This window comes from Lepeophtheirus salmonis, chromosome 11 (genome assembly GCF_016086655.4).
Source record: "Lepeophtheirus salmonis chromosome 11, UVic_Lsal_1.4, whole genome shotgun sequence".
NCBI classification, from domain to species: domain Eukaryota; kingdom Metazoa; phylum Arthropoda; class Copepoda; order Siphonostomatoida; family Caligidae; genus Lepeophtheirus; species Lepeophtheirus salmonis.
The window spans coordinates 21,104,164-21,176,252 of record NC_052141.2 but is presented as its reverse complement, the minus strand read 5'-3'; the positions used below and the strand labels follow the sequence as shown (position 1 = coordinate 21,176,252).

At 33.4% G+C, this 72,089-nt stretch overlaps 1 protein-coding gene across 2 annotated transcripts; it reads right to left on the bottom strand.

Annotated features, from left to right (window-relative positions):
* Positions 1 to 11,997: 11,997 nt before the first annotated feature.
* On the bottom strand, positions 11,998 to 60,804 carry crb (cell polarity complex component crumbs). Of its 2 annotated transcripts, XM_071891775.1 has the most exons (16): positions 60,564 to 60,804; positions 60,021 to 60,505; positions 59,161 to 59,766; positions 44,567 to 45,006; positions 29,876 to 30,095; positions 27,563 to 27,903; positions 22,091 to 22,967; positions 20,043 to 20,191; positions 19,128 to 19,954; positions 17,453 to 19,057; positions 16,499 to 17,392; positions 16,074 to 16,410; positions 15,698 to 15,997; positions 15,275 to 15,385; positions 14,489 to 14,930; positions 11,998 to 12,875 (listed from the first exon to the last, which is right to left on the bottom strand). In XM_071891775.1, exons 2-15 carry the CDS (start codon positions 60,049 to 60,051, stop codon positions 14,715 to 14,717), a joined length of 6,954 nt encoding a protein of 2,317 aa, XP_071747876.1. In that variant the 5' UTR covers positions 60,052 to 60,505; positions 60,564 to 60,804; the 3' UTR covers positions 11,998 to 12,875; positions 14,489 to 14,714. The 2 variants fall into 2 exon arrangements, with proteins under 2 accessions (XP_071747876.1, XP_040577661.1); XM_040721727.2 differs by lacking the exon at positions 14,489 to 14,930.
* Positions 60,805 to 72,089: the final 11,285 nt, after the last annotated feature.

The window sequence follows — 72,089 nt, the reverse complement described above, 5'->3', positions numbered from 1 at the left end:
GGACAGGATGGAGAAGATGATGGCTGCTGAGGGAGGACATGTTGAATAAATTTATTGTTTAATATCATGTCTAACTTTTTCATATAAACAAATACACTCTAAATTCCATTTTTATCAAGCAGGTTGAATTTTAAGATAGTTCCAATTTATCGTGGACACCCTGTAATAACCTGTATTTGTATTTTTAGAACAATGAAATGTGGTATTTGACTATAACATCCCCTTCTATTAATCATTAATTTTAAAATTGCCTGATTTTTTTTTTTATTCTAGTTATTTTTCGACAATGTGGAAAAATTTACATCGATACAAGTAAAAATGTCAGTTGGACTCGAAGATGTGACTAAAAAGTCCTACGAATAAAAACTATTGTAATTGTCTTAATCTGAACTTATAATGTGTTTTGGTGACAAATAAAGGTAGATTCACTAATGTACTTCTGCATGCATTATCACTACTTGCTAAAATATGACTTAGAAAGCGATAGGCACTTTTTTTTATTTGCAACTTGAATATAATGTTGCATTTTCTAAAAAAACTATTTTTATTTTTACTTCATGTTGGGAAGGGAACACCTAATAAGGCATAAGGTAACTAAAAAAATATACATATATTACCCACTAGGTGGTGTGATAGTCTATAGCTTGTTGTATACAAAAATAGAGCACGCGCAGAAGGATTTTCAATGGGTCCTCTACGTAAGAAACATCCTACATAGTATTAAAATAATTTATGAGTGTCGGATGTCCCTTCGTCCAGATTGGAAAGCAGTGATAAAAACTTCAAAAACGTAGATGGGCATAGACTTTAGACATAAAATATAAGTTGCTTAGAATTCTGAGTTAGTTACCTAGGGCTATGTTTCATTCTACTTCATATTTTGGATTAATCTGAAAATCAAGAAATATCCAAGATAGAATCAGCTTCAATATTTTTTCAGTATCAGATTCCTGGGGTACGGAGGACAATTTGTTCTTTCACAACACAGCTTGTGGGCCAGCGTATATTATAGCATATTTGAAGAGTTCCTCGGTGCTTAGAAACGGGGTGACGGTGGAGTTTAAACTGCCTTGGGGCCCAGTGTTTCACCTTTACAACCTGTGCGCGGGGGTGTATTTTGGGATATTAGAAAGGTACATTGACGCTCATGGTCTAAAATAAATTCTGACAAGAAGATTTGAAAAGATACTTTTCTCAGACACGTGACAAGACCTAAGTCCAGTTCACCTACACAGCCTGATGGGTAGGAGTGTGGGGCCCAGTGTTTCATAAATTATTTTGGGATATTAGAAAGATTTCATGGAAGCAGCAGTGGATAAATTCGACTTGTCTCGGGGCCCAGTTCACCTACCTTATTTATTAGAAAGATTCTACCCTACCTTATTTACTCACAATCGTATTGCTTCACGATGATATTACCCACAACGTTTTTGTCTCACAATGATAATGTACACAACGATATATACCCATGGTTTTTGTTGGAAACCTTTATACCATAATCATTTTACCGGACACCCTAACTTTAGGTTGGTTTAGACCGTCGTGAGATAAGTTAGTTTTACCCTAATGGTGTCTTTTCGATGCGATAATAATTATATTCATTACGAGAGGAAGAGCCGTTCCTGCATTTGGTGCATGTACACAAGCCTGTTGTGCGAAGGAAATGTTCGTAAGTCTATTTCTGAACAACCAACCCTCTCCTAATTTTGATAATTAAGAAAATACCAGAACAAGATATCCACCTGCTGAAATAGGTGGAGAAGATTAGGACGACTGCAACTCAATTCACTTAGGTTATTGATCCATTGCTGATAAAATAATGAGAAAACCACATGTTTGAAGAGATTTTTAGAAGTAAAATAATATAAGAATCAACAGCTGACTGTCTCCTTTTCCCCCTTAATTGGTAGTAATAAATAGCGTGAGTATTTTTACTTGGCCTGTCTTTTTGGAATTGATAATTTTCTTGTGTGCACATAAAAGACTGAAAGTAACCTTGAGGGTATGCTGTGGAATTATAATTGTAAGCCTTTGTTGGATTAGGAGTAGAATTTGGGATTGACATTGGAGTAATTCTTGCCAATATCCTCATCACAGTTGATTAAAGCTAATTTAATGAAAGGCAATGACAACTAAGCTCCTCTTCTCCAAAAAATTATTTTAATTCTCAGGGTTACCATTTGAATTTTCGGTTTCTTTTTTAACAAGCTCAAGTACACACGATTTTCATCACTATCAATTAGCATTCATTAAAGAAAATGCCTTCCTATAATAATATATACTTACTTCACCTAATATATAATTTATGTGTTATGGGAAACTGTGCTATGAATATATGATCCATCTTTAGTCCTCTTTTGGTTTAAATTGAACCTTTCAACAATGAGAATACATAGTTTTGAATAGATGTTAAGTTCTTCATTCTATTCTAAGATTGTTTGTGGCGAGTAATAAAAAAAAGTACTTTTGTTATTAAATTTCTGAGGAAAATGACCTCATAAAAGAGTGGATTTTAGAGACTTATCTTACAAAAATGAAGGAATCGCGAATGAGGATTTGATGATTAACAAAAGATGGATAGACACTGTAGTAATATACATGTTTCATACATAGAGGGTGGGAATTTTAAATCCAGAGCAAGAGTAGACTTAACTATCTTGGTAACTCTGAGACTTATAAATAGGAAAGTATCCTCATCAGATTCAATTGACAAAACTGATCAAGACAAAACACAAAATCTGTCAGATCTCCTCTGAATACGAACGCTGTGCACGCCCAACTCAATAGATAATGGTGCTAGAGATCTTAAACTGATGTTAACAGGCCGGTGTCCTGTTAGAATTTTAGACTGGCGTGGTTTGTCAAATTAGGTTATTGGAACCGGACTTATTTTGGAAAAATCAAGATTTTATGTTTTGAGCAAAGGAAATGTGGCCTTCTAACTCACCTGATCGGACCCCTCTAGACTACTAGGTGGGGGCGGGCGTCTTGCAGAAAAAAATCCAATAAATGAGCACATAGCACTGTCGACTTCTTGCGGACTTTCATTCTTGAGGCAATGTGCAACAATGACAAGGAGTTCATGAACCATGCCTGTTCTAGCCTGCAAGACAAGTTGGGGGCTGTGTTTGTAGCTGAAAGTGGATGGTTTGAGTGATTGACTTCACTATAGATCCTTCATATAAGAGAAAAATATTTTTTAATTACATAATTAATTTTGGGAAAGAAATTGTAGAGTAATAGGGTGGTCTGAAAAGTTTCCAAACTAAAAAGGGTAAAAGACAATTTTTCTGATTTTTATTTTTCAACATAGTCTCCTTCTTACTCGACACACTTCTCCCAGCGATGCTCCAATCTCTGTAACCCCCATGAATAGTACTCTGGGGGTTTCTCTGCAAATTAATTCTTCACAATACACTTTTTGTTGATGGCTCACGTACTCCGAGTTGGATCGACTTACACGCGTCAAATTTTAAGAGAACAAGCTTTCTATTGCTTGAATCTATTTAAACGTTACACTTACCAAAAAAAAACATCTTGGAACAACATAGCTTCATGGATAACATCCACGAGAGAAAATATTCTCTTGAGCACAATGTGAGTAGGTTCGAGTCATGGTAATTCCTAGAGAAGGAAATATGCTATATGTGTATGGACTTCAAAAGAGATTCCGAGGTCAGATGGAGTAAAAATACTACTATGAAATTTAATTACACTTAATCAGTGCAACTCCGTCTGACCATGTTAAATTAACATTTAAAAGAAATGAATGACAAGCAAATACTAAGGCACTTAGATCATCTCACTCAAAGTACTCTTACATAACAGCTACACATCCAAAATAGCTAATATTTGAATGTGCAAATGTCAACAGAAGCTTGATAGATGAGACTAGCTTTTATTTATGAGTGCTGCTATCTTAACGTTAAGGTCAGGAGGCACTTTTCAGAAGACCCTAGCAGATTATTCTTAAATTTTCTGGATTTTAAATCCACACCCTATAAATTTTTAAAGAGGAGTAATGATTTATATAAATATCTGGAGTGGGACCAGTTCTATCTGCCCAACTTCATCTGTGAGATAGAAAATATTTAAGGAAAAATATAAGGGCAAATTCTCAATTGATATGTCCAATTTATTTACTGCTTTAATACATCAAAATCCCTTCTTTGTTTAAAAGTAATATGACCTAATGTGTATCGTCCTCAATGTTTAAATAATTACATCAGAACATTTTTAATTAAAATCGATACTGTTTCGACCAATGCATGACATGTAATCTTCAATAAGGATTTGTACATAATCCCATTACAAAAAATTAGCAAATAGTTATTTTTAATAGTTTCTTTTAAATGATGAATTTTTAGATCGATTTTTGACGGATTATGTATATGATGTTATATTAAATATCTTAGAAGGGATTTTCGGATAAATCCTTTAATATACGTTGAAATATAGTCATGAATATAAGAAAGAATTACTTTAATAAGTTAACTATGTCAAATTCTTAATATATCTACATTATTCAGGGTAGGGAAGCAAAACGTGGACTGTTATTTACTCACTACTATGAAAAGGTTTAGTGATTATTTTTTAATACTTTGTTTCCACTGTCCTTTTTACATAAACAAACTATACTTTTCATTTGTTCATTTCATCATCATGAGCGAACAACAAGCAAAAAGGCAGCGCATCTCAGATCTCCTAAATGCTGGAGTTGATCTGGTGAAGATTCCAGACATTGTTAAGTGTTCTAGAAGCCTAGTTTTTGAGTTGGCCGGGATGAAATAAATGAAAAAGATATCTCCTGGATGTCAATCTGAGGGTGGTGAGTTTTCAACCATAATATAAGGGGGGCCTACACTATTTATTTTACTCCTCCTAACTAATCCTCTCGATCTATTTCTTAGATTGAATGAAAAAAATTGCAAGGAAATGGCTTTGTAATAATATTACTCACACTTAGGAAGGATGGAACAAACAAATAAGCTTAGATATTTGTCACAAATAATATTAAGTGAATTTATGAATAAAAAAGGCACAAAATAATCCAGACCATTACTCTTCCCAACTTTTCCATTTTACATACTTCATTTAATAGTAGGTCAATTCATAGTCTATAAATTTGTAATACAAGCTCGGTAGATCACTACTAAAAGATAGTTATTGACTATTTCAACAATTCCCCTAAAAATATAAATAGATACGAAATTAACTGATGACGCCACATTCACCAACCTGTTGGCTAAGCCTTATTAAGCATTATTAATTTGTTCACAACCTAGTAATAAATAACCCAGGTTAACCAAATTTCAACTTTTTTGCCATTTTATTAGTGATCTCTTTTTTGGAAACAAAAATATGGTCACCCAATTTGGTGAGATATGTTCTAAAATTAGCAAGATTTAATTCGAGATCAAGAAATCAACGTTGAGAACTTAAAACAAGAGTGGACAAAGGTTCAAAGAAAGCTAGAATTTTTAATTTTATATATACCGTAGCGTCTACTGGGCAAGACAGACAGATTTTGACGTCATAGAGAATAACAAGGGTATATTAACAACATAAAATACCAGAAATTAAATGATTAATAGAAATAGAATATACTCTTTAACGTCAAAATTAAAAAGAGTGGTGGAAGTCATATTGAATCATATTGGTTAGAGTGATATTGTTTCAGGATGATATTTAGTTTTATTCAATTGTGGTCGGTCCTCCAAAATGAAATAAAACTAAAGAGAATTTGCAAAAACGAAATAATAATAATATGATAGGATGACTGATGAGTACTTAAGTCTCTCGAGCGCTCCCTTACATAAACAAACAAACAGCTATTCTCCGTGCCTATGAGAGTTAATTCCTTTTAACATACCAGCATTTATATTGTATTCAAATCTTAACATGTACTCAAAGGGGTCGTACATTTACGACGTCCGGAAAAAAGTACTGTTTTTGACCCTCCCTCACCCTGTTTCTATTTATCCAACACTTGATACCCTATCCGATTGGACGTACTAAATTGTTAGTCTCCCCCTGTGATTGTTTGATATTACCTTTACTTACATTGGTCGTAGAAGTTGTATAATTAGTTATCCCCCAATTTAATTGAATGGATGTTCTTCTCCGCCTTGCCCTCCAATGATTGAGTAAAATTCTGGTTTGAATCGATATCTATTCATATTTTTGAGAAAATAATGATGATATTAACTTAAGACAGCAATAAAAAAAAATAAAAAAATAGAAACAGTGTTACAAAAACGATGCTAAATGCACACGCCGGAGATAATTAATTAATACTATTACATTATTATTTCGTTGAGGTGATAAATTTATATGATCTACATCAGGGAGCACTATACACCATACAATGCACCCTGTATACAAATTGGATTGCTATATGCACACACCTCAATATTTCATTAATACAATTACATTGTTGTTTCTTCCATAAAAATATGTTTATGATATATATCAGAAAGCACATTGTACTGTGCAGCCTCGTGACTGTATTTCATACTCACATCCATACAGATAAACTTTGCTTTATTGTTGATCAATTTTTGAGTAATGTAAGTGTAGGCATTTGAACTTTACAATGTGCTACATAATACTTAAATTATATCCTATATTACACATTATATTAATTACATATTATTAAAATCTACATCATATTTTATTCGATACGGTATTAGTAATATTTTATTAAAGGAGTAGTTATTATATTATTTCTATAAAGAAATAGCCAAAATTTCTGTATATAAATAATAAAATGGGCAATATATAAATGATATTATATAAACAGCGGAGGATCAATAAGAAATTGTGTTCCTGTTCTTTTGGAAACCGAGCATAAGTATTTAATAACCTATTACTTTGTATATTTATCAAAAGGAATACATTGTGAAATAGCCATGACGGATGAAGGGAGAAGAAGGAATCGACGACACCTGACAACAAAATACAAAGGGTATTTTTGTGTTAGCAAGGTAACGCCGTGTCTTATCACTGCATATTACTAACGCTATATTGATGAATAGCGATAAATGATGAATGGATGTAAAATGATACGCAGTAAGTGATTGAATTATATATTGTAGAAGTTGAAATTAAAATTAAAATGCATAAGCTGGATTCTACTAGTTGCAATTTGTGGATCTCATAATTAACGTATTTCAGGACACGTCAGTAATGTTTTTCGTTTTTTTATACGGGGAGGGTTCAAATTTTTTGGGTGGGGCCTGTTTTTTAACAAAAGTCCATTTAAAAAAATGAAAACTTGAAAGAAAAAAAAATATGATTGAAATTTATCGTATAAACCAATAATTTTTTGTTGTTTCTTTTTTTGGGGGAGGGGGCTCAAGCCCCTGGACCATCCCTATGGATGCCTCTGAACTATTATAACACCGATTAATATTATTCCTTTATTATATAAATACTAGTAGTAGCTATTAGGCGTCGACAAAGAAACACAATTTGTTTTCATAATAAAGAAAATAAATCCTGTAGAAATCATCAGTGTTAAGGAGGGTTCACTCAAGTGTTTATGCTTAATTTAGCACGCATTTTGTCTTCCTTTTTTTAATTATTATTCTGACGTAGGTACTTTTTTATTTTCGAAAATAATTTATGATATGAAGTGCAATAATAATAGTAGAAAGGGGAAAATTATGAGTGATTAATGAGCTCGTAAGGACTTCAGTGAACCCAATGTTAATACAAGGTTAGACTATGTATATCATGTAATCGTTTTTGCTAGAATTTTCAATTTGATGTACCGTACCGATTGCTGGGCAAGACAGGCAGATTTTGACAAAAAATGCAACCACTAATACACTATGAGATCCATATTAAAAAGCCTGGTGTAAGTTAAACATCAGGCGTACCCGTGTTATGACATAAACCTCTATTCTATTAACCTTGAGTGAACCCATCTTTACTCAGACTCGTGGTTAGACTTTATCCTTCGACTTTCTCTCCTGAGTATTTTTTTAAATTTATAAAAGAACCACTGGAGGAATTACGTGCTATACTCGTTAATTGTTATAACACTCATATAAATTAAACTTACAATTTTGGCCCAACTGATAATTTTGGGTTGATAATTACAAAAATCCAAAGACGCCCCTAATATTTCTTAAAACTTTTTAAACATTAACAAATTCGTGAGTCAAAAATCATATTTGATTTAGGATTATTGAAGATTTGTCATTGGGAAATTGTTTTTCCCTTCTCTAATTAGTAGTTATAAAACCGGTTTATTTTTGTTACCAGAATTGGTAGTCCAAAGAATGAATTTTCTTTTCCTTAGTAGTTGTCATTAGTATTTAATTCCTCAGTAGTAAAGATCCTTTCCTCAATAGATTCAATTATATTCAAAACCTGATTGAACATTCATTTGTGTGTAACCTTGAGGATTTGTTGTGGAGTTATAAATCTAAGTCCTTGTTAGACTCAGAGTAGAATTGGGGATCCACATCAGAGTCACTCTTGACAATGTCATTGTTTATATCATTTTTTCCTTCCTTCCACTAATCTAACGGAACGTCATGGGCATTATTTTTACTCTCGTGTGAAACATTCTTCAAATTGTCAGGGTTACCGAGTTGATTTTCGGAGTTCTTAGATTTTTTTTTTAAACATAGCCATCGTACACAGAACTTTCATAATTATTAATGAACAATAATAAGATTCACATTCTTAATTGGCTCGGATTATCCGATTTCTTCCTCCAGGCTGTTTTGGGGGTAAAACCACTTTTTGGAAATTGATAAATGGCTAGGTATGTATGAGAGACAGAAATATTATTTATTATAAATTTGAAAGCCACATTAAATGTAGAAATGATTATTCATAATAAAAGCCTTCGTTCTCGATAAGGATCTGTACACTGCGTCTGAAAGCGAGGAATGTCTTCGCTACCTCGTGAGGATCCATGTCGTTCATTGTATTGACGATGGGGCCTTCAAGGCCTCATCTGAGGCATGATTATTCTTTCAGATAATCCTTACTACCCTGTCCGACAGGTAAAAACTATGAGGATTGAGATCCGGGCTGTTGGCTCGCTAATAAAACTGAGGTCAAAAATCCGGCACATTTTGTCTTAAGAACTCTTGGTAATCTTACCGTTATGAGTAGGTGTTGAGTCTTGCTAGAATATATATGGCTTCCCATCAGTAACTTCATTCATTCATGAGATGAACATGTCCTTTTAAAGCTCCTTGGTCACGTACTTGTCCTTTTGTAGGTCTCATAATTTGTCCCTCTGTGATGATGACCGCCAGGACCATAACCGGAGCCGTCTTCTTTGTTTTCATGACTGGTTGGACCTCATCAGGGTTCAAACAGTTCCATCTACCGTTCTAGGTTTATGCTTGGCGTCAATAGTGAAGATTTTCTTGTCTGAAAAAAAAACAAAAAAACTGCACCTAACTAACTTTACTCTTCATTTGGTTAATAAGAATCTTGCCTTTGCTAATTCCGTCAACTTTATTCTACCCTGTTAGCAGATGCTTTGAGGCTTTGAGGAACCTAGACAAGAAATGCAGAGCAATCCTGATCACATTTTTGATGGTTCCTTTACTCACGTTGCAGTCCTCGGCAAGCCTAGCAATTGGTGTGTCTAGATGAGTGTCAATTAATCGTATAAAGCCAGTTATGAGCCTTTTTGTCTGGATTTTATCCGATCTTGTTCAATGAGATGCTCTCTCAGTCTTTCCTTCCTCATCGAAGCCCTGAATCACGTCATAAACTGTTGATTTTGGATACTTGAAGAAGGAAAGTATCTCTTGTGCGGAGTATCCCGCGTGGGAAGCTTTGATGATGGAAATTCTTCCGACTATTTCCATACTTGAACGATGAGTTACTCAAAAAAACCCTGATATTAAATTCGACAGCTAACATATTTAGCTTTTCACAAGTATTAATTTTTTTATCAAATAATCTCTACAATTCTCATAATTAGCCGTTAAAGTTATTCCGGATCTATCTTGTCCACCAGGCCTGACGAGAGCACTTTTCATGAGAATCAATGAAAGTAAACTTATTATTCATACATTTTTCCTAATATTAAGAATAAAAACAATTTATCAGTGTCAGTAACAATAATATTTTATATTTTCTTTAATTCCAATTACACATAAATATATCCAATTCATAAATAGCACAAATAAAAATATTTAAATAAACGATTATATACAACAAAAAAATTAATTACCCTCAACATAATTTACCGAAAAGCATATATTCAAAAGAAGGTATACACTCTCCCTTAATGCAAGTTTTGCAAATATATAACCATCTCTTGTTACGTTGTGGGAATATTTTGACGATAATTCATTCACATTTTTAATTGCTCTTTCGAAAGCTTAAGTATGCCCTTAATATTTTTTCTAGAATGAAAAGCTCTTCATTAATTATATTTTTATCAATTTGCACATAGGATAAATATTTTATAATGTAGGATTCAGTCACCTATACTTTAGTCCAATCAATAATTTTATAATATCGACTGCAATTAAAATTAACCTAAGATATGTTAAATACTCCAAGGCACGATTTTGATGGACTAGCTCGTGAAGATCGAATTCTTTTCCATCCAGTTTTTCTAATCTCAGGTCTATCATCCAAAATCATAAAAAGAAGAACATTTTCTTAATGAGAAAAATAAGCATGTATAACTTGCAGAGCAATTTTTTTAACCTAGTCTTCTTAATTTTTAACCAATATTATAGCCTAAAATATATACAATGAATAATAATGAATTCTTATTTATGGTGAACCATATGGAAGTATTTTTAAGCATTATAAAATGTACCAGAAAGACAAAGTCATCAGAAGGATTTTCTTCAGAAGCATGCAGAAGTATAATCCTATTGGCTATCTTGTATGATTTATATTTCCTGGATTTTTAAAAGCAATATCTTTCTAAACATGCCCTTCTGATATAGTATGATAAATTTAGTATAAATATTTTTGATCTGTACTCAATTCTTTATAATTAGTTAATGCAAGAGAAACTGTAACAAAGGTTAGGATTGGAAAAGTTTCACAATTTGCAGGCCTTTTTCCAAATAGTCCAGAAAATCAATGAGGACCAGTTATATTTCCATCTATCTGGCAAATGGCACAGAGGAAAGTCGTCCCTATGCAGCATACAAATAAACCAGTGAAGAGGTTTTTGAAGATGTTCTTCCCAAAACCTTATAACTACGCCTTTATAACTGAAAACGTATTTCGAAGGGGTGTAATCGATGAAAAAGTTTGAGAACCGCTAGCCTATACTTTTAAAACACTTGTAAGCAAGATATCAATTTCAAATATGATAATTTATTCACTATTAAACTTGAACTTTTCGAATTACTATGTAATGTATGCTAAAAAATGAAGTATAATAAATTAATATGAGGCATTGATATTTCAATCCAGTTTTGGCAGCAAAAAAAAGTGTTCGTATGCACATGAAAATTTGGCATATATGCTTATTTTTATGTATTGAAATATTACTATCCATATTCTATTTTCTAACTTTTTGGCATATAGCCCACCCTAATGTACAGTGATGAAAATCCGCTGTAATTTTTAGTATGTCCTTTCTTTCTTTAATTGGTAATCTGAAGAATGAATTTTCTTCACAAAATCAGTTTCCATTATTATTTAGTACCTGAGTTGTGAACATCCTTTCCTAAATAAATAAATTCAACTACATTCAAATCCTGATTGAACATTTATGAGTACTCATAAAAGACGGAGTGTAATCCTGAAAATTTGTTGCAAAGTTATAATTGTCAGTCCTAGTTAGACTCAGAATAAACATTGGGGATCGATATCGTAGTACTTCTAGGAAATGACCTTGTTTATATCCCTTTCTCCTTCCTGCATAGTCACAGCTGATCCAATACAACGTCAAGTGCGTTATTCTTTCTTTATTCCAAAAACATTCTTCAAATTGTCAGGGTTACCACGTTGATTTTAGATATACATACACACAACAGGAAAAGATCATTCTTATTAGAAATATTATATATTTAATTAACTCATCAAGCTTATAATCGCTAATAATAATAATTCATATATATTTATATATAGGATCATTATTTGGCAAATTGATTACATTAAACTGTGTAATATAATATAAAAAAGTACGAATACTGTATTTAAAAAAGTGATTATTATCAATTTAAATGAATTCTATTATATATATGACATTAAGTAAAGGTTGAACATATAAATTGATTGATTGATCATGATTAAAATGTAAAATTAAAAAAGTTTTAAACTTTTCAATAATAATAAAAATCAATAGAGAGTTGACGATTGCGTTCCTTCTACATCCCTAAAAATGTGTATATAAACGGCATATGGCGCGGGGAACTGCTTAGAGATAATTAATTATAATTATAACGTTTTTTTCTTCAATAACGTAATGTAATAATTATATCTTCTTCCTTATCTGCTCTCCAATAGGGCTGGGTATTATAATACATAGAATATGTTATGTACAACAGTGAAGTATTTCTAAGACTAAAATTAATCTTCTAAGCAAAATGGTTTGTCTATAAAATCAGAATGAATAATCCTTGTGATTTGATTAATATTAATTAAGAGAGGAAGGGTTTGTGTGAAACAAAGATGAGATTGATTATTGTTATTTAAATGAGTCTTTCCTCTGGAGGAAGTTTGAGCATCAAATTCGACAATTCCAATCTTGGAGCATCATGTTCTTGTTTCTGAGGGGAGTAAGTTCCATGAAGAGAGCGTTTCTTCCTCGCCATGGACACAAAGACGAGGAACACGAATATAAATAGAATTACCATGACTCCAAGGACGGGAGCAGCAATGGAAAAGAACTCGGAGTCATTATGACTACTTCCATATGCCTGCAAATAATTAAAATATATTTTTTTAGATAACTAATTATGTATGTGTAATTAAGAATCTTTACTCATAGTGAGTCAGTTGTTATAAGAAGAAAAATGTGAAATTAATGAGGAGGAAGGTAAGAATATTATTAATATGTACATAGTTGGAACAACACATAAGTAGGGTTTTAAATCCTCGGCATTTAGTAGTTGTGGGCAAATTCTTTCATTTTTCAGGAGAAAACATGTAAGTTTAAAGTACTACCTGTAGAGAAGTTACAAGGGTGTCCCCAGAATTATATATATTTTGTGTGTGTGGGGGCTATGGATTTCTAGATTCTTTTTTTTTTAAATCCAGAAATCCATAGCCATTCACAAAATATTTATAATATTAAATTTTATGAATTTTTTTTTCAAATATTAACTTTTTTTGGAAAATTTTAAAAAAACCATAGCAAATATACAAATCCATAACAATTCACAAAAATTAAATTTTTTGGAAGAAATATTCAAAAATCTACGGCTAATCAAAAAAAAAAAAAATTTCACAGCATTCTCAAAAAATTTAATTTTTTGTAATTGTTTTGAAAAAATCTAGAGCTGTTTACAAAATAATTCAATTTTTTTGGAAAAAGTTTCCAAAATCCCCAGCTATTCTCAAAAAATTTAATTTTTTGAAAAAAAATTAAATTTCAAATATTAAATCTTTTGAAATTTTTTTTACCCCTATTACGACTTGTCTGCAGATGCACGGCGCTAGTATCACCGTAAATCCATATGATTTGAAACGATGACTTTGATGGAAAGCTTCATATGAAATGTGAAAAATCCAAGCTCAAAGCTTTTTTAGAGAGAGAAATTCCAACTTCCTCTCAGTGTATAAAATGTGATATTCTGTCAGTTTTGATTTGAATAGAGGGTTTCATAGTGACTATTCTTGATCATTAGACAGTCCCTTTCCAATCAAAACTAGGCAGGATCTCAAATTTTAAAAACTAAGGGAAACTCAAATTTCTGTCGACAAATGTGGCATCATATTCTATTGGTATAAACTTTAGTTTGAAGCTGGATTTTTCACACTTCAAATGATGATTTCCATCAAAATAATCGTTCCAAATCCTTTTGATTTTTACGACGATACTAGCGCCCTGTCGGACGTAAAACAATCCATATATCATTGCTAGACACGGATTGTTTTTATTTCCTTCATTTCATAGGTAAAGCGTGTAGCTGATCTAATGAGACGTCATCACAGCTAAGCTACTCCTCTCCAAATTGTCAGGGGAACCATGTTACTTCTCTGTTTCTTTCTTTTTTGCATGCCCAAAATGCTTACGATTTATAACCCTATATTTAAGACAGAAAGAACTAAATAAGATGATCTCTACATTAAAACCGATCCTCTGATCATATCAAATCCAACACCACTTCAATATTTACTTATACGGTAGTAGTATACAGAATTAGAGTTTTCCAAATAACCTTGAGGAGAGATGCTGTGTTAGTACAGCCAAGGCAGTAATTAACACAATGCTTATTAGTATTGCCAAGGCCCAGTGTATTACATACTATAACTGTGAGTATCGTGCCTATTATTTAAAATCCTCACGCGTGTTTCTGTGTTTTCTAACCTTTTAATAAAATGCAATCGATCATGAGTTTTCCAAGGATGGATGGACGAAATTAAACAGACATAAAACATGTAGATATCACAGACTGAAATATTTGAAATTGTACACGATGATTTTTTTTTTGTAGTTTTTCGTTTTGTTTTCAAATACGTTTTAATTCTAAAAAAATAATGTTCCTTTTGAGTATTATCCATACTCATTAATGATTCATCTTTTCATTTTTGACTTAGATGAGCCTCTCTTCTGGAGGGGGCTTGATAATGTTGTCAAGCTGTAGTCTGGGAGAAGTTAGCTCTTGATTGGCTGGCTTATATTTCCCTTCAGACCTACGTTTTCTTCTGGCCATCACAAGAAATATAAGTATGCCCATAACGGTGATGAAAAGGATGCCTCCAATAATGGGTCCGACAATCATGAGAATGTCTCCTACCTTTTCTGTTGACTAATGACATTAAGGGAAAATGAAGAAATGTAGATAGATGTATAAAATGACACATTTTGATAAAGAGAGGGAAAGGAAGGAAGAAAAAATGAAAAAGTTTTACTAGATTATTATAGCTGTAAAAAATATGACATTGGACGAGCCAAAATGATGATTCATCATTTTGGCTGCAATTATGTTACATTTATCATATGATTTGAATGTAGTTTCTTTCTTTCTTTCTTGTATAACAACGATAAAGAAATCAAACGTAGACAAATTACGTTGGTTTTTTTTCTTTGAAGAAACAAAACACTACTATAGACTATAAACTGTAATAGAATGCAACATGGATATTATCTTACCTTTAATGAACAGTCATGTCCCTCCCATTCATCGTCACAATCACACACATAGTAAGGTTCGCTATCACAAGCAGGGATGCAGGCACCTTCATTTTTACATAAGCCATCAGACTGTCAGATACATAAATAAAACAGTTGGGTTAATCTCAGTCAAGAGATACAAATTATTGATAAATATTTATATATATAGGTTTGTAAATCGTAAGCTTTTTCTTATTTTAAAAAAAAGAACCCGAAAATTAACACGATAATCCTGATGCTCAATTTAACTCCAACTTTAGAGTCATAAGTCCCCAAAAATCAAATCCTCAGCAGCACTTTTCGTTGTTCATAAGCAAGAATACTCGAATACAGCAACAAAAAGAATTGCACGCTAAGAATGCTTACGATTTACAACCCTAGATGTATATTTAGGTAAATTACCAATTGACATGGATCCTCTCTTTGACAATTAGTTCCACAATAACCCTCCAAACATTGACATTGGTAACTCCCAGGAGTATCTGTACAATTTCCTTGAATGCAAGGCTGTTGTGTTAAGCATTCGTTGATGTTGGAACTGCATGTTTCTCCAGAATACCCGGTTCCAGTGCAATTACATTTGAATGAGTTGAGAAGATCAATGCACTGACCCCCGTTAAAACACGGATTGTTTTCGCATTCATCAATTTCGTCTTCGCATAATTTACCCTCGTATCCAGGAGTACATTTACATTGGTAAAACTATGAAAAAGAAAGAAACATCAAGGTATTATTATGTGTAAACATTTGTACAATATTGTGGAGTCATGAGTCTTACGAAAGAAGAAGAATCCGATAGACAAGTAGCATTGTTTTTACATGGCTGTATGAATTCTTCACAAAAGTCTCGCTCAAGCTCACAATCTACTCCCTTATAAAGGGGCATACAATCACAATTGTAAAAGTCATCACTTGTATGGCTTTTCTCTGAGCGGCATGTTCCCCCATTTTGGCAAGGCTCTTGCTCACAGGTTTTAATCTTAAGTTCTTCACAGTCATGGCCTTCGTAATCATCAAGGCAGTTGCAAGAGTAGTCTCCAGGGATTGCAGTTTGTGTGCATGTTCCCCCGTTTTGACAAGGGCTAAGCTCACATTCATCGATATCCGTGTCACACCTTGATATTGAATCAAAACAATATGGCAATGATTAATTATAATCATGATAAATCAAAGGATAAATAAAGGAGAGTAAAAAATACTTACAACCATCCAGCCCATCCTGAATTGCAGGCACATGTATAATTGGCTACTCCATCAACGCATAAACCGTTTTGACAGCTATTTTCGACGCATTCATCTATGTTGGTTCGACAAGTGGGATCCTTGAATCCTTTTGGACACTCACACTCAAAGACCTCAGAGGGATTGGCACATGACCCCCCATTGAAGCACTCTCTTTCAAAACATAAAATACATTCACTTGCATCAACGTTCTTAATGTCGGAAGCAATAAATTTGGAAGCAGCTGTGGAGTTGACAAGATCATTTTCATTATAAAAGGGCAAGAGAATCCCTCCGATACGAAGTTCTCCGATACATCCTCTAAAATAGAGATCATCTACATTTTCTCGTTCTCCTTTACCAGCCGTTATTAGAGTATCTTCTTCCATAACAAATTTTTCAAAGTCAATTGCATCGATTGTTAATTGCTCATAGAGCCCATTATCTACAGATCCAGAGGCAACCCCTGTTTCAAACTTAAGAATGACGGAGTGCCATTCTCCATCATCATAATTTGTGTTATTTTCTCCGCCTAGCATGTAGGTACGAATAATTGAGCCCTCCGGAATTTTGACATTAAGAGCACCAGAACTAAGGAATAATTTTATATATTGAGTTTTATTTCCGATAAACATAAGGGTTCCATCTTCTTTGGAGCGAAATGTAGCAAGTATTGTATTCAATGATTTGAGGGAATTGTCCTCTAAACTAGGTGTAAAACTAACAGTTGAGTTAATGCCGTTGAACGTTGCATTAGTAAGACATTCATGACCGTCTTTTAGACTTTTACAAGTACTGTTGCCAGGGCATTTATACCAAAAACAATACTCTTTTTCGTCACAATTACGACCTCTGTATCCCTTTGGACATGAGCAACTGCAATGAAAAAATATTTTTAAATAACTTAAGATGAATCATTATAATCACAACACTCACTGATAGTCGTTCCATGTTACTTGACAAATTCCTCCATTCTCACAAGGGTTCTCCTTGCAAGTATCGTCAGAAACAATCCCTTCCATGACATCAATGAGACGAACATCTCCTATTGATGGGGGTCGATTTACAATTTCCGTAAATTTGAAATCAAATAGCTCGACAATCTTTTTCTTATTCTTTCCATCAGATATTTGTATGTCTTGGATTATTCCTTTAAAGAAAGTGGGCTTGGGATTGCTCAATACAGGATTATCACTGTTGATAAGAGAGTTTTCATTTGCTTCTAGTTCTTCAGTCGAATCTTCAGTATCTCTTTTACGTCGAACTTCTTTTAAAGAAGAATCAACAGATTCAGTTAATGGAATCACCGTAGTGGTTGTCGTTTCAGTGTTCGATTCAGGTAAGGTTGTGGGGGCACTGGAACTAACAGCAAATTCACTTGTTGACTCCTCAGATGAAAAAGGGTTGAAATTTGACTGAGTTGTTTGATCAGTTGGAGGAAGGACGCTGGATAATGAGACTATGACAGAGGATATTGTCGTAGTTGTGGTTGTTGTCGTGTTTAAATTATCAGGGGTTTCGGACTCCACATTAATATCTTTATCCGGTAAGTTTCCAAGATATAACTTTTCAGCAATAAAGGCAGTAGGACTAGGGATTTCATGATTGATAGAAACAGTTTCATTTACTTTGACCATCATTGAATTATGCATTCGAACGACACGAATAAAGTGACGGTAGCCATCTGATAAATTAACGGTGTACACTTGAAATTTTTCTTTTTTAGTATCAAAAAATACGTTCACGACCAAATTTCCGCCAAGGAGCTGCCCAGTAATGTAAGATGGACTCCTTTCAATGTTCCCAAGGGATGAACCAAAATAGAATATAAAACCATTTTCTTTTCGGGTACGAATAAACATAGATATATCCACTCCAGATTGATATGGAGCAGGATTTGTAATGTCCACAGCTCCAATACTTCCTGTTTCATTTTCATGGCCAAAAGTTGCTACCGTGTAATTGTACTGACAGGAAGCTCCTAAAAAGGGCCTATGACAAGAACATTCATACTCAATCCATAAGTCTTTACAAAACCCGTTGTTTTGACAGGGATTAGGCTCGCATTTATCCTCCCGTACACATCCAGGGCTAGTGTTCTTTTCTTCTACTTCATGAGAGCCATGTTTGATATCTTCTTCAGTTATTTTAATTCCATTCACAGTAATATCTTGAACACAACCAGTAAACTCAGGAGCTTGATTTGCTAATATTTTTTGATCCTGAACAATTCCTCCAAGATATGTATTATAGAACACCGTGTCATTTTCCCCAGTTGGGTTGATGGGCTGAATGTTTTGAAGACCATTCACTCCCAGGGTTAGATGTGATGAATTAACGGCCACAAATACTTTTTGCCATTCTGTATTATTTAAGTTTTCTCCAATAAATATTCCTTTATATTTGCTAATTAAGTTGGAATGAAGATTCAATTTCCCATCTTTCATTTTAAGAACGAAATGAGTATTTCCTTGACCGATGGCAACAAGTCCGTTTCCTAGAGTTGTACGGAATTTCATGTGAAGTTCATATCCCTCACTCCTGCAAAATAATGAGTGTTATTCTTAATAAACGAAGTAATCTCATTTTTTGATTTGTTTTCAAAACTTACCTATTGGAGGGTACTTTGATATAAGAATCTCCTTGAAATGAGAAAGTGGTTCGACTTTGGCACCGAAGTCCATCAAAACCAGCAGTGCAAGTACAATTCCCCGAGTGTAGAGACTCACCGATGAGAAATGGCTCACAGGTTCCACCATTCAAACATGCAACACTTTCACATCCAATGAGTGCGACAGAACAATTTTTACCACCCCACCCATACTCACAATCGCAAAAGTAATCAGCAACGCCGTCCTCGCAGCTTCCATGTTGACACGGACTAAATCTCTCGCATTCATCAATTTCTTCTTCACAGTTTTTGCCTTCATAGCCAGGATTACATACACAAATATACTCAGCGATCCCATCCTGACATTCACCGTTACGGCATGGAGAGCTCACACACTCATTTATATTCACTTCACAGTTATCTCCTTCATAGCCAGACATACAGGAGCAGACATAGCCAGAGGCATCAAAATAAGAAAAGTTTTTATCAAACACCGGAAGGACATCGATAGGAAGTGCATCCACCAATTCAGTCATGGAGTAGAGACTCTGATTTGACTTTTCAAAGCAGAGAGCTCCATTATGACAAGGTGTTTCGAGACACTCGGAGATGTCAATGGCACAGTTCTTCCCACCATAGCCCTCAAAACAATTACATGCATAGTCATTGATGCCATCCGTGCAAGTTGCATTATTAACACAAGGTCCAGGAGCGCACTCATCAATGTTAATTTGACATTCAGGTCCCTCAAACCCCGTGTCTGTACAGTTACAAACATAGGCATTGATTTCGTCAACGCACTGCCCTCCATTCACACAGGGGGAACTCTGAAATGGATGAAGAAATGCATGCATTAGTAGGTTCCAGTAATTGTATTGAAGCCATATTTATTATGATTAAAAGAATACTACTTACTTCGCACTCATTGATATTCGTTTCGCAGATACGTCCAGTAAATCCAGGATTGCAGGAGCAAGTGAAATTGTTTATGCCATCAATGCATAGAGCGTCATTTTCGCAAGGTTTACTTGCGCATTCATCAATGTTTATCTCACAATTTTGTCCTAGGAAGAATGAAAAATGAAAATTATCCATGTGCAAAAAAAAAAAAAAAATGATCAATGATTAATTATTATTAAAGGGTGGGTTTGACCATTGTATATATGGTGGAGGAGCGATGATTTACCTTGAGCGCAATTACTTTTGTGAACATGAGATTGAGTAAAGTTGATAAATAGAGTCCAAATGGTGAAAAAGAAGAGGAGTAGAGAAGAAGGAAGAGGCTGCTGCATTATAATTAATTAATGATAGAAATAAATAGACTGCATCCAGTGAGAATGAAGGAGTAAAGACAGAGAATAAAAGGCAACAAGGTTCATCATCAGATGAACAACAATGGTAAAAGTATTAAAAAAGAAACATAAGAAATTATATAGGGGATAAATGTAATGTAATTAAATTTTACATGAAAGAAACGAACGAAGGTGGTCGTTGTCATTAAAGAAAATCAAGGTGTGTGCGCTCCTCAGTCTTTTTCTTAAATTTATACTGTTAAAAAGATTTTCACGAGAAGAGCAAAGAGTTAATACATATATCATGTATTGTGGTGTTAGTAGTTTTGGCCTTCTTCCTTCCTATTACCTTGCAACGAGGAGGAAGTAAGTCCTATAGTCTATAGAATACATGCGTCGTCAATACAACTTCAGTACATACATGTTTCGAGAGTGCAAAATATAATTAAATAATAACCTTTTTAAACAATCTTATTAGCTTACAGAGAGGGATATAGTCATCATCATTCTGTGTAGGTGTATACAGCAATATAGTACCTACGTAGTAGCTATGATGTAAGTGTGACTTATTGATTAATAAGAGTTCTACGTAATTTCCACCTACATATTTGCCGCTGGTAATTTTGCCCCGAGGAGTTTTTGCTGCATAACATATTCGCATTTTTTTTTTTTTTTTTACTTTTATAGTATGAATTTGAACTTTACTACTGTATCTCGATCATATTGATTTTATGTATATCAGTGGTCTTAGCAGTGGGTGGCGGGAGGGGATGTAGCTCCCCCCTTCCCCCAATAAAGGAATTTTTGTTTTTTACTGTTATTTTTTGGGTCAAGATAAAAAGAAATATTTCCCAAAAAGTGTCACATAGGAAATCTATTTTTTTTTTTGAAGAAATTGAATTTTCAATGAACAGCTGTGTATTTTAGAGAAAAAATTTAAAATTGTTGTGTGAAGCTTTCGATTTCTGACTTTTTTCTTCCAAAATTATTTAATATTTGAAATTTTTTGTGAACACCTATGCATTTGTTATAAAAATTCAGAAAATGTATTATTTGAAAATATTCTGGGTTTATTTTTACGAGAAAATTCCAAAATCCAAGCCCCCCTCCCCTATATAATTCTGCAATCTAGGAGAAGAAGAAAAAAGTAAAATTATATCATTATTATTCTTTTTTATAATTTATCAGCCATTAATTAATGGTTTTAATAATCAGGCTTGTCCTTTTTTGACTTTGAATTGTATGTATTCAGTCGATCCATCATTTTTTGGGATTTCAATTATTATCACAATATGGAAGAGTTGCTTAAAAACAACGTGAAATATTGTTATAAAATGACAACTAAGACAAATATTACAGGTTTATAATTGTACAAAGTTCATTTGAGTTAACCAACATGAATTTCTAAAAGAGGTTGTTTGATTGGAGCTAGTGCTCCTCCAGATAGCATTATAATATAAACAACTCATTGACTATTCCTTTTTGAATAATTTTTCATCATTATTACTTCACTTTTTTCTCCCTCTCTTATAATTAATCAGATCGAGATACACCAGTTAAATTCAAAACGATAATAATAATAAAAAAGACGGCAAATATATCATGCGGCAAAATCTCCTAGAGACAAAATTATCGGCCACGATACATAATTAATAATGTGGTAAGGTATACCTTGGAATCCGGGAGCGCAGGTGCACTCGTAGGAATTGATGAGATTACTACAGCTTCCACCATTCTTGCACGGATGAGAAAGGCATTCATCAAACTCCAGAGAGCAATGATTCCCAGTAAACCCCGGACGACAGTAACAAGTGTAAGACCCAGCAGTGTTTTTGCAAATACCATGATTACAAATATTTTGTAGTATAGAGCATTCATCAATGTCCTCCTCACAGTTGTCTCCTTCTCTTCCAGAAGTGCACTTGCAACTATATTTCCCAACTTCATCAATGCATGTCCCTCCGTATAAACAGGGATTATCATCCCCTTCCCCACATTCATCAATGTTTTCAGCACAGTCCACTCCCTTGAATCCAGTAGGACACACACATTGATGAGTCCCTGCTTTATCCATGCAGACACGACCTGGAGGACATACAATCCCTGTACAATTATCTATCTTTGTTTCGCAGTAGAGTCCAACATATTCTGGGGAGCATTCACACGTATAAGGCTCCGCACCAGATGCCAAAGTACCGCTAGTTGGAATGCATATAGCTCCATTTTTACATGAATTGGAAGGATAGCAAGGGCTTGCAGAGTCTTCACAAGTTGGGCCTCCAAAACCCTCAGCGCAAGAGCAAAGAGCTCCTGTCTCTGTTGATGTACAATTTCCAGCATTTTGGCAAGGGTTGGGATTACAGTGTCCAGAGTTGGATCGGCTTATAAGTTCGCAAAAGTTTCCAGAGAATCCTTCTGGGCAGACACAGTACCCAGTCTCGGAAGAGCAGGTTCCATCGTTTTTACAGGGTAACGAGCTACAACCAAGAGAGGACTCACAGTTGGAGCCAGACCAACCCTCTTCACAAATACATCTGTAGCCTCCGTTCTGAAAAGTAAATAAAAAAGTTGTACATATGTATATCTATAAGAAAGTTTTAAAGGTGATATTTTATTGTTCAGAATACAAATGTACATATGCTTGACTAAACATCAATGAATGTGTTTGTTGTTGAGGCGTGACTTTTATTTGATAAATGCAAGTGTGAAGTCATGTTCAATATTAAGTAAGTTAAAGAAGAGTGGCGGTAATACAAGAATACTAAACTTGTATTCTTCATTTTCTATCAACAAATAATGACTCTGATTAATCCATTGGGAGGCCCCGAAAACTGCACAAAAAGTGACATTTATTAATTGTCACAATTACATAATTATAATTTCATAGACTGCTTGTAAAAGACATTCTTTAGAGGACAAAATAAATATCATGAAGATTCGAAACTTTGTGTAACGTAATTGAGTAGAGTAATGTCATCAGACCTACATATATCCAAGACGGCACTCCCCAACTCTAGGGCAGTGGTTACTAACCTTGTTGGAGGTACTGAACCCCACTAGTTTCATAAGATCATTCATCGAGAATATTTTTTTTTACTGATTGAATACCTTGAGATGACAGTTATATTTCTTGAAATGTTTGAAGGACCTTTTTTAAATATAAAATACCAAAATATGAAATAACTATTTGCTAAATTTCTGAGAAAAGAGAACTGAGAACTTATTCAACATTTATGCTATAATTAAGGATGTTAAAATTGTCTGAATCCAAGTGAGTATACAATTTAAAAAAAGTATATGTTAATAACCTGTAAGTTATTAGTAGCGATAAAAATCGTGCGTATTTTAAGGATGTTAAAAAAAAGAAATAGAAAATCAACATGGTAATCCCTACAATTTGAAGAATGTTTTAATACAGATCAGCTGTGACAAGGGAGAAGAGGGAGAAAATAAACAAATACAAAAACTACTCTGACGTTGATCCTCAATTCTACTCAAAGTCCTACAATTACGCAACAACCCCTCAAGGTAAATGTTCGTCTAGTATGAACACACACGAATGTTCAACCAGATTTTGAATATAATTGAATGTGATAGAAAAGGAGGTATAATAATAATGACAACAGCTAAGAAGATGAAAATTCATTCTTCGTATTACCAATACCAAAAACACAGGCCAGCTAAAAAATATACACGATTTACATCACTATTCATCTCTGTCAGTCTATCAAAGTCAACAACATATACTTTTCTTTTTGACTTACATTAACGAGGATTAACCCAATATTCACATAACTATTAATAATTACACCCCTAAATAGTGAAAAGTATGGGTGCACGTTTAAAAACATCATTTTGGGAGGGCATGACCCTCTAATGCTCCCAGTGGTTACAACACTACTTGGGCATCTCAACTCATCCCGTGTAATTTGATTAAAAACCTGTATCTGTATGAAATATTGGACTATGAGTACAATATATAATATATACATAAGATTAAAAATGCATAATCTACCATAACTTTGAAACAAATTGAGATACATCACTCAATTTGATTTTAGGGGGGGGAGTAGTTGTAGATTGCTTTTAAGTTGAAACACCAAATACATAATATGCTGTTAATTCATAATCACTTTTAAAGATACGTTTATCAAACAAAACATCCCGGAAGAAAATGAAGAAAGACATTATGGTTAAAGCAATGTATAGGGTGCGCAAGCTATCTGCACTGCCACGTTGGTGCACTAATTTGGGGAAACATGCACTCTTGGGCAGTTATTATTATTATATATATTTTTTTGTTATATAGCTTGTTCAATCTTGCATCAGTTGGAAAAAATTAAATCAATATACTAATTTGTTGTCCCAAATGTTTGGTAAAGGCACGGATCCCTCCTTGGAGTCCAAGCCAGGAGCGATAACTCTGGGACTAAGTGATACGTTCGTTGGCAAGTTTAGGAGGGAATTTGAGGCCTATAAAGGACTTGTCACCCTGCTGTACCAAAAAAAAAATCCGTCTCAAATGGCTCCAAGACAATTTTTTTTACAACTTTATCTTGCCTTACTTTTGACTTCCAAACTCATCAGACAAGAAACCGATAGATTTTTTTATTGTGTAGGGCGGCACCGAATGACAAACTAATCGAATCCCCTGCAACACCAAAGACGAACTTATCAAAATTAGGAAGGAACTTCAGGATTTGGCAACAAGATGATGAAGGCCTACTCGCACTTTCTGCATCGCATAGAGCAGTGGTTCTCAAGTGGGTGTACCCATACCCCTTAGGGTACTTGGAGATACTCCAGGAGTTACTTGAGATATTGAAAGAATTTTGTAAAAGTAGTACCTCACTCAGGGGCGTACGCAGGGTGTGAGCTGAAATTTAGGAATTTTTGCTTTTTACTAGAAAATTTAATACTTGAAATTAAATTTAATCTCCTGTGAGTACCTATCGATTTTTAAATAATTTTTATCCAAAAAATTAAATATTTGAAATTTTTCTCCAAAAAATTTAATTTTTTTTGTGAATAGCCGTGGATTTTGATTTTTGTTCCCAAAAAACTAAAATTTTTAAGAATTTAAATGGATTTTAGAACGATTTCTTCAAAAAATATAATTTTTTGAGAATAGCTATGGATTTTTTTTAATTTTTGAATTTATTTTCCAAGAAGTTTTAATTTGCAAAAAAAAAAAATCCAAAAACCAACCCCTTCCTCCAAAATATAACCCTGCGGACGTCCCTGTCACTGAAACTAAAAATGTTTTGTGCTGGTAAGGGGGTACTTGGGTTAAATAAATATTTTACAAGGAGTACATCACAAAAAAATAGGAAAGGGTTGACAATCCCTGGATTAGAGACTGTAATTAAGGCTGGAGATGATTTTGTTAAATAAAAAGAATCAAAATCCATCAAGCATTCAGAATGTGGTTTTATTTTTTTTAACTAGGTAACTGATTGGAGAGCAAATTGCGTTTGAAAAATAATCCCTGCATATTATATATACATATATCTAAAAGAAAAAAGTATATAAACGTAAAATAAATATTATTTTTTATATGGATGTAAGAATTCAGAATAATATATAGGGAGGTGTTTATGTGACATCTTGAAAACTTAATAATTACTTATATTGACAAGTCAAATACAATCATGGAAATAATTATGGTCATTCATTTGAACATTACAAATAAACAAACCGCATAATTTTAATCATTATAGTTTTGTTTTTTATCAAACTCAGGAACTTAATCAGTGAACTTCAACCAAAAAAAATATGTGTACATATATCTATTAATATTAAGACTAATGATGGGACGATTAATCAAAATCGGAGAATCAAATGTTTTTTCCGGAATCGGGATTGGCAAAATAATGTTTACTTTCTGCTGATTCCAATCCCCCCCCAAAAAAAAAAAAAAAATAGGAATTTTTACTTTTTACTAGAAAATTTAATTTTTGATATTATTTTTTTGAGAACTGAGAAATTGATTTTAGAAAATTTATGTAAACGGCTATGGATTTTAGAAATTATCTTTACAAAAAAAATTACTTTTTGAGAAATAGGTTTTGAAGTTATTTTCGAAAAAAAATTATTGAGAATATTTTTTTGAAATTGTTTACCAAATAATTTAATTTAAAACAAAAATATCAAATTGTATGCTTGAAATTTTAATTTTTGAAATTATTTTTTTGAGAACTGGTGATTTTAGAAACTTTATGTAAGCGGACTATGGATTTTTGAAATTATTTTCAAAAAAAAAATTTTTTTTTTTGAGAAATAGGTTTTGAAATTTTTTTCGAAAAAAATATATTTGAGAATAGGTTTTTGAACTTATTTAGCAAATAATTTAATTAAAAATATATATATATCAAATTGCATACTTGAAATTTTAATTTTTTATATTTTTTTTAATTTAAAACCAAGCCCTTCCTAAAATATAACAAAATAGTATTTTTAACTATTATTTAAAATATTAAAGAATCGGAATTGAAATCGGAATTTTTTTTAAACCAATGTAGATCCTCAATTTAACTCATAGTAAAAATAATTTTTTTTAGGGAGGGGGACGTTTTGGTTTTGGAATTTTGTTGAAAAAAAAGTACAAAATATTTTTTTGGAAAAACAATTTGAAAATTAAATTTTTTGAAAAGAAATTTCGAAAAATTTCAAAGTGTCAAATTCTTTGAAAAAAAAGATTCAAATATTAAATTTAACCTAAAAAAATTTCGAAAATCTATAGTTATTTTCAAAAAAAATCAAATATCCACAGCTGTTCAGAAAAAAAAAACTAAATGAAATATCTAATATTAAATTTTCATGTAAAGAGCAAAAATTCCTTGATTTCGTGGGGTTATAGCCCCTCCAGCCCACTCCCTGCGGACGCCCCTATTTTGGTATCGGTTAACAGATAAAATGTTATCCTAATCGAAATATATGTATCTATGAAAATAAAAGTAATCAAGCCTATAGACTTATTCTTATTATTTATAGTTTGGTTTTCTTCCCTCACTATCTTCAGTTCTCAACACTAACACAATATTTACATTCATTTCTTCCCAAAAAAACTAATTACCCTTCACTTATTCCTACAAAATAATTAATGATAATTATAGTATAATATAAGAAAATACAAAAGCTTACATAGTTTTGACATGTTCCTTTCTGATTACAAATGTTTTCATCTGAAGAGCACTCATTAATGTCTGTAGCACAATTTAATCCTTCATATCCACTAGCACAAACGCAAGTATTTGTCACTTCATCACACGTCCCATCATTCAAACATTCACCTCCACAGGGACTCACTAAAGAGCAATCATCTCCTTCAAATCCAGGGGCACATGAACAGTTAAACCCTCTATCTGTTTCATTTGGAGAACAGAGTCCCCCGTTGAGGCAGGGATTAGGATCTGGGCAAGATGGAGTGGTTTCTGGTTGTCCACTAACAGAGGAGGAGGGTTGGCACTCTACCACAACGTTTTCTGAAAAAAGAATGAAAAGATATTATGTGAATATGAAGAATGATGATTTGAAAATGGTTGAAGTCACATCCGTTCCATGGTTTCACGACCATTTAGTTGTGGGGGGATGATGTTTAAAGGAAAAAATAAAACATCTACTAGGTGTTTGAAAAGTCTTGAAATGTTATTAAAATGAAAATTCAAGAGGTTTTAAAGGATTTTTTCATTCCCTTCAAAATAACGAACCGGATCTTAACAAAAAAAATGTACACGGAACCCTTTAAATGTTAATTTAAATAACAGTCCAAGACTTTTCAAACACCCCGCATGTACAAATATTTTTTTATTGCATTGTAAAGAAACATATTTAAAAATACGGTGGTATTTTATTGTCTGTAATTATTATGTGTGAGAAAGGGTTTGTAGGGATTTAAAGAGATAAAAAATACGTAATTTTAGGATTAAGATTAGTTCTTTCTGTACATGAGCAGATATCCGTTATGTATGTATATACTTAGAAGTGGAGAAATAAGAAGAAAATATGAGCAAGTCACATTCGTTTCAAGATATGAGGTTGCATAATAGGTATTCTTCATTTCTACAAATATATAGATATATAAATCCTACCTCCAAATTGAAAGGGAAATTTAAAGAGAGAAAAAAATATATATATAGTGAGTATTTATTAGGGTTTGTGTTCGGTTCGAAAATTATATTAAAGCTGTCTGAGACCGTTAGTGGACCGAACTAATTCACTCCTTTAAAGAAGTCTCAAAGAAAAACTATTGAAATGCATAAAAATCCACGCCTGATGCCAAAGTTCTGCTGGTTGGAATGTATATTTTTACATGAATTAGAAGGATAGCAAGGGCTTGCAGAGTCTTCACAGTTGGGGCCTACAAAATCTCAAGAGCAGAGAGCTCCCGTCTCTGTTGATATGTAATTTCCAGCATTAGGGCAAGGGTCGGGATTTCAGTGTCCAGAGTTGGAACTGCTAATAAGTTCGCAAAAGTTTTCAGAGAATCCTTTTGGGAAGAGCACTTTCATTCGTTTTGCTAGGGTAATGAGCTAGAACTGACTCACAGTTGAAGCTGGATGGATTTTTAGTGGACCGAACTAATTCAGTCCTTTAAGAAATTTTAGTCGTGAATCATCTCAAACAACAGTTTGGTCTAGAGGGATTCTATAGATGAATTGTCGAGTATGCGAGTTGTGCTTCAAAATGACACAAATACGTCATATAAAGTTAAATCTATTGCCTAATTGAACAACTAATAAATCCGGCAAATAGGGGAGAAAATTGAGACTATACAAAATGGGTCCATAAATTTAGAGCCAAAAAAAAAAAAAAGAAGGTCCATGTTTAGAAAATGATTACATTTTTGTCAAGAGTCTGAGATTGCGGCTTGGACCGAAATATATATGTCCAAGCCAATAAGAAAAAATGACGTAGGAACAAACTAAAAAAAAATCAAAGTTTCATTCAATTAAAAGGGTGGACTTATGGAGACTGTGTAGTTAGTTATAATCGTGTGTATTTTGGGTATTTAAAAAGAAAAGATCAGTAGATGAATATCAGCTGTGACAGGGGAAGGGAGGGAGTAGAAAATACACAAGGACATTAGCAAAAGTTACTCCGATGCCGATCCTCAATTCTACTCCGAGTCCAATATAGACTTACAATTGTAACTCTGCATCCTCAGAATTATACTCCGTCTTTTTTGGGTATACATGAATTTTCAAACATGTTTTGAATATAATTGAATGGTGTCGGAAAGGAAGTCCACTCACTATTCATGAGTTAAAACAGCCGAAAAAAATAAAATTCATGCCTTAGTTTAATCATTTCAAAATAACGAGGAAGGTAAAACTTTTGAACCGAAATCTCGGTCAAGAATCACTTGAAGAATCTTTCTTGTACCGATTCTTAAAACTAGTGTATACCAAGTTTTGAAATTAAGATTGCATTAGCGTTTTTTTTTTTTCAACTTACCAACATAATTAGCCACAAATCCCGTAGAGCACTCACAATTTCCTCCATCCAAGCAGACTCCATTATCAGGACAAAACTCATCTCCAGTACACACACTGGATATTTCACAGAGATTTCCTACAAAACCTGGACTGCAAAGGCATTTGGCAACGTTTCCATTACTAGTCACTGAGCAATTTCCATTATGTAGACACTGTACTCCATCACAGGGATTATTATTCTAAGATAAAAAAATAAAAATAAACATAAAAATGTGTTCTAATCAACGGAAACATAAAAAATATATATAAGTATAGGATCCTATAAGAATAGCAGAAATTTTTATTTTTTCAAAATCAAAATTTTGATAATTAACAGTGACAAAGGTCTTAATTTAGTAGTACCATATGGTTCGCTCTCGCCCTTGCACTCATACAAAAATCCCATCTCTACTAATAATACAATTTCCTTTAGATACAGCAACATTTTTAACCTAATAGAAATACTAGATTTGTTCCAGGTGTGGACTCGAAACTTTTTGACTCCTAATAAAAGAAATACATTTTGAAGAAATTTTCAAAATCATTTTTTTAAATGGCACGCCTTTGTCTTATTTGTTATATGTGGATGTTTAAACCATATAACTTATGGTTAACCAATATCTAAAGAAACTGTAGGAAAAAAAAGTAAAGTCAACCAATAAATAAGAGCGTCATATCAAAAACCTAGTCATTCTGGAGCTACCCGCGTGTAGAAAATCCCCATCAGAGATATCTAAAGTACTGGGCTGTAACCAATCACGGCACTGGAGTCATACAAAAAGCTTCCAAAATGTCCGTATCAAGGCCAAAAGAATTGGTTGAGGCAATAAAAGGTACAATAGAAGGCAGACGAGGCAAGGTGACGACCGTAAATGGTCTTGGTCGTGAATTTGAGAGCAGCCAGACCACTATACACCACTTGGTGAATGACTACAAGAGAATTCTTCGTCAGGGTTTGAAGCCTTTGGACGGAGCTTGAGATGCAAGACTCTTGGCCTACCCACAGCCCCATCTGTTCCCCATGGACTTAATTATTTTTGGACACCTCAAGGGGAGGTTTTCAGGAGTCTGATGCAAAGGACTAAGTGAAGGCCGGCATCACCACTGCTTGAGCCAACCTAGAGACTAGTTTCGTAAAGAAGTGCTGTGGAAAGTTCTGTACCAGCCTGGAACTGGTCATTTAGGCGCCTAAATTGATTGGTAATGTAAATAAGGCGTATCTTGATTGTATTTATGAATAAAATTTTCCAAACTGGATAATATTTTTTGAAATAAAAGATTTTTTCTAATTTCCAAAGTGTTGCATTTTAGACGGAGGAGCGAGCACATTATAACATTGATTAGGAGAAATAATCAGAAACATCGACAGCTGAAGGCAAAATACATTATGTATTTTGATTTTATAAATAAATATACATATAATTATGTACAATAGATCATATTACAGATTAGACCTAAGAGGTAATTCCTAACTCTTTTTTCTTGACCAACTACAAACGGCAACCTTCTACATTTATACTGATACTCCACGCTAATAACCAACTGACCAACCATCATTCGTCGTATGTTGGTCTATTAATGTACATACATCCGGTGAGACGTTAATGATTATTTTCATAGGAATTACTTCTATAGTGTGTGTATCATATTATAAGAATGTTTCTTTTAAAAAAGAAAAACAAACAGCTGTGGAACAGTCAATGAAGTTGAAGGAGTCAAAATGATGGCATCAAAGTAGATAATTATATAGTTTTAAAATATATATATACATATATAAAGACAAAAGCCCCTTCAACCCCGCGAAAAATGATATTCCTTAGATGACCTCTCTCCTCTCAATATACATATATGGGCAACGTCAACATAAAAGAAAATTAAAATGACTTGTCTCTAAATTGAATCTGCAATACATTTACATATATTTCAACTATAAAAAAACTACTAATCCTTTCAAAGTGGCACTCCTAATTGCACTCTGAGGAGTAACAATAGATATTCCCAATCATAGGATTTGAATTTGATGTTTAATAACTGAAAGGGTTACTACCGGGGACAAATTGAGTCCCATTAATCAAATGCAGATTTTAAACTACAGTTAGCATATTTAAGTATTTCAAATCCTCCCAGAAATTTGATTACAAAGCCTATAATCGAGCTAAATATGTCAATTAAATAGTGGGATGTATATATTAGTGTTGAGACTCGGTCCAAAATCTTTTTTTTTTTTTTTTGTTTGGTCAGAAGTGATTTTTTTCATGATCGAAGTTGAACGATATTTTAGGATCTCCCATCGAATACATAAATTTGATTGTTTACAAGGCGTGGACCGACTGTTTCCTTATTTTTGATTTAGGAATTGTACCAATAGGATAAATACAAGCCATTTAAGTTCAAAAGACGTCTTTGTAGATAGATGTTCATAGTTTTGAAAAACAACTGACGTCATCCATAATACATCTATAGAATCGGTCAAGAGCCATATGTGGTCCGTTGAAACAAGAATGATTCGTCTCAAAATTGAGTGTGGAGTACGTTGGTATACTTATACGATTTATCATCCATTTCTATCTAAAAAATTATTAGTTTATGAGAACAGGCACTAGTTATTACTGTATATTTTGATGTTCTCTCTTCATGAAGACAAAAAATACTTTTAACAGTTTTGGATCATATAAAAAAACCTTGTTCAGATTGTACACTAGAAAAAACATTTCTCGGTTTCTAGGGTACCCGGCGGTCCATTGAAATCTGAACACTTACTAATTCAATAATTAGGTTGAATTAATTGAAATTAATTTATTTTTCGATATATTAAAGTATAAACAATTAGTTAGAAAACAAAACAAACTTGACCTCTCTAGCTTACGTACAAGTCGAGAAAATGACCCTGGAACGTGATGGACGAATTTATATTCGCGCACTCCAAGCAGTTCAGTGTCTCCTGAGCTACCGTCTACGCCGTCAGCAAGCATGAAACGTTGGAAAGGAAGAAGGACCTTGTCAAAAAAAGCCAAAATGGATCCGAACGAGAAAACAGGCCAGGCCAATCCCCTCAAGTCAATGAGGGCTCATACAAGGGATCTTAGGGTTTCACACCAGATTGTCCAGAGAGCTATCAAAAAAATGGGTGGAAAGAGGTTTGTGAGGGTGGAGAGGCCACTTTGACACCCTCATTGAAAGAAACCTGTTGCAAAACTCTTTTGACCCTCCTACAGCCCTTATGCCAAGCCCCTCGACTAGGCATTTTGGGTGCATGTCGAGGGAAGGCCTGCCGTGTCCGTCATCCAAACGCCGAGATCCCCAAAGTCCCTACCAGCCAGCACTGGGACCCCTACATAGAGGACTACATCCGCAGCGGGGGCCAGACCTTCTGCCGCCTGTAAGCCATCATGGTCACTACATTAAAGATTAAGAGAGCTCAGAACCACATATATTTATAGTATTAATTTTGTTGGAATTCTAGTTTACAATTCAAAGAGTTCAGATTTTAATGTACTGCTTATGTACAATTATATTTCCAAGGAGCATGAACATGGGCATATAAGTGCAGTTCATCATATAGAAGATGAATGAGTTCCCCACATCATGCAACGTAGTGTACCTACACTATTACGGTTTTGTTTTTTTTTTTTAAAGAAAGAAGAAAGAGATCACATCCCTAGTGAGGAGTGATGAGGGTACTCAGGTGAGTGGTGGTAAGATTACATAGTATTTCTCTTCTTCTTTTAATACTCTCTCCAGCTGTGTTGTTTATAAGTAAATATAAATATACACATTTTTACATTATTATAAACATAAGTGTATAAATAGCATTGATTGTACATATGTACATAGAGGGAAAAGGTATGAAAAAGAGATTATCATTGTATGAATTAGTCAATGAGTAGAGAACTCACCAAAAACTTTATTTTCGTTCTTTTTGATTTCTCCTCAGAGATTGTGCATTATAATATGTTTATATTTTACCTTTGAGTAGTTCTGTGTTAGCCCTTATTCATCCTGTCCATTCCAGGCTTAGAACAGGTCTTACCAGGGCTTAAGACCGTCAGGGATTTGGACTCTCAGAGTACCAGTGTTAGATCGGTCTAAAACACAGAAAACTGCACTCCAATTAGTCTGGTCCTAATATAATTTGTCAGTCCGAGGACCAGTCCTTATCAGTCTTGAATACTAACTAATACAGCTAAAATAGCGTAGCTACTAACTACACTATTAATTAATTGTATTAAGGGTGCACACGTTCAGGGCCAAAAGCTGGGCTCGGTGATGGTCTGAGTTACCTCCTACAGCAGGCAAAATCACTTGATCTTCATTCCCAAGAGTGTAAAGGCCAAGGTGTAAATATGGACATGTTACAGTCTCAAGTACTTCCCTGGATCCGGGAACAGGGGACTGGGCAGGTTCTTACTGCTTCCAGCAGAACAGAGAACCTTCACATACTGCAAAGTATGTGTAAGAGTGGTACCAACCCACTTTCAAACACTTTTGGAACAAAGGCATGTAGCTTCCTTCTTTCCCAGATCTGAACGTAATAAATGTATCCATAGAGTCCATTCTGGAGAGCAAGCTTAGTGTAACTTCCTACGGCAGCGTCGACGACTTGAAGGTCACCGTAATGTCTGCATGGGACAACTTGTCAGTGGGGAACATCCATACAGCGTTTAAAGTAGTTCCAAAGCGCCTGAGAGCTGTTGTTGCCACAAATGGTGGCCATGTGGAATGAACTGGCACTCATTTTGAAGGAAATTTTACGTTGACTGCAATAAAAGATGTTTCGAGAAAAAAATATTATTATAGATCATGATGATCCATCATTGACACCATCATTGAAAGAAACCTGTTGCAAAACTCTTTTGAATGAGTCTTTTGACCCTCCTACAGCCCTTATGCCAAGCCCCTCGACTAGGCCTTTTGGGTGCATGTCGAGGGAAGACCTGCAGTATCCGTCATCCAAACACCGAGATCCCCAAAGTCCCTACCAGCCAGCACTGGGACCCCTACATGGAGGACTACATCCGCAGCGGGGGCCAGACCCTCTTCCGCCTGTAAGCCATCATGGTCACTACATTAAAGATTAAGATAGCTCAGACACACATATATTTATAGTATTAATTTTGTTGGAATTCTAGTTTACAAGATTTATGGATCCTCCTATATAAGTTTTAGGACTGATATTCAGGACTAAAGTGCATAGACGGAACTGGAAGAGACTCCAATCGTCATTCCTAAATAAGGGCGGACACTACACATGTGACTAGAGTTGTATAAAATATGGACAGAAACGCGGGAATACTTTTTGAAGTTGAAACCCGAATTGAGTTTGGTTAATTTTCCAAAACTGCATTCGTTATTATTTTTTTCTTGAGCATATAAGAAAAAATAAACTGGGAATCAATCTGGTAACCCTGACAATTTGAAGAATGTTTTGGAGGAGAGTAACTGGGCTGTCATGGCGTTTCATTAGATCGTGAACAGGAAGGAAGGAAGGAGAAAAAATATCAACAAGGATATTTGCTAGAATTACTCGGATTTCGATCCTCAAGGACTTACAATTGTAACTCATCAACAAATCCTCAGTCTTTTATGAGCACACACGAATATTCGATCAGGTGTTGAATATAATTGAATGTGGGAAGAAAAGAAGTTGACCAGTAATGAGCAGAATTGGGTGTAACACGTTACTGTAATATATTACATTAGGCAGTAACGGAGTAAAATAACGCGCTACTAAATATATATCGGTAATATTATTACAGTTACTGAGTCCGGTAACGCAGGTTACAATCTGAACTGTCTCAAGTCGAGGTGCTTTCCAAAAAATAACACAGGCTCAACAGCTCTAAATAAAGAGGAGAAGAAGACTGTTTTAAATCAACACAAGAAGAACAGGATTTGGATGCGAGATTTCAAGATGGCAACAAGGAATGATAATTCAACATTTTCTAAGTGGTTAAACTCGCTCTATTTTCCATTTATCAGAGAAATTTGTATGTGCTGGTGGGAAACGTATTACTCTAGACAGAAGGTAATATTGTAAAGAAACATATTACTTTCAAATGCAAGTAACTAGAAATATGAACTATATTACATTTTGGAAGTAACTTGTACAACACTGGTCATGGGTAAAATAATAATGACAACCTCCCAGGAATAGAAAATTTACTCTACAGATTACAGACTCCAAAAAAAAAAAAAAAAAAAAGGCGAGATAAAAAGTACTCCGGATTTCCATCACTAATCATATGTTGTTGATATTTACATTTGAGTAAGTGACAGAAGGGAATAAAATGTCTTTGTTGGACTCTGAGTAGAATTAAAGGTTCGACATCGGAGTAATTCCAGCCTATACATCCTTGCTATACACGGAGTTTGATTCATGTTTATTGGTGATGGGATAATTAATCGGAATCGGGAAAGTAATGTTTAATTTGTGATTACGATTCTTATTAATTATCTTAATTAACTATTTATTACTTTCCTTGTTTTAAAAAACAAAACACCCACAAAAATTAAAGAATTTTTGATTCTTACAAGAATATTTAAATAAGATTTTTGGATAATTTTTTTAAATTTTTTTCAAAAATAAAAAAATAACTTTCTCTGAATAACAAAGTATTTTTTCCAAAAATTTTATACTGAAAAGTTAATTTTTATTTCATTTTATTTTTAACTATTTTTTTTTTGTGAACAGCTGCGGATTTCGAATTTTTTTTTCTTTCTACTACTAACTCTTATTTTTCCCATCACTAAGCGAGTTAAAACAAAATTATTTTTATAAATCTATCCATTAAATATTGATTGTCAGTATCCAAGTTTTTAATTTAATTCATTTGTATAAAGTAGTATTCAACACAGTTGTTCAGTCTTATTCCTTTTTTTTTGATGCCCAATCAGAGCGCTTGCCTCTTCTTGTAGTGAGACCCCTTGTGTTTATGGATCCCCTTATACAGAGGATCCCTCAGGAGGCTCTGGTTACTCCTGTTCCTCTGTTCATCCCTTTTCTGGGACGAATTGTGATATTGAAAAAGACTTTTGTGAAAATAAATAAAAGTCCTTTTCAATTTTACAATTGTCGTAGGTTTTTGAAAAAAATTAATATCAAATTATAACTTTTAAATTTTATTTCAAAAAATTCGAATTCCCCCACCATGTAATTTAAAACCTTGAGGACCCCCCTGATAGCAAAATTGTATATATTTAACTATTATTTAAAATATTAAAGAGCCCGCATAGGTACTTTTAATGAAGTCCCATCAGAATTGGCATTACGATTTCTTTTCTTTTTTTAATCGTACCATCAATCAATTACTTTCAATCACGGCTGCTTACAGCTGATCTAATAAAACGTCATGGCAGCTAATCCAATTTTTCAGGGTTCCCATATAATGATTTTATATTTTTAGATACTGGCAAAAGATGTTTTATTTATCATGGGGGAGATAGACATGACTAGGGATGTGAAAAATGTCTACATTCTTGTGAGGATAGTTTTAAAAAAAAAAACACACGGGGTTTTAATCTTATTATTTCTCAGAATTGTAAAAATTCAATCGTATTAGCAAGGAAGGAGAATTATAGGCTTCTATTTTTAATTGTTATTTATCCGTCAGCAGAACACGTGATAGTTACAACTTAAATAAGGTGTTTTTTTTTCTTTTTTTCCGTTGCTGTTATCACAGTTCTTGAATGGAGGACACCTAAATATTTAGTAATCATGACGTGCACCTGACAGAATGAGGATTAGTTGGGGGTGTTATATATGTAAGTCCTACTTGGATATTTTTGCTTCGTGTCTCGAACAAAACTTTGGAATCCGACGGTACTACCGTGACTGTTATACACAAAATACAGTGTGACCTTCGGTTGCATGCCACTAGCCCGTGTTATTTGAAAAATGGATACAGAGATTGAATCATAATGGACTCCTTCCGGAACACATGAACATTGAGTTCCAGGGTTATTTTGTATGTGCATATATACGTATAAAAGTAAAATTATCAATGGAAAAATATTTTCATGCGATCGTCTATAATTAATGATGTTATTACTGCCTCAATCAAAAAGATCTTCGATGTAGAGCCTTGCATGTGTATAATTATTAAAAACACATCCAATATACACTCTATATAACGCAAAATGAGTTATACCGAGTGTTGCATGGAAATTCAAACACCTTTCAACTATAATTTCAATAACATAATATATGTATTTATATAACAAGTAGCAACATCTTCATTTTTTCTTCTTCTTCACACACTCATTGAGAACCGCGTTAACTATCAATTCGGTATCCCTTTGTGGTGATGATGGTCTTCAAGCGAGGTCTAAAGGATGCACACCATTTGCAAATAAATATTATTTCATGCCCTCAGAGTAGTGTTGTGCGGGTATCTATTTAGGACCACGGTCCCATCCAGTCCAGTACGTAGCATTTGTCAGTCCTTACAGAAGGTTACTTCGATCATCCCTCGTAACGTCAATCAGTGTGGTTTTCCTCTTTTTAATTATTCCGTTATATAATATAATAAATTATAAGAATATAGCATGCTCGTATTATATTGTATTATAATGAAAAATGTAATCTTCTGACATATTTCATATATCTTATTTATATTAAGATATCATCGATATTTTTATAATAAATTCAAAGGGCCGAATAAATATGGAACAACACAACACTACCTCCCGTGCCCACGACTATACGTGCAGTCAGAGCGTAAAGTCAAGCAGGGCCAAATCAAAGATGTTGGAGGGAATTATCATGGCTCTCATGTCAACTTTTTCCCGGTTTTTGCGCCTGAGAGCTTCTTATTCATTCTCACTGGATGCAAGCCACTGCTTGACGAGGTAGAATGTGTTGTTGAACTCCTGGAGCTGGTCAAAAATATCACTGGGCGTTATTTCCCTCTAGAGAAATACAAATATCATGCATGATCCAAAAACCTCTTTCGGAGTTCATTTTAAGCGTGTAAGTGACGTGGGGGGATCCTGTAAAACAAACATACACTCTCCAAGTTTCATGAAATTTAAAATGGGTTAACACAATCTCATGAAATACCCGGTAATGTATTACGTATTTGATCACATACAAACTAGGTAAGGAGTCTTCACTCGTACTACTCAGAAAAGGAGATAATAAAAAAAGAGAAAGTTCAAGTCATGATCTGGGAATTACTTTTAAATGCAATGTATGTATGGTTCTCGATGGTACAAAGGATTCCTTAGCCTAGCGATGTACGAGTACTTATAAATTTTGCATACTTAGTATTATGGTGTAGGTGACATATCAACATAAAAGTAGGCTGGTTTTTTTTTTTTCTAACCCAAGACTATTGCCCAAAAAATTTATAATCCAAGGCTGTTCTCAAAAAATAAAAATTTTTGGAAAAAAATCAAATATTAAATATTTTGAAAAAAAAAAATTTAAGTTTAAATTTTCTTGTAATTTGCAAAAATTCCTTAATTTGGAGGTGCCTATTTTTTTTTTTTTTTTTTTTTTTTTTTTTTTTTTTCATAGTTTAGAAAAGTAATAAATCGCAAATTAAACATTATGTTCTCGATGCTGATCCTGATTCGAGAAAAAAAAAACCTCACTCTCCAATTCCTATTAATCGACCCATCACTAGTTTTGAGTTGGTTCATGATGTTCTTCATTTAAGATTTAAGGACTCAGAGGTGTATTTTTTTCCCCCTTCAGAACCAATATATTTCTATTGTTTAACATTGTTTTTATATTGAAATTTGATCACACATAATAAAATCATTAAAACACTGACTTCCCCCCAAGGTATATCATGCACTAATCAATATAATTTAAGGTAAATACCTTCATCGATCATTTTAGATTCCTCATGGCTATTCCCGAATACAATTACAGCCTGCTTTTATGTTCGACAAGTATTATATACAAGTTTGCCGGACATAAACTAAAAAAGTTTAAGGAATGATATAGTTTTATTATTTATTGAATTGAAATTTGGTAGATTGCTAGTTCAGTAAATAGCATTTGAAGTAATCAAAGTATTTTTCTCTCAGCTGCTATGACAGCCGTGAGACGTTGCGAAGAAAATGAGCCAGCTGAGGCAATATCTCTCTCCCTTCAAGTCTCTCTGATAACGGATAAGAATCTATAGATTTGTGTTCCCAGCGTATGAGAGGGACTTCTCTATATAATTTATATGGGTGAATGTCGTCAAAGACGTGGTTGTTAACTTAAATACTGCTGCGGTACCTTGCGAATAAAATATATTTTTACTTTGCTCATCCACTATTGATTGTGGGCCTCTCCCAGTTTCTTTTTTAAGAAGGAGAGGTTGAGAGAAATAACAACAGTGTGGACGTGATATTGCAGTTGTTGACTGTCAGAGAAATTATTTCAAGGCTCTTGAGTGTCATTTTAAGTAATGATATATATTTTTTCATCGTGAGTATCTGTCCCCACTATATGTACAATATAAATGATTTAAATAACACATTAAATGTTCCCCTCCCTTCTCCTGAGGCAGGCTCACAATGTCATGATCTATCATGATATTTAATGATTTTATTTATTTATTTCAGCTTATGGATGATAAGTGTGAAACCATAGATTACTGATTATAATTCATTTCAAATGAAGACGTGTCCTCTCCTTCATGAAAGATTAAAATAAAATGTGCATACGTCATGATGATAGAAAAGAAGAGGTCTTAAATACTCTCAAATGATTATAATTTATCTGGAAAGGAACTATAAGTACTATGCACTACGTTATGCTTTAATAATAGGCCTTTCGTATACAAGAGGATAATATTTATGCTAGATATTAATACAATTTCTATATGTTCTTTTTATGTTGGTTCGAAAATTGGTGCCCCAATTGCCTTTTATTCATATGCAGAGGCTTGAGCAAGGAGAGGGGGACGGAAGGATTATTAATAAATACAGAGTTTTTACTACATTTGAAGGAGACGCCATCTGGGAGGCGGAAAATTGATAGGTGTGCAACATAAATGTAGACAAATTTCCACTAAAACCTTCATAAAACTCCATCAAATGGCTTTAGAAACTAAAAAAAGAATGAATACCACTTTGTCCAATGATATGTGTATATAATTAAAGTAATAGGTACTGAAAATCCCATTGAAATGTCTCAAATACTACAATTAACAATTTGTTGATCGATTAGAAACGAGAAAAGACGTATAATATGAGTAAAATATCTTGTTCCCCCCTTCCATTGTCATAGTTAACTTTTATCTACAATACGGAAATAAGGTTATATAACGATATTGGAAATTTTTTTAAATATATTTTTGGGTCAAATATACCAACAAAACTAGGCAATAGAGGCATGTATCTTTGATAGACATTCAGGTTTAAGTCCTATTATTGGTTTATCTCATTTTGACGAATTAAAGGTTCACTATTTTCCTTAATATCAATGAAAAAAAAAGGGTTTCATTGTCATAAAAGTTGGGTTGTTTAGGCTCCCAAAAGGACCGACACTGACGTCACATGAAAACAAAATTTGGCGAGAAATCATTATATTCAATTTCTTTCAAACAAATATTCTGATTAACCACATGGAACCACTGCAAATCGACCTTAAATCAGCAAAAATGCACAATAAAAAAATAGAAATACATAGATTATGTTAGAAAGATCATATCCGGGTCAAATTAAGTCTTATAAAAAAATTAAGGCTCTAACCCTATTTTAATAACTAAAAAAAGCCGCTCCCACATTCTAAGATAGTTTTATACATCTCTAGTAATAATTAATATAAACCTAGAAGGTCCTACATAAATATACAAGGGTCCTCTACCTTTTCAACGGAAGTCTCAATAATGTATGATCAGAATTTATTTTCTCTACACGCACGAAGCTCAAATAAAATTCCCATGGTATATGTGTGAATATTTTTTCTACGGTTCGGTTCAAAGGTTTTTTTCATGACAGATTTGGACCAATATTTTGGTTCAAACCGTAGACCCCAAATGTAATCGTTTTTAAATCGTGGACCTATTTGGTCTCTCATAATATATAGAACCAACTTTTTTGCATCTCAATCTATGAGACAACTTTCTCCCCATTCCTGATTTATGAGTTGCAGTAATATTTAATATACACTCTATATTTTTGTCCTAGCAAGTCCATGTCGAATTTTAAGAATTTTTGAAAGACAACTCCAGGCCAAACGTCTTGTAAGGAACAAATATGTTTGATCGTCTAAAATTATATGAGTATCAGATCGGTTTAGACTATTCAGACCGAAACCCAGCACTAGTAAGTACTGTGTACTTATAATTTTTCCTAAATTATAGGACATGATATAGGTAAAGAGTGGTAAGGTAGAAACAAAGGGCTCTTTGTGTCAAATAATAAGTATATATAACTACTCTCTCTCATAGACACACACACATATATAATGGGTAGAGAGAGGACTCTTGTCAACTCATCATCCTCCTTAATATAAAGTGGGCGTACACTTAGACATAATGTACGTTTAGGTATGTATAAAATGAGGTGCCCCATTACAATAACATTCAAAGAGTTAATCTTTTCAAAGTAATAAAACATAGATTGTTGGAATTATCCACTTAATACAGGCACACAAACACACACTACTTGAACTGCATCCATGCAGCTCATAAAATGAATAAAAACATAGCTTTTGTATTGTGTTGTAGGTATACCAAATAGGCTGGTGTGTTCTTTAACTTTTTTCCTATTTCGAATACGGCTAGAGTGGAAAAGTTGGAATTTGATACTTAACTAACCAATGCATCATTTCATTGGCCCACATCTTTAAGTAGTACATTCTGTACAATTTTTGAAAGGAGACAAAATTTATTTACTTCGTCAATGAAGAGTATTTTAAATTAATTAATGATGACCTATAAAAAATATTAATACAGTTTTTCCCCCAAGGCTACCCTATGGAGTAAAAAAGAGAGAACCCCACAATGCAAATTTCATCTTTCTTTTCCGAAAATATAGAAATAAGGATGCACGCTATACGCGGATCAAAAAATCTTCCTAACTTTTTTCTCTTTTTTGCTCAATAAGACAATTTTAGAAAAAAAAACCCAACTTATTAAATACGTTTTATAGGTTAGAAAAATGCCTATCAAAACTAATTTATGGAAAATAACTAAACATCTTTTCTTAGTATCCATGTTTACAAAGTGAAGAGTTTGAAATGAGCTTGTAGAACAATGCAGTTTTGCATAGGTAATTTTCAAACCATATGAACACTTTTCCGCGCAGCCATTCATCGAAATTTGAAAAAAGTTGACAATCAAACCGCTCTAATAATAAAGTATGTAATTAGTGTGTATGGTTTGCTTATACACTCATCCCTTCGTATAAATGAAGCCCCATAAACAACAATCCATAGAAGAAAAAAAACTAATTTTTAGAATTATAAGAAAATATGTCATAAATAAATAATAATGGTTTCCCTAGTCCTTGCTATAGCTCATATCACTTTTTTAATTATGAAGAAAAGAAGACTTAAAGTGCGTTTGAGGAGCAGGCAATGATGTGATTGTCTCATTTCTCAACTATCATGGATTACACAAGAAGGGGGAACCCATGTCCCCATCCATCTCTCATAATGAATAGAGCATTTTCATTGTTAATGTTCCACCATTTTGGGAGCCTAAACAAATCAAGTTTGAATATAAACGATTTTATTTTTCATGCATATTAATTGAAATAGCCAACAATTGGATGCTGTCAAAATGGGACCAAGAAATAAAAGGACTTGACCCTTACTCTTTATCAAACACGAATCCTTCTATGCTTAGTTTTATAATATAATTATCTAACCCCGAAATGTTTTAAACTATCTTAGTACATCGTTATACAATCTTATTTAACCATTAAGAATGTAAAGGACTACTAGGTATTTTTCTATAAATTACTCTACTTTTCTCGTTTCAAATTATTTGAAAACAAACAATTTGAAAGAATTTAGGGATTTGAAGGGGAGTTTTAAAACAGATTACTTTGATGGAATTCAAATATCAATATTTATCTTTGAGGTCAAGTAGTAGTCAATGCAAATACTAAGTCTTTTTATATACCATATATACATAAAGCCATTTGATAAAGTTTAAAAGAAAAGAAAAACTATTACAAAGAAAGAATGAGATCTGTTTATCTAACTATTCCACTTTGTTCGTGCCTACTCGTATAAAAAAAATAATTGTACAAATTTAGCCATTCTTAGGGACTTTCCGTTCATATTACTTCTATTTAATTATAATATCATAAGCATCAAGTATCATTCAATGCAATTGTTAAGTCTTTTTTTTGTATTCTTGATATAAAGTCATTTGATCAAGCTGCATCATGTTTTCTTGGAAATTCCTTCCTTTAATAAATAGTAAAAATATCAACATTGAGTTTAAATAATGATGCAATTATTGACGTGAGTTAATTCACAAATGAAATTGGGGTTGTTGGGGACTCATTGTGAATAATTATGTAAAGTGCAGAGGCTCTTGGTTCTTCTCAAGTCACTTATACAATAATAAATAAGAGTCTTTGAAACATTATTAAAAAATCCAAAGAATTTCCCCCTCAAAAAAAAGAGTCACGTGGAGCCCCTAAGCAATATCCTTGTAGATATAATATGATTGGAATATTGTAATGAATATAAATATAAAAAACAATCCCTTACCAAAAGACGTGGGGAATGATTGATGGAGAATGTATTCCGACAATCCGGTCCGTAGTATGGTAGAGAGCATTCACAAAAGAATCCAGCAGGTTGCGGAAAACAGAATCCTCCCTCAACACAGGGACTATTTTCACAAAAGTCCTTTTCAATTTCACAATTCGTCCCTGAAAAGGGAGGAACACAAGAGCAGGAGTATCCAGAGCCTCCGGAGGGATCCTCTGTACACGAGGATCCATGAACACAAGGGTTTTCATTACAGGAAGAGGCAGGTGTGGTGCATGTAGGGCCAGAGAAACCAGGTTTGCAGAGACAGGACGGAGCAGAGGTTGATTCCGGGAGGCAGACTCCGTTCACTTGATCGCAGTCACTCGAGGACTCAGGACAAGTGAAGGGAAAGGAAATTTGAGATGTTTCATGGGTGTACTCTGTCCAATTGACTTCTGCAAAAAGAAAAATAATAACATGTAGTCAATGAAAATTAAATTAGTCTTAGGAGTTTATTTAGGTTGATTTTTCCCTCGTTAAGTCTTTAGTGATTTTTAGTAACCAATTTGTACAAATATTTCCCAGTTAGGGCCATATGTCGACCAGTGGTTCTCAAATATAATAGAGTCTAAGCGCACTTATAGTACTGCAGATACTTCCTGGTGCATTGAATATAAAGTAAGACAAATAATTAAGGATGGCATTAAAAAAAAAAATCTTTTCTTTCTTCAACTTTAAAAATTTGACCTTTCTTATGAAAAAAAAAAATAGTTTCTCTATTTAAAAGATTTTATTTATTAAAACACAAAATTTCTTAAGCACATCTCCTGCCCCTCCTCCAGATGATGCTCTTGTATAGCCAAGGATTATATATATATATTTTTATTTTTTTGGAAAATAGTTTAAAAATTAAAGTTCGAGGGAAAATAATTTTTAAAAAAGTCAAAAATTTACAATTGATCAAAAAAAAATCAGATATAAAATTTTTTGAAACAAATCTTCAATTATAAAATTTTTGCAGAAAAATTTACAAAATCCACAAAAAATTATTTTTTTTGGAAAACCAATTTGAAAAATTAAATTTCATATATTAAATTTTCTAGTAACAACCGAAAAATCCTTTAATTTAAGGGGGGATACAGCCCCTCCCCCACCAAAGACACCACCCCTTATAGTTATTATAAAACTAGACAATTGAGGAATATATTTTTGATAGGAAGTATGGCTTAAGCCCTTTTATCCGTTGGTCCTATTTTAACATGATCCAATAGTTCATCATTTTCCTTAATATGAATAAAAAATGTGTTTTAATTCTAATCAAACATGATAAAACAACAATGCTGACGTCACGTAAATGCTCTATACATCAAATGTGATGGAGGTAGGGATTTAGAGCCAAAAGAGGAGGAATGGGATTGAGAGTAAGTTATGATTGCATCACACGTAACGCATGACGGATTCCTAGGCAGAATTTGTTTAGGAACAGCTAGTTACATACATACATACATTATTATTATAAAAATTACATAAGTAAATTGATAAATAAGCCATATTCTATTCCATTCATCCTTTTTTTTTCCCCCTCCTACTCCTTCCACCTCCGCAGACATGATAACAAGCATTCAATTAGGTACAGTCAACGTAGCATTGTTACATAATGAACTAAGAATCCCCTCAAACCATTAATTCCTCATAATATATATATTGAGTATATTGCTATTAGGACTATTAGAACAGGGAATTAACCTTGGTATCCAATAATAATATACATATATGTACCTATAATACAGTTTTTGAGTGTGTCCTTTATGGGCGTCCACATTGTTGGACCTAAAAGGCTGAAATTTTGCATGGGTGCCTCTTTTGGACTTGGACAAGCTAAAACGGGGAGGGTCATTTAAGGGGAGCTTATTCTATACCCAAAACACAAAAACTGTTGTTGTTTTTTTTGGAGCTCAAGAAGACTAAATCGGGGTTGAATTGTTTAAAAAAAATATGAAAGGTGTCTCAAGAAACAACAATACGAATTAAGACGTTTTCTAAATTTATTCAAATCAAAAAAATTAGGGAAAAAAAAGAAATCGTTCTAAATGATCATTTCGTTTTTTTTTTTTTTGGGTGCAAAAAAAAAAAAAAAATGGACTTCCCTTAAAATATTGGATTCGTAAATAAAATAAACTTTGTAGAAATATGTCTAGAAATTTGTTTGTATATAAATTTGAAACGTAAAAATGAATATTAAACTGATATATCTGTCATTTTCTGTATCTGTATCTGTAAATATTTTTTTTTTTATCTTTTACATTTCTAATATTGGAGGTTGGTTGATTAAACATTTTAGGTGGTTAATGCATGTTATTCATACAAATATGTACGATGCAGTGGAGAACGCACTTTTAGAGAAGAAAGATGTCATTCTTAGCAAATCGAATAATAAAAGGAAATCTTGTTTTTCATGCGTAGAGTCACAACTACAGAGGGTTTGATGTTCTAGGCTGAGGTGGAATGTCGAAATATAACCTACTAATGATTGGTATCCATTTCGTACAAGATAACTCTGTCTCCTAGGAGTTAATTCTCCTTGAAGAAAAGCCACAAAATCGAAGACTCATCTTCCACAGCACTTTGTTTACTCACTTTATCCATGAATAATCAATCTGTCCTTTAACCTTGGGTCATGGAGAGTTGAAATAACCAAAACATTCACCCCTTCCAATTTCTAAGTCTAACAATTACAAATACTCAATGACGTCATCATCAGCTTATTTTTCATAAGGTACTCATCACAGATGACGTTATCTATTTCTTGAAATAGTAATTATTTTACATTAAAATACAAAACGTTTTCGGGGAAAAAAATTAAATATTAAATTTTTTGTAAAAATTTTTAAAATTGACCTTCATATAATAAATTTTTTTGAGAAAAATTCAAAAATATCATTAGTATTCACAGGAAATTAATTTTTTTTTTGGAAAAAAATTTGAAAAAATTAATTCAATTTCAAATATTTGAATGTTTTTTTTTTTTTTTAAACAATCTAATATTAAATTTTCTTGTAAAAAGTAAAAATTCCTCGATTCCACCCCCAGCAGACGCCTCACCCTTCAACTCTTGGTCCGGTCCAGCTCATTCCTAAAAAACATACAAAGTTATATCCTAAGACTGGACTTGACCGAATAATTAAGGCCTGACGCAACAAATCCTATGTATTTTTGTGTTAAATTGTGACGAATAAACAACTAACTCGAGCGTAGAATCATGTACATACTAGGGGACAACAATAACTATAAATGCAATATAACAGCAATTATAAGTTAATGAATAATAATATTAAAAACATTTTGTTAAAAAATTGTAACATGATATTAAGTGGTGGTGCTGTGTTTAAAGCACAGCTGAGAGCATATTAGGAGTAACGAGTGAGAAACACACACACACACACACAGTATGATTAGAATATTATTATTATATATACAATATTGTATTGGGAACAAATAATAATATTAACAATTAATTAATTAGTATTTGCATTTCGTAATTTGATACTCAAACTCTGAGGAAACTCAAATGTAAAACAAGAGTGAGAAAAATACTTTTTATCCATTGTTTTCTACTAAAAATACACTAAATGTACATTATTAACATGGAAGGACATGGACCGAAAATGTTGAAATATACAATTTAAGCCAAATTGATCAATGTTTAGAGGCGGGGCAGGGAATTTAAAAGATGTAAATTTGACAAAAAACATGAAAAAAATAGAATCATTACCGAAAAATAGTTAACAATGATAGAGATTCAATGGAGAATGGGAATGAATCAATCGTTTGGACCCAATATGTTGGAGCACCTATGAGCCTGGTCACGTCCAGATAGACACTTCTCTATCCGAGGTCGTCTCTGACTCTATAATTTTTAACATGTGTTTGTCATTGAAGTTGGTCCTGTATATAATTAAAATCATCAACAAATATATTCTTTTCGCCCAAGTAGCTTTTGGCAATAAGAAGTACAGCAAAGTGTCCTTGAACCAAGACTACTGAATTATATAGTGTGTCTAAAGTGAATCGTGATTGAAACTTTGGAAAGGACATACTAAATAAGTAACGGATTTTTCCCGAAATATCAATTAGGAGAGTAATAAAAACTAACTATTCTTGTGAAACAAATTTTTCTGTTAGATCATGGACAGCTGAGACGGAGGTCAAAAGAAATACTCTGTGACCGCTTCTTGACGTGTGAATGAGTTATGAAAAGATCCATCGTATTGTCCCGTGCTCAAAGATTATCATTGCAAAGATTAAAAAGCTGAATGACGACAAGAAGAGCCCCCATGTGGGAGCCTGGAAGTGGCAGGCAAAATTGGAAAAGGATAGCAGCCTTCATGTACCTTTTGGTTTCCAAAAAGGCCTCAAGATCGGAGTTGACGTGTACCTGGACGTAATGGAGAACATGGTATTTCCGAGTCGGTGATGGGCAATTACCCCAAGGGCAGTTAAGTTTTCTAGCAAGACCCTATTCCCGCCCACAAGCCCAATAAAACTCTCAAGTGATGTGAAAACAATTTGGCGAATTTATGGTCAATGTGGCCTCTCTACTCACCAGACTGCAACAATCTTGAACATGGGATGTTGGGCACCATCCAGAGGTAGACTCCCCATGTGGCACCATAAATGCTGCCATGGAGAATTAGTGGGCTGACACGTCAGGAGAATACGTAAAGATGACCTGAAAGGACTAGGATCTAGACCAGGGGTCAACAACCTAGTCGCCCATTGGACTTTTTCTTCAAATATTGTATGCTTTTGATTTCTTGATTCGCTTGCACATGTTTTTGAGCTGGTAGCCCTCAAGCCTTCTGGGAATCTAACAAAAGCCCTCAGCTTTAAAAAGATTGTTGGCAAACCCTGATTTAGAGCATGGTTGAGGCCAAGGGTGGTCATTTTCTGATTTCATTACTTATATGAAGTAAAAGAAAGTCTACTTGTCTTTCTACTTGTACTGAGAATCTTGAAACAGGCATGGCTTTTGAAAAAATTTGTTCACGATTCTCAGGACACATTGTATAAAACATTTTCTGATCATATAATAAATCTTGAGGTAAATGGGAGCTGGCTCTGTTAACTCAGGCTATGAAAATAGAATTTTTAGAAATGAATACAGTTCATAATATTCTTTAGAAAATGAAACTTTAGATACCACCTATGATTGTATAATACAAAGGTTAACAGATCATTGTTATTCAAGAAAAGATATCGTCATCATGCTATAATAATATATTTTACTTAACACTTTGACTTCATTTACAAACGAAATTAAGGTTTTTTTCTCTATATTTTTCTGGGGTTTAAGGATCCGTGTAAATTTCTACTGCTTATTCAGGTTTGAATATAAAATTAATTGTTTGATAAGCATAATACTATACGCATCAAAAGATTTGAATTGAAACATAATATATACAAAATTGACCATAATTCACCATGAATCACACGCCAACTCTATTGAGCCACCACCAACTCTATCATAGTTTATTCAATTCATCTAAATTAGGTTGCATGGAGTTTTAACTCTGAGGAACAAATTATTTTATTTCCTGATCGGAGCCTTCTTTCAGAAGAATAAGAAAATTATTATTTTTAACAAAATGATGCATCTTTGTTCTAAGACAAATTGAGTTTTTTTTTTTTTGTTAAACCGTACCAATATACTATGTATACAAGTTTTATTCTTGTATAACCAGATTTTACAACTTAAAATTTCTACGTATCATTACGCTTGATTAAAATAAAACACTGAACAATTTATTTACCAAATAACCATTGATGCAATAATTATATTTGTGTCTAATAAAATTAAGCATTCATTTGATGCAGAGTATTCATATTACAAAAAAACATAACTGTGGGTATTTGAACTAGATCATGCGGCACAGAATACTCAACATCCATTAAAAAGTTCAAAATTACACAATTATCAATCTACCATCAATTATTACATTATCCTCATCTCAAAGGGTGTAAAATATTTATTTGAAACGGTTCATTCATATGATTTTTTGGTCCCAACTTGTACAGTTCCCTAATATAATTCCTACAAAGTCCTCCATTATAACATAGAGGAATAGTTATTTATAAATAAAGAATTAACGTAACATAAATTTAGGTATATACGTACAAAATTCGAGCTCAAATCAACTGAATGGCAATAGATCTATGTACAACAATTACAGTCGTGAGTTATAGCTAGTATGACCTATCAGTATGCTAAAAAAAAGGAGCCAAAATCAACATGGCTATGTTGACCATTTTAAGATTTTTCTTTAGAAGAGAGAAGCATAAGGATTATGACGTTTTATTCCTTCAGATACAAGCCACTGTGATGAAGGGAAGAAGGAAATGGATGAGAATTATTCCAAGTCTACTCCGACTAAGTCCAAAAAGGACTTATGCTTATAAATCCACAAAGTTACTTTCAATTGACTCTTCTACAACTATGACCTGCTAGATTGAACCCATAATTAAGATGGTAATCCGGACAATTTTGAAGAATATTTAGAGGAGAGCGGCTGAGCTATCAGTTTGTTTCATTCGACCAGCTGCAAACAGGTAGAAAATTAAGGAAAAAGACACAAATCCCACTTTGTATTTTGGCAAGAAAATCCTAAATTATACTTTGAGTCCAACAAGGGCGAATAACTTCGGAGGATACTCTCATTATTACTCTGTCTTTCATGAGTATACCCAAGTGTGATTACTTAGATAATGCCTTCTCAACATTTAAGGTTAATGATAACAGCTTTAGAAAGCAAATAAAAACCTGTTAAAATTGCCAACTAAAAAAGCCGCTCCCGTTTTCCAGGATATATTTTATATATGTAAGTAATAATTAGTATACACCTATCAGCTGCTACATAAATATACGAGGCTCCATTTCTCTCCCTTTTCACCGAAAGTCACTATTATGTATGATCCAAATTTATTTTCTCACCGCACACGAAACAACTAAATATATAGGTACTAGTGTTGAGACACGGTCCAAGACAGAATTCTCCCTACTCGGTTCGGTCTTAGTTGATTTTTTCTAGACCGATATTTTGGTTCAAAGCCTTGAGCCAAACGCATTCCTTTTCAAATCTAAAACCTATTTTGTCTGTCTCAATATATATGTAGACCAACCTTCTTTAGATCTCAATCTATGAAACAACTTTCTCTACATTCCTGATTTATGAGTTGCAGTAAAATGATTTTTCGAAACTTGTTTAACTTTATATTATGACGATATTGTGTGTCGACGTTCACCATTTTTAAAGGTAGCTGACATCATGACCAACTCCTCTATAGAATCAATTTTATATGAGAACGATCCAACCCGATTTATATTTCGGACTCAAAGGGTTACCTCATTAACACAAAAATATACAGCTTATTGCTTGTCAACTGTCGTTTTTTCAGCTCTTCTTGATCCTAAAAGTGAACGATGATTGATTGAAATATAATTTACTCCTTTTAAGCTGTGATGAATCCCCAACAATTATTGAATTATAATTGTTGGGAAGAATTTAGCCAACTACTATCTCAATTTGCTTCCTTTTTGAGTTTCTGTTCGGGTCAAAGGTTGTGTGATAGAATCAAAGTAAGGACGTGGATGTGCCTTAACATTGCTGTCAATCGGAGCTGCATTTTCATAGTCTCTTCTACAGCCCCAAAAAAACTTCCACTCATTGGATTGGGATTAATATTTTTGTTTAGAACGAAGACCAACATTTAATCGTTTTTAAATCCTGTTCAGATTGGAAGTACAAAAAATATCACACTCTTCTATGGTCAGATTTAATACAACTCTATATAAGAAGGCAGTGATTCACAACCGGAGATCCCCATTGCACTCGACTAAGGATCACCTTTGTTGTCAAGGCCACCAAGAAACTTCTTTTTAAACAAAACAAATCATCAAAATTCCCAATAAATCGTTTTTCCTAATAATATGGTCGTATAAAAAGTTTTTTTTTTTTAATCCTAGTCTCAAAGTTTCTGCAAAAATTAGACGTAATAAAAGGATTTCCGTTCGGGTTGAAAAATTGTTTGAAATTCCAACAAATTGTGCTACAGAAAAACTTTGGTAGTCTGAGACATTTAATGTATATAATAAATAATATGTACAAATCCTTTACAAAAATCAAAATAAGAGAATCATCAATGGTATTTATCACTTCATTTTTGATATTTGATCAGTAACGAAAAGGACAAATTCCTTGACGCCACTATTTGATTTTGTTAGTAGATAGGTCAATTTGAGCAATCTATGGATCGCAGCAGATGTTGTTTCAAAACAGGAGTTATTGAGAATTTTGAACCATACTTGGACATACAACATTGTTGACTCCTAACGATAACTTAACAACTAAATATTTTCATTATCCTCCCAACCCCTCAATCGGATATAATAGTTACAATATAGTTTATAATTCTGCGGATGCCCCTGATTAGTGTTGCGTAGATCCTTATTCAAGTCTATTTATATAAATAATAAAATGGCCAATATATTTATAGGGTCAACAAGAAATTATATTCTTGTCCTTTTGGAAACAGAGCATAAGTAAAGAAATGAGATTTGTACAAGAGCTCAGGTGGGGGGAGCTAGACATATGTATGTTAATACTGAATTAAGACCCTTGTCATATCAGCTGCCTACGATATGATTTTGGGAGGAGAAAATGAATTACTGCTATAAAGAGGAGAAACTCTTACATTATAAAAAACATTTATTCTTCTTTTGGAGGGAAATGATAACACAGTCACGATATATTAAATAAGGCTAAAAAAGAATAAAGAGCACACGCATCAACCTTTTTCCCCTCTTTTAAAAGACTATATATTTAGTTTTTTTCTTTACAGAGATCCCATCTGGGCTCAGAACTTATAAGTTATGCCATTGTTCATGCATCAAAAATAATAATTATTGAAATAGCCCATAGCTATCAAGTGGGACGAGGTAATCGACAGGGGACAACAAATTTAGATGAGAGTAGTTTCGAGCCATACTGTATCCTACTAGGGACGACAATAGCGGCATGGGTATAATTGGGTTGAAGGTCATAAAATATGTGTCATTTTACTTAAGGCTAGTAGAATGCAACAAAGAGTGATAGTTATAACTCTTTTCATAATGAATGAAGAGGATGAAGGGAGCAGAGGATTGGCTTTACCTATTAAGTAACAATATATGTACATCATCTTCAGTAAATTAAACCTTCACTCCACAGTATTTTATCCTATTAGAATGCTTGAAACTTCTTTAAAATACATATATGTTGTATACAAAATAAAAATATAATCCGTCTTCTTATTAAACATCTTCCACGGATTACATGGATTAGTGAGAGAGCTTCAAAAATCAAAAATATATAATAAATCGAATGATGGAGGGAAGTGGGTAGCTTTTATAAGCTGGGGTGTTTGCAGGAAATGCCCGCCAAAAAAAAGGAATATTTGCGTTTTTCTAGAAAATTACATATTTAAAAGTTAATTTAATTTTTCAATTTTTTTTCACAAAATATAATTTTCTGGGAATTTTTGAAATTTTTCGAATTTTTTTTTTCAAAAACAAATAAAAAATTTGTGAATAGCTGTGTATTTTTGATTTTTTTAGAACAGCTATGGATTTTTGAAATTTTTTTTAACAAAATTCAATTTTCTTCCAAAAATATCAATTTTCTATTGATACTTGAAGCTTCATTTTGTAAATTTTTACCACAGAGTAAAAATTTTGAATGATCCCCCCCCCGAGAAAAAAAAAAATATACATATATATATATAGCTATATAATCCCGTTTAACCCCCCTCATCTGATCAGTAACTTACAACATGCTTGTCTTTAGTCCTTGGTTTCGTATTGGTAGATACAAGTATTCGATAGAAGACAATATGAAAACGAAGCGGAAATGTCATTCAAATAAGCATCTATTTTTCCTCTTCATAATAATAATTTATTATTATAAGTATATTCCCACATTATTAAAAGATTCTATACATATATGTGGAGCGTCAACATAAAAAAAAGTCGTGAACAAAAATGAGAAAATCCATTTTTATTTCTATAAGTCATATATAACACATGGGCTGAAAAGTCACCGGCTTCTCACATAGATGGTGCATTTTTTTATTATTCACCTCCTTTTCAGCCAACCTTCAAAAGACAGCTGTCAACATTTCATGACAATTTGTTCTTTAGTCTGTGAGTTATTGTGGCGCCACTTTACGAATAATCCTTGTTGATTGAAATTGAGGATAATTCGTCAAAGAATATCAATATAATCCACATGAATTTTGAGTGTTACCATGCCCTTGTGTTCTGTGGTTGCATATAAAGTATATATTTTGTTACAACTTGACAAATTCTTCTAATACTCTTCTACCATACACGGCCTATCCTCACTAACACACAAATTTACTCCTATCAGTGTGCTGAACGTTGATACAAATGTAAGGTTTATTTCATTGTTGGCTATCGATTTCAGGTTTATTTCATTGTTAGCTGTCGATTTATCTGCTCATTTTAACCTTATCTGTGTTATGAACGTTGATTGGTTACATAAAAATTGTATCTTGTTAATGCTGTGAACTATTCCCAACATTTATTGAATCATAATTCCATACATGGGAAGAAGTGGATCAACAGATTTTGGACCATTTTTTAATTTCTTTTCTGATGAAAGGTTGCGTGATACAATAAAAGTACCGAAATGTGAACAATTACTAACAATATTTGAATAATAATTCCAAAAATTGGGGAGAATTTCCAAACTAACAATTGTTTTGGGGCCATTTCTCTATATCTTTTCGGAGGGAAGGTTGTGTGAACCAATAAAGTTAGCGACGTGTGTACAAGTAAAGCAGTAAATTATGTGTTTTGCATTGGGATGGATTAAATATGTACGTATATGCTCTTTCCTTCTCCTCTCCTCAACAAGCAAAATGTTCTCGCTTGATTAACTATGAGAAAACTAATGATGATGTAACAATAGCGATATGATTCCAGGATATGCTTAGACAAAAGAGATATGAGGGAGATTATACGCTTATAAATTATAAATATATATATTACGAAAAAGAAGATAATATTAAAAGAATCTTATATATAATATTGATAATAATTAGAGCGATAAATTAGTTCTTCATCATTCTCACTTTTAATATAAATGATTATTTGTGGAAATCTTTTAGTGCTAACCAATGAAAAATTAATATTAATAAAAGTGATGTTGCTCCATTTTTGAAGCAACAGTACTACATTCTCTATGAACAATTTCCACAAAAAATATAGTCTCAGAGAGAGAGCTACAAAGGCTAGAAATATATCGAATACATATTTAGGTTAGAACCAAAAAGAAACATACTTAATCTACCACAGCAGCAGTTCACAAACTTGTATGTACCAACTGAAAAAATATTATTAAGATAATAAGTAATATAACGAAATAACTATTATTATGCCTATATTCACATCTAGTGTTGTGTCTGTCTTTATTTAGGACTGAAGTCCCCTCCAGTTCAGGCTTGGTCCAGTCCAATTCAATCCTGCGTATCAGTCCTAAAAAATTATTAAGTTTGGTCCTTGATGCCGTCACTCATTATTATTTCTTCCTTATATAATCAGTTCTACAGTCTTATGTCCTAAGACTGAATTGGACCAAATAATTGAAGACTGACACATCAGTAAAATCATATCCCTAGCAATTAAATATGTAGGGATATTTCTACGTATTCTCCACTCAGTTTGGTCATAGCTAAATTGTAGTGAGTGTACAAACCACCCTTGAAAGAATTTAATAAAAATATGATAGCTCTGAGAAAGGACATATTAGTTGACAGAGATTACTATCTTCACTCCTTGCTAGCTGCGGATATGTTAGAATTTGAATATGATGGAATAATTAATAGGAGCTCCCATACAGAGCGTCTTCATGAGGCGTCAGCATTGTTGATGTGGTTCATTTTGGTTTCCTTTAACAACCAAGTTTTGTAACTATGAAAACCGTTTTTTCATTAAGGAAAATGGGGCCAACGAGTCAAAATGGGGCCAACAAATAAAAGGACTTAAACGTTAGTCTCTATTATAAATATATCCCTCTATTGCTTAGTTTTATTATATTTTTGAGCCCGGAATGTATTAAATATATTTTGTTACACCGTTATACAATCTTATTTTCATAGTTAAAATAAAAGTTAACTATTCCAATAGACGGAATAAGATATTTTTCTCTTAATTATCCTACTTTTCTTGTCCCTAATCGATCTAACAAAAATTTAATTGTACAAATCTGGCAATTTCAAAGGATTTTTAGTAACTACTAATTTGATTGAATTATCATTCGCATCAAGTAGTACACAATTCAGTCTTTTATTATTTTTAAAGTCATTTGACGGAGTTATATCATGATTAATTACAAATCTGTTTATTTTATGTACTAGGAATATCAACTTTGAGGCCCCAAATAGACTCTTCTTCCCTTATGATGCAATTTATTACGTCAGTGAAAACGCTATATTTGGGTATAGGGAAGTTTCATGTACAAGAATGACCAATAGGCCAAATTTTAACCCCTAAGAGGAAGTCGAATTTCTATCAAAAATTCAAATAACTCCGAGACATCATTTTCTTTTGATATAATTGTTCTAGTCATTATGAACGTTTACAATCCTAGCTTGTTGAATCTGTAGACAAGTCCTGTCGGACGTTAAACACTCCCTATTAGAAAGATATACTTTTTTTGAAAATTTAAGACTACCGTAATTTAGCCTATACTATCATCCCTTTTAATGGCATTCCTACACGCACCGCTATAGGGAGCTCAAATAGCCCAGTTTAATGAACAAACTTGCTCTCAAGTATATACAATAATGAAGGAGCAACAATTGGCATTTCATGTACATGAATCACATTGAAGGTCTTGAAGCGTGAAATTATGTTTGTTTTACAAAATGTTTATTTACATTTTCTTAGGCCCTTGAAAAATTTCAAATTAATACATTTTCATATACTATAAAACATAGTTAAGAGTCAACAGTTGTACAAACAGTAGGTATTTTTCCTTGGAGGGGAAGGAAGAGGATGGGGGGGGTAAATTGATTTAAAAATATTGTTAGGTAAAAATAACCTGGCAGATATTTTATTGAAAAAAGTATCGAACAATCTATAGTTCCCACCTTCTTCTTACAAACGTTATTTTAAATCTGTTGTTTGAATATATATATTTATAGTTAGTTCATCAACACAAAATCAAGCTACAATATGTTTTCTTCTATTACGTATATATCACATTAATTGTATTCTTCTACTAATTATAATTATCGTTCATTTCCCCCAACAAATTATCCCAATTAATCCTTTGAAGGCGCTGCAAATTGCAAAATACATTTTGCAAGTTGCAAAAATTCATCGTCACCATTACAAAATTAGAAATTGATGTACTATATTTGAAATAAGCTATCATACATAAGGCAAATTAAGTTTTATAAATTAATTGAGTCTTAGAAAACCCCTTCTCAACTCATCCTAAAAATTTGAATACAACGACAATAATTGATCGAAATATGTTTATAGATACGTAAAAGTTTCATAAAAAAATATATATAGTTGGACTTTTGTGGTGTGTCAAGATAAAAGCAATCTGGAACAAAAGGCCAGAAAAGAAGATAATGTCAATTGATTTTTTACTTCATATGTACGTACAGCTCGATATTTCAAACACATATTTGAGTCAATAATAGGTTCCTTATTAAAATTTCTGGGATGAATGGAGATTCCCAAGAATTTTAACTATCGTTTAATAACTTTATCTGATTTAGAAGCTTATATTTGCCCCGATAGGCGAGTTGACATCAATTATTCATTATTTTATTGTAACGATCTATTTAGATTACTTTAAATGCAACACACTCAAAGGATTAATCAGAATAATTTGTAGGTTGAAATGGACGATGATTGGTAAAAGAATACTAATTTGGAAATAAAATAAAAATAATTCATACTTGCTTTTGTATTGACGGAACAAATAGGTTAAAAAACGATTTTTGTATTAGTGCTACAAAATCAAAATCCTCACGTTTGTTTTTTGTTGTTTTTTTTTACTTCAAAGACAACCTTCGAATCCGTATAAACTACCCAACAATATGAAGATACTTATTTACAGATAGATTGACTAGCATTACTGACTATTGACTACGAGGTCTATGAGGAGGAGAAATGATGAGTAAAGTGAGCATTCTTATGAGAGTGAATTACTATGAAACAATTGTAATGACAACAAGGATTCATTCCCGATATTTTTTTGAATTTTACTGAACTTTACATAGAATAGAGTATGAGAAATTTACTTCATTAATTAATGTACAGGCACGACCCTTGTGCCTTACTGCATTAAATACATATGTACATATACCTACGTACAATATATGTATATGGAGGTAGAACAAAGTTCAAGAAGGGGTTAAGAATCATAAAGTGACTCATATTTGAGAGTCTATGCAACATATTAGAAACATACTTCACGTTAACACATCCTATATAAGGTGTAAAACATTCATTTAAATCATCATGAACAACTTACTTGAGCATTGGTAAGGCAATAGACACTCTCCCCAAATAACACCGAGAGAGTGAACAGCGGTGGAGTTATTACTAAACTCGAGTCCAGGTCCTTGTCGTAGACAGGCAACCATGCCGATTAAAACACGTAAGGGATGAGACTCTCCTTCTCCACGAGATAAATCCACACGGCTCAATATACTCATATCTTCGTTGACGGCTGAGGCCTCCACGTTTCCATCTATAGATAGACTTATAGACCCAGGAATGAGTCCTGTTGCGATGCTCACACGATGCCAGCGTGCATCAAGAACGTTTACGTTCCTTGAAGTTAAGCGAATGGGAGAGTTTTCCCCCACGGAGATGGAGAGGACCAAAGCACCGTTTCCTAGAATGACTAGAGTGGCCTTATCGAAATTAGAGCCGATTTGACTCAAGACCGTTCCTGGAACGCAGGTTCGAATGGAGAAGGCAATTGTAGAGCCGGGTATAAAGGAAAGTGTAGCATTACTCCGAATAAATGAAGCCCCGCTAAAAGCAAAGGCCTCTCGATATCGAACAGCATTTCTATTAGAGTCTGAATCTCCTGATTCTTGAGCTCTTGTTGTAATGGCAAGGATCCAGAGGCCTGAAATATAAGACATGGTATGAATGGATGAGCAATGGATTTATGGTCATTAATTGAGTGAATTGTTTGAATTTTTTACGAGGTATTTTTATGAGAGTGGAGTTCATGTAGCTCAATAATAAACATGGAAGTGATCTCCCATAAAATCTGATTTTATTATTCAACGGTCAAGAAAGGAATCCCTCGCGTTTAAGAGGTCCCTTCTCATAGTAAAAATCTTCACGGACACGTCAAAACAATAAATCTATCCTTACCTATACAAATCCAAAGGACCTTCGGATTCATGTTAGAAGGGAATACTAGAGACTTGAATTTGTGTATTTTGATAAGTGACTCGGATCGAGTATTCAAGCTATAAAATATGTGGATACAATCACAAAGAACTCATGTCATAGAAACTAATGGCACAGAGGCACACTGCCTATAAAAACTTTTTAAAAAAGACACACACAATGGTTATGATAATGATGGGAGACACAAACTCCTGATGATCCAAAAGGTATTCAACAACTGATGATATGCGATAAATAAAAAAGGAGCGGACCGGGCCGATGAGCTTGGTGGGTTCCTTCCATCCAATCAATGGATCATTAAGTAACATGTAGATATAGAAAAGGAGCACCTGTGCCTTATTTACCTTCATACCACGCTAGCTACCTAGAGAGTCGTCCACGCTTCATTCAACAGGTAAGCTTCCCCCTCTTCCCCAATTTATATTTTACAATTTTTACCTGTTCACCTATAAATAAATATCCAAAAAATAAAGGATGGAGCATATACGGTATAATACTTAATACCAATTCACAATCCTATAGTCTATTCCTCCCTATCATCAAATGCAGGAGCACATCACCTAGTTTTCCCTCATGAATTTAATAATGATGTCATCATGGGAAATCCAATCCAAATAGTGTCACGTCTTGATCCAAGGCATGCATACAATATAAATATTCCAAAATCTTTTGTTAACAAATAATAGAAATATTTGTAAAAACAAAATGGCCGGTTCCTTTTACCTCTTAATTAAAAAAGTGATGTAATTCTACACTAGAAGTATTGGATCAGTCCTAGGACTGATTGCCCAATCAATCTTTTCCCCCTTTTAGCTCCTTTTTTATAGGTCCTTTTGTTTACTGTTCAAAGATCCTAAGGACTGAGACGTCTGTCATATGGTCCTAGTCATCTGTAAAGCTATTCTTAACTGATAGCTAAGATTGAATAATACGAAAACGAAGAAAATAATATATTATGGCTAGATCGTATAATATTAAGTTGAAGCCTCACACATCCAACTTTAAACTTTAGGTATGATGTCTCATGAAAGAGGTTACGTTAAATAGCTGAAATGACATAGTTAGTAACTACGTCATTTCAGCTGTTGTAGTTAGCATAAAAGACCAATAAGAACCGATTTTAGGACTGACAAATTTAATTAGGACTGGACTGCAGTCTTTTTAATTTTTAAGACCAATCCAAATTCAATCAGAGTAATATGTACTGAAAATCCATAAAAACGGTTAGATTTGTACTATTTTGTATTTATTTATCCAGTATGGAAATAAGATTGTAAAATCAGGGGTGTCAACAAGGAGCATGCATGCTACAAAGGGATGTAGCCCCCATATATAATCTTTTTAACCTTCAATATTTAGCAAAATTATTGCCAAAAAAGATCAGTCCGTGAAATTCAGCCTTTTCTCTAAGAAAAATTATGTCCAAAAATTTTTTGTATTTTTTTTTGTTACATATAAAAAACGCTCATCCCAAAATAATTTTCTGCGTACGTCCCTGACAACGTTATAATAAGATGTTTTAAATACATTTGTATTCCTCTATGATAGCCAAAATTTCTTCATATAAATAAAATAATTGCAAATATATATTATATCTTCTTTACAATCTCTGTACAAGTTACAACTTGTACAAATGTAAATTCCTTTGTCTTAAAATACATACATTATTAAATAGGAACATTGGTCAATCTTATAATCAACTATACATCAATAATATCCAAGGTTGTGCCCATTTCAGATTCAGCGGTTCCAACGGTTCCAGTCTCGGTTCTTTCATCTCAACGGTCTCGGTTCAGCTTTATCGCTCTCGGTCTTTGGTTTCATTTTTTTTATACAGCCTCTGTTTTGAAACAGGCACTTAAATACAAGGGGCGCCGTTAGAAAATTCAGCCCCAGGAGGCTATAGAATTAAAGATTGTTTTCATTCTACACATACATAGTACATTAGTACACATATTTCGTATATAGGGGGCCTAATGTGAACCAGACTGTTAGTGTGCAAATCATTGAAATTTAAAATAATATATTTCACATTATCTTACGGGAATCCGTCAATTCATGTAATATCATCAGAGACAACATCTGCTACAGACACGGTTGATATCCAAACACATTGGTTATTTTCCGTGCTAGCACAACTAACAAACGGTTTGGTATACATAGCAAAGGTAAAGACTGATTTATTTTTCTTTTTTTTCGTTCCAAATATGCTTATAATTGACAAATGAAGGGACTAAGCATTCTTAAAGAATAAATATCAGTAAACTAACAGATTAAATGGAATGAAATAGTTAAATTGCATGATATTCCAAATTTAACTCTTGATATCGGCAGATACCGATTCGTTAAGAATGTTTAGTCACTTTAGTTTTCAGCTATAAGCATATTTGAACTTGGCGGTTGGTTACAACCCGTTTGTTAGTCGCGTTGGCACGCAAGACAACCTGTGTGCCGGGATATCACCCGTGCTTATAGTGGAGCGTGCCCCTGGTTGTAATATATGAATTGACGAAGGGCACTAACTTTAAGTCAAGCCCTGTGGACATGCTACATATCCCATAGGCCAAACATCATTTTGTTTTACTGGAAAAGACCTCGGAAGATAATGTTTAGATTTTAATGATTTTGCACATGAACGATCTTCTTCAGTTATTATGTACAGAAACTAGTTTTTTTTTTTGTTTATTAGCGGATTTCTTACTTTAATTGCAACATATACGACAAGGAACAACAAGAAATTGGATTTCTATTCTTTTGGAATCTGAGGATAAGTTTAGAATAAGTTAGCAATATAATTAAAGAGGGGATATATATTAAGAAAAAAATAAGTATAGCAGAGGCGTGGAGGGAAAGGACAATAGCCCCTTCCCCAAAATTTCAGAAATTGGGTCTTTCACTAAAAAATGTAGTATATGATTTTTTTTCGAAGAATTTCATTTAATTTTTTTTTTTCAAAAAAGAATAATTTTTTTAAATTTTTTTGTGAACAGCTATGGATTTTTGAAATTTTTCTGCTAAAAACTTAATATTTGAAATTTTTATATATTCATTTTTTTGGAAATTTTTTTATTGACAAACAACTTAATCTTTTAAGAATAACTATGGATTAAAAAATAACCCAAAAAATGTAACATTTAAAAAAAAAAATTGGTAATAGCTGTGGATTTTTGAAATTTTTTACCAAAAAATGAAATGTCTTGTGAACAGTTGTTGAATTTAGAATTTGTTTTTTCAAAAAAAAAAATTTTTTTTTTTTTTTAAAAAGTGTGGATTTTGAAATTTTTTTCCGCATAGGTAATTTTTAATTTTTTTTTTTAAGTTCTAACAGATTTAATAATTTTTTTTTTTTAAATCCCAAGAGCCCTAAAATTATTACCATACAGGTTGAGGCATGTGTTCTGCGGTTTTTTTTTTTTTGTGTGTTCATTATTTAATGAACAGTGGCGTGTTAATATCTCCCTCTAATAAACTAACCCTAACAATTTGAAGAATGTTTTGTATGAGGAAAAGAATAATGCTCATGATGTTTCATTGGATCAGTTACAATCAGCTGTGACACGGGAGGAGGGAGAAAACAATTTAAACAAGGGCATTTGCTAGAATTACTCCAATGTCAATCCACAAATTCTACTCTGAGTCCAACAAGGACTTACAATTATAACTCCGCAACAAACCCTCAGGGTTACCCTCCGTCTTTTATGAGCACACACTAATATTTAATCAGGTTTGGAATATAATTGAATCTATGTAGGAATTAAATAATAATGACGACTGCTAAGGAAAAGACAATTCATTCATCAGATTACCCATTCCTAAAAATACGGGCCTGCTAAAAATATATAGCGGTTTTTAGTACTTTTTCTGAATACACGATCATCAAGAAGTCATCGTGTTCCTCCTATCCTCTTGAAAACGGAGCATAAATAAAGTATGAGTTGTGTTACTTCATTTATTTATCAAAAACAATAAATTATGAAATAACCATAAAGTATCAGATAAGACCAGTGGATCAACAACTGACAACCAAATGCATAGAGTATTTTTGTGTTAGCGAGGTAGCACCATGAATAAGGTTTTAATCTTTTTATTTCTTGATGCATATTTATTTTTGACATGATCTACTACTTCCCTTAATATTAATGAAAAGGAGTTTTTTTCATTCTGACGTCACGTGAAAACGCTCCATTAATGTTATAAAATGAAATGTATATTAATATCAAAGCTATTATATATAAACAATCAGTTGAAAATCTCAAACCTTCCTCTTCATTAAACAATGGGGATCCCGGTACCTTTTCATCTATTCCTAGCAGGAGTGATCAGACGGAGTTTTTTTAAGGATACATACTGAATTGAATAGATGTAAGATCACTACAAATATATTGGAGTGCATTTCAATCCTTATTATTAGCCATACCCCATTTTTTGATTCTCCTCTGGCGTCACTCCTACAAGACTTTTAAGAGTTTTTAAAAATATTCTATTTCTATAATAAATAAAAACAAACTCCACGAACTAAAGATAAAAATAATTTATTAGTCATTTTTAAGGTCAGAGGTCTATTAAATCAAGCGAAGGAGAAATAAATTAAAATAAGAGTAAAGAATATTAATTTCCTTTCTGAAGACCATCTGATTGTATATTTAGTTTAAACTAGTATTCAGGGTCGTTACTTCTATAACTTTTCTCTTTGACAATTTTGAGAGAATATATATATATATATATTTGATTTGTTTTGTTTTATAAATGCCAAATTTTACCAATAACTTCTTTTCTTAGGAAATATAGAAACCTGGTGGTCCATTGAAATCTGAACATTTAGTCATTCAATAATACAGGGAGCGGGGATCAAATTGTCGTCAAAATATTTTTCTACAAAAGACAACACAAAGTATACATTTTTTAACTTTTTTATTGAAAATCAAAACTATGACGAGCATATAGCTATAGAGTAGCCATTCATTCGATATAATCACCGTTGGCATCAATAACGGCCTCTGAACCGGCCGCAGGCTCTTCTGACCATCTTATTGTCCATGTTGCCGAATACCTCCTTGATGGAGTCCATCAGGCTGGCCTTGGTGCTATGGGGATGTCTGTTGGTATGTCTTTCAACATAGCCCCAGACAAAATAGTCCAAAGTATTAAGGTCGGGAGAGTTAGGAGGCCACAAATCCTTGGTTACGACGTCATAACAGTTCTCGGTTAACCACTGCATGGAGATTTTGGACACATGGCAGGGTGCTGAGTCCTGTTGCCACACCCAGGGCCTGTCTCCGGCCACCCCTTGGATCCAAGGCAGAACAACCTTCTCCATAACATCCAGGTAGACCTCTGTATTGACCTTTAGACCCGTTTCAAACATGTGGGGAGGCATAACATGACCTTCACTGCTGACCACCCCGAACACCATGACCGTTGCAGGGAACTTGGTCTTCATTACCTTCCTTACCATGGCTGGTACAGGTGGCAATTCACCTGTTGTTCTGCTTGTTGACCTTCTGATCTTGATAGAAATTCTTTTCATCAGAAAAAAACCACAGCATCCCGGGCTGCTTTGGGTGCTTGAGCTTGTTGAGCAATTTTGTTGACTTCATCAGCCTGTTGTCCTTTGCCTTCTGGTTCAAGATCTGGTCCACCTGCATCTTGTAGCTCCTGCACCTTAAATCCTCAGATACACAGTCCCATTGCCTTCATGGCCTTCATGGTCTGGTAGGGTCATCCTCAACCATCTTCTTCACCTTATCGACAAAGTCGGTGACCCTGACCTTCCTGTCGGCGCCCTCCTCCTTGGGTGCCCTCTTTATGGTGGCATCAACATCCCAGGTGTCCTCTTGCTTCTTACAGATACGCTGAACAGTCCGTAAATTCACTCCTAAGGTTGAAGCAATCGTTGAATTGGAGATTTCACCTCCATTATTAGCGTCGAGGACATCACCAACATGACTTCCAACAAGAGAAAAGCCAGCCTGATCACCAAGTATTTGCTGAGATTCTGCTGACGCTTTAGAACAAGGCATGCTCCTGGTTCCGTACCATTATTGAGGCCGAAGGTGGCGTCATAATCTACATAATCGAGTCACTGAATTGATTTTTCCATAAAATTTTAAAATAAAGGTGTTATGTTGTTTTCTTATTTTAGGAGCTTCCGAAACTTCTTAGAAGGGACTTAACCCCCTCTCTGCCCCCCACCCCCAAAAAAGGCGAAAGGCCAATACAAATGTGCAGAGGCATAATATTTATGGGGAAATATATATATCTCATTGCAAAACCCACAAGAGAACAATTGCTCTAAATAATAATTATGATTAAAGTAGGACTTGGGATCAAATTTGAAATCCACAGGGAATTTATTTACTCATTTATGTAATTAATTAATACAGAGAATTTTAATAATAATTTAATTCGTTTTGTGCATTCTGTAATAAATAAAGTATATGGGAGGAACTTCACAATTGGCTCATTATATATGTATTTGTATCCTGGAGTCAAGTGGTTTTCATTTCTTTTTTTTTCCTTCCTTCTTTGTTCCAGCCTCATCAAGGACAGAGAGGATTGGCATAAAATACGGTTAAGTTTTCTACTTGATTGAATAATGAACCACAACATAAAGTAAATCATTTCTAGTTGAGTAGACACTATTTTTCAATGATGATTCAACTCCTGTGGATGAGGAACTATATACATAAAGAGTTTAACTATAATAATTACTATTTAATCTCTGATAATAACTTTATACCAACGTATTGTTATTCATTACATATCTCATATCATGGATCAGATCTGTTTTATAGTAACACACCTTACATGTACGAACTTCCCTTTTTGCATTTCCTTCGAAATGGTAGTTGGACTCGTATCATATATTATACTAATAATTACTATTTACCTCCGCCAACGAATTTTTTGCCCCTGTTTTTTTGTTTGGTACTCTCCAGCATCCGGGTAAAAGTTACGGATCTATGTTGATAATCTTGGTACAAAGATTATACGAGGGTCGCCTGAAAATTTCCCAACCTTAACGTGAACTAAGATGGCAGTACTTGTCAATAAAAGCTAGTCTTATCTGTTTGACCGTTACTCACCAAATTTTCAATGTAAGAGTCGTGTTTGAGTGAGTTGATGTGAATGTTTTTGTGGAATTTTTATTTTGAACATAGTCTACACACTTCTCCCAGCGATGATCACATCTCTGTAAACTAGGGGTTTGTAATTTCCCGGAGAGAAGTCTGCAGAGTTACAAGAAGACTATGTTGAAAACTAAATAATCAGATGACTGTAACACTAAATTGTTATTCTCTAAATAATCAATAACAGTTGGGGGCAATGAAAATACAGAAAGCTAGCAACCATATGTGTTTCATTTGGCTTTTTACAGTCGAGGTTGAGAGTGGATAAACAAGCTAGTCTTGTATTTTACGGACATACAAATCTACACTTAGTTTTGACTTGTGAATGACGTCATAAATTGCATCATAATGGAAGGAGACGCCATTTTGATGGCTCTAAGTCGATATTCTTATTATGTAAAATGCATAAATTTCCACACTCTAAGGAAACTTTATCAAATGGCCTTAAGAATAAACACTTAGATTGAATAGCACATACATAATGCCAATGATATTTGATTTTTTTATTTAAAAAATCAAATATTTGAAATCTATTTTAATTTTTCAATTTTTTTCCCAAAAAATTTAATTGTCTGTGGAAAGCTATGGATTTTTGAGTTTTTCTATAACTGATTGATTGGCAAAATATTTTACGTAATAGTTGTGGATAGTTAACTGATAAGGTAATTAGTAATTGGCGATCTTGTAGGGGTCTTAAAAATGTTTTTTTTTCGGAATGAATCCAGTTCTACTTACTTAATTGGAACAAAGTGCACCAACTTAAAGCTCTTGCATGACACAGGATCTGGTAATTTTAGCTATCTAACATTACTGAAAAAAAAATGAATATTTGATTTTTTTTCTCGAAAAATTGAATATTACAAACTCAATATTTTATTTTTTTATTTTATATCATGACAGCTAAGCTACTCTCCTCTAAAAAATTATTCAAATTGTCATGGTTACCATGTTGATTTTCGGTTTTTTTTTTAACAAGCCCAAAATATAACCGATTTTTATCACTACTGATGATTAGAACTGAGTAGTTTAACAATTTGAAAAGGAAAAAAAAGTTGTTGCGTGTGCTCGTTCTTCTTTTTTGTTCATGTCTTCATCGGTCGTCGTGGTATTAATTTCTCCCTCTGAAGTAAACATTATTGTCAATCTTTGGTGTCAACTGTTTTAGAAATGCATTTAAAAAGAAATATAACGCGTTCAGAGAGTAAGATGACTTCTCAAATATCGCAGCAACGTCATTTGGTACAATCAATTTTTTTACTTTGTTTTGTTTGCACACTCGCCACGAGAGCCATAAAGCCTTAAGTATTTTGTGAAACTGTTCTGAGCAAAAAAAATTATGTTTACAAGTCGTAAAACTCTTCCAATATGGCTGGGAAAATACCAATTACGATTCTCGCTCTGGACACCCAAGCACATCAAAAACATTTGGAAACGTTGACGCAGTGAAGAAAGTTGTTTTAGAAGACCGTCGAATTACTATGAGAGAAGTCGACGAGGATATTGACATATTGATTGGGTTGTGTCCTACATTTTTCGAACGTTTTGGGCATTAAACGAGTATCAGCGGAGTTTATTCCAAAACTGCTTAATTTTGACCAAAATAATCGTTGTATGAGTACTACTCATGAGCTGATGTCTGACGTCAATGATGATCCTGATTTCCTCAACATTGTCATAACTGGTGAAGAATCTTGGTTATGTGGTTATTATATGGAAACCATAGCCTAATCGTACTAATAGAAGAGACAAGGTGAGCCGAGACCAAAAAATGTACGCCAAGTTTGTTTGTTTTTTCCACTGCCCTGGTGTAGTGCCTCTGGAGTTCTTACTACATGGGCGTACGGGTCAATAAAGAGCATTATCTTGAAGTTATGTGCCACTTGCGAGAAGAATTAAGAAGAAAACGTCCGGAATTGTGCATGAAACAGTTCGTGGCTTTTGCATCAGGATAAGGCCCTTGTTCACTCCTTTTTGCTTGTGATATATTTTTCGCCCAAAAACAAAACCACAATCAGGCCTAAGGCAATATATCCCTCGAATTTAGCCCCATGTGACTTTTTTTATTCCCAAAACAGAAGAGATCTATGAAAAGACGGAGATTTGCAACAATTGAGGAGATAAAGACTGGATAAATGGTAGAGGTCAAGTCTTTACCAAAATGTGCCCATGAGAAGTGCTTTGATGATTGGAATAGTGTTGGCCCAAGTATGTATATTGTATCTGAGAGGGATTACTTTGAAGGGAACAACATGACTGTCGATGAATTAATAAATATTTTTTCCTAAGAATACAAATTCACCTTTCTTTTAAAACACACCAAATGAATTTAAATATAATTAAGATATTTTCCTGCATTAATGTTATTTTAAATGTAGAAGGTGCTTATCTTTATATCAGTAATTCATAGCATTTTGGTATTGAATCGTGAGCCTCAGTAATATAATTCAAGTAAAATATCAAACAATTTATCCTACCAACCATATCTAATATTTTTATGGGTTTTTCAAACTCTATTAATATCCATTCAAATTATACCAAGTTAGTTTTTGAACAAAATATGTCAAAAAACATGTGACTTGATGTAATTGCAAAGTTAAAAATGCATCTCAATTAGTAAGTTTTTTTTTTTTTTTTTCTAATTTAAAGAATATTATTTACCAAGACTAAATTTAGCATTTACAAAAAATTGTATATTATACTTCAATGGGCCTCTGAGGGGGTTAACAAGACTGAAGTTAGAGATTAAAGACAACAACTGATCACTACAATACGAAACTTACATACATAGGAATAATGTCATAAATTATTGTATATCAAACAATAACACACACACACCCAAAAAATCTGTAGAACTAGTGTGGCCCGTCAGCAAAAAAATAATGATCCTATAGTTGATCAGATTGAGTTGCACTGATTAAGTTTAATTAAACATTATAGTATTACAATTACTCCAGGGATTGGAAGAGCGTATGCATAAATCATCTATGGCTTCGGGAGGATTACAAAGGGTTTTCAAATAAGTGGTGTTATTTTGATATTCATATCAAAAAATGGCATTTTTTGATGCTTTTTGAGGCTTACTCGATACTTCAACAGTCTCCGGTTCATGGTCTTCTGGGTCAAGATCTGGCCGATTTGCATCTTGTAAGACATACATTTGAGATCTTCGTTAACACATGGCCTAACTATCTTGTCACTCACTTCAATTTCCTTTCCAAGGACCTTTGCGACTGGTAAAGGACACCTTCTTGTTGAACTCCGCGACCCTGACCTTCGTCCTCCGAGGATTCTTCTAATCCTCCAGTTTCTTCCTGGTTTTCTAGATGTAAAGCATTGTGAGCTCAGTTATAGATAATACTGTTGCTGATTTGCTCTTGATTATTCATTAGACATATAACCATGGGACATCTCCGGGAGCTCCGAGTAGGGTTCTTCCATTGAGACAAAGTTATACTGAATGAATGTTTCTGAGTCTTTATATTATGTGGGGTTATTAAAAATAATAAAATGACGACGACATTTGGTCTCAAGGCGTCCCAAAAAGAGCAAGGATTTCATCTTTGAGTCCTGTTCGATAGTTAATTTTACCTCCACGAGTCCTCATCTAGCCTTAAGTATTTTGATTACGAGTCCCCAGCTCAGATGACTTGCATTTTGACCTCTACAACTAGGTTTCCTTTCGTTCCGCATCAATTTTTCTCAGGTATTTGTAACATATTTAATTGAATGTTACATTTGTCACCTTTGGTAGAGTATATGAACTACATGAATTATCTTTAATAGGGCGTTTTTATACATATTCTTTATTACTTCCGGTCCTGAGAAACGACACCTAGCTTAGAAGATATTCCCATCCTTTTTCTCCTAGAAGGATCCAACATGGTAGAAGTAATTGCTGTATTATCTTTGTGTATATTAATAGGTTTGGATTATATCACTTTGGATTTATTATTATGTATTTTTGGGTTCAATTAAGGAGTGGCAATTTATTATACGTGGATAAAATGGTTGGAGCTTGGAAGGGAATCTTAATAGAATCCTACCAGGTGTGTAATGCAAAAGTAGATTATTTGAATCTGGAATATGAACAAGTTTTATCTTGAAAACTAGGAAAACTAACACATGGGCTGAAAATCCTGGGCTTAACAAAGAAATCACGTTTTTTGTTCAAAATAGTTTTTTTTTTAAATAATTTCTAATGATATTTTTTTGTCTCGTTTTATAGGGCGGAGCCTCTATAACCCTTTCCAAGTTATTCCCTAGTTTCAATGGACATTTTTTTTTCTTGAAGAAGAAGTGTAAAACTGGAACACAAATTTGTTTTTAATCATTATTTTGGTAATAACTAAAGACACGTCACACGCAGCACAATAACAAACAAACTAAAGGAAAAAAAAGTATGAAATTTTGACAACTGTCTTTTTTGGGGCCATTTTTTTTCTAGATCAACCCTCATAACCAGTGGTTTCTGCAGTCGCTCACTGGGTTGAAAGTTCACGTCTTTTCATTGGTACAGATGATGATGCCACACGTCTTGCGCTCTTCCGGGAATTAAGAAGTGCTTGACAACAAGCTGGTGCATACCAAGGTTAATAAAAATACAGGGTTAGGTCATCACGTCATCGGACTTGCTAATACTTTCAATTTGATGTATCATACCGACTGCTGGACAAGACAGACAAATTGATACAAAACAATCAAGCAATCCTATTCTATGACGTCTCAAGTTATAGATATTTCAATTTGATGTGTTGTACTGACTACTGGGAAAAACAAATAGATTAGACAACACACGCAACCACTCATATTCTATGGTGGAAGTCAAACATCAGTCGTCGTACACGTGTCATGGTATAACCTTGAATTTCTATTAACTTTGGTCCGAATAACTTTTGTAGTG

Excerpts from the sequence above, each read along its gene's own strand:
- crb (XM_040721727.2), bottom strand. The coding sequence starts at position 60,051 with ATGAATCCGAAGGTCCTTTGGATTTGTATAG. Across the intron at positions 59,767-60,020 it reads GGTCCTTTGGATTTGTATAG|GCCTCTGGATCCTTGCCATT; the intron begins GTAAGGATAGAT and ends CTTATATTTCAG. Across the intron at positions 20,192-22,090 it reads CTGCGCTCCCGGATTCCAAG|GACAAAATTGTGAGATAAAC; the intron begins GTATACCTTACC and ends CATTCTTCCTAG.